The sequence below is a fragment of the Urtica dioica genome, chromosome 5, assembly GCF_054948205.1.
Source record: "Urtica dioica subsp. dioica isolate 48M chromosome 5, U.dioica_male_clone48M_v1_H2, whole genome shotgun sequence".
Classification (NCBI taxonomy): domain Eukaryota; kingdom Viridiplantae; phylum Streptophyta; class Magnoliopsida; order Rosales; family Urticaceae; genus Urtica; species Urtica dioica.
Genome location: NC_142760.1, coordinates 27,523,807 through 27,584,754, shown reverse-complemented (window position 1 = coordinate 27,584,754; position 60,948 = coordinate 27,523,807). Strand labels below are relative to the sequence as shown.

The 60,948-nt window shown below is 42.9% G+C and overlaps 3 protein-coding genes and 1 non-coding gene across 4 annotated transcripts; 1 reads left to right on the top strand and 3 right to left on the bottom strand.

Annotated features, from left to right (window-relative positions):
- The first annotated feature begins 3,194 nt into the window (after positions 1-3,194).
- LOC149397708 (uncharacterized) lies at positions 3,195-4,165 on the top strand. The gene is made up of 2 exons (XM_089614320.1): positions 3,195-3,932; positions 4,064-4,165. Exons 1-2 carry the CDS (start codon positions 3,195-3,197, stop codon positions 4,163-4,165), a joined length of 840 nt encoding a protein of 279 aa, XP_089470446.1.
- Positions 4,166-10,983: 6,818 nt separating this feature from the next.
- On the bottom strand, positions 10,984-11,120 carry LOC149397707 (small nucleolar RNA Z247). Its single transcript, XR_016299318.1, has one exon. It is a non-coding gene; the product is annotated as a small nucleolar RNA Z247 (small nucleolar RNA).
- Positions 11,121-11,191: 71 nt separating this feature from the next.
- On the bottom strand, positions 11,192-11,629 carry LOC149397706 (uncharacterized). The gene has a single exon (XM_089614319.1). The coding sequence runs from the start codon at positions 11,627-11,629 to the stop codon at positions 11,192-11,194; it is 438 nt and encodes a 145-aa protein (XP_089470445.1).
- Positions 11,630-16,438: 4,809 nt separating this feature from the next.
- Positions 16,439-19,904, bottom strand: LOC149397705 (disease resistance protein RPM1-like). Its single transcript, XM_089614139.1, has 2 exons — positions 16,978-19,904; positions 16,439-16,886 (listed from the first exon to the last, which is right to left on the bottom strand). Exon 1 carries the CDS (start codon positions 19,769-19,771, stop codon positions 16,979-16,981), a length of 2,793 nt encoding a protein of 930 aa, XP_089470265.1. The 5' UTR covers positions 19,772-19,904; the 3' UTR covers positions 16,439-16,886; position 16,978.
- Positions 19,905-60,948: the final 41,044 nt, after the last annotated feature.

Genomic DNA, 60,948 nt, shown 5'->3' with positions numbered 1-60,948 from the left:
CCCACCCAAAAATTCCCAGATTTCGTTCGCCAACATGAAGTCTACAACTTCATTTATTGTAGACATAGAAGTCTACAATAAATGAAATTGTATACTTGTATGTCTACAATAAATGAAATTGTAGACTTGTCTGTCAGCTCCGACAATACAAAAAAAAAAAAACCATTTTTTACCCAAACACACGAACGAACCCATAAATATGAAACTCAAAAACACGAATGAAACCCATAAACATGAAACCCAGAAATAAAAATGAACGAAACACGAAACCCGTACGTCAACAACGAAACTCATACCAAAAAACAAACACGAACGAAACCCACCAAGAAATTCCCAGATTTCGTTCGCCGACATGAAGAGATAAAGTTTATCTCTTCGGCGACGACGACGGCGGACAAACCACTGGCGACGACAAACAGAAAAAGGCAAGCTTTTTTTTTTTATCTTAAATGAACGAGAGAGGAAAAAAGAGGAGAAAGAGAAAGCTTTGAAACAATGAACACGGAGAGAGAGAGAGAGAGAGAGAGAGAGAGAGAGAGAGAGAGTTGAGAGCAAGTTTAATGGAAATGAACAAAATAAAAAAACCAAAGGACACTTGAGACTTTTCTCATATGATTAGGTAGTATTTTTGTCCAAAAACAATGACCACAACATTTTGGTCAAACGTATCAAAAAGAGTAATATCTAAGGCCATTCCCCCTCCTCAAAATTCAAATTAGTTAATTCATTTAAGCTCATTTTTTTTAGTTTGGTCTTCTCTCTCTTCTCTCCTAACCTTATGGCTAAGTTAAGTTTTTGTACTTTAGTGTTTTGGAAATTTTGATTTCAAAACGCTTATGTTCATTACTAGCCCACACCAAAAATCTTTTGGGAGTTTTCCAAACCTTGGAGTAAAAAACGTCCAAATGACTATTTTGGACGTTTTTTTAAAAGGTCAGCAATAGGACCTCTTTATTTATTTCTATTTATGTAATTACCATTATATCCTTATTTATTTTCTATTTATTTTTTTGTAAAGAATCCCAAAAACTAAACCCTACTCTCATCTCTCCTTCTTTCTTTTCTTTCATTTATTATCGGTTTCATCTCCTCCATTGCACTTGTTTCATCTCCTCCATTGTCTCCGTCGCATCTCCTCCATTGGCGTCGTGTCTCATTGTCGTCCGGGTGTCTGGATCTCAGCCGGCGTCCCTCCTCTCTCTCTAACTTGACGGCCGTCCCTCCTATCTCTCTTAGTTCGCGCCGTCCGTCGTCTTCCAAGGCCACCCACCTTCGCCGCCGTCTCTCTCTGCCCGTTCCGGCGCAGCAAGCTCCCACATTGACACTCTTTTCGCTCTTTATTCCGGTAAGCTCCCTCATACATAGCCATTTCGTTACAGTGTTTGTGACCAACGTTGTCACGAAAGTTTCAGCATGACTCCATATTTCGTGACAATATAATCACAAAATGAAATTATTTCGTGACTGTCACGAAACTAAATTATTTCGTGACACCCATAGTCACGAAAGCTTAAGCATGACTCCATATTTCGTGATAATATAGTTACAAAACGACATTATTTCGTGACACTATTGTCACGAAATTAAATTATTTTCTGACACCCATAGTTACGAAAGCTTCAGCATTACTCCATATTTCGTGACAATATAGTCACAAAACGAAATTATTTCGTGACACTATTGTCACGAAATTAAATTATTTCGTGACACCCATAGTCACGAAAGTTTCAGCATGACTCCATATTTCATGTCAATATAGTCACAAAACGAAATTATTTTGTGACAATATTGTCACGAAACTAAATTATTTCGTGACACCATAGTCACGAAACTAAAGTCTGCAATGACAACATAGTCACAAAACATGAACGACATTATATAATATGGATTCAAGAGCTTACTATATATCTTCGCATATAATAAATTTTTATGAGAAAATAATTTAATGTGACTTTATCTCCACTATTTGCAGTTATGAAAGACATTGATACCTTCGTCAAGCATAGCGGTAGATGGGTGAAACATGAACGATACGACGCTGGCCCTGGGTGTGCAGTGGGAATCTTAATACCGGCAAAAGCAACGTACGAGGAGTTTATGCGGTTATTGTATGCCACGCTCAATCGTTCACCTAAAAATCAGGTCCTCCGTGTTTCTTATGAGACAGAAGGGTCGGTACCCCCGGTAAGTATTGACTCCGACCTAAGTTTGAAATGTTACTTGCATCTTCGCAAGGAGAAACCGGACAGATCCAAACTTAGTTTGGTAGTAGATATGGAGCCATTGAAGCAAGAGCCATTGGTTTCGGACTCAGGCGTTGGTTCAACTCCGAACACCGGTCAACCAGCACAAGCAGACATGTCGTCTCCTAAGTCGGAGGCTAGTTCTCCCGAGATCCCCGACCCGAATCAGAGTCATTCAGGCACACCATGGCAGACCCATCCGCACTCAGGCACTCCAAAACGGTTTAGTACGCCTTGCTCTAGAACGAAGACGAGTCAATGCGCTACGCCTTCCACGGATAACCAAAATATGCATCCTGACCTTGATGTGTCGAATATTCACTCTCCGCTGAGACTAGTCAAAGGAGGATTGTATGCCAACAAAGCAACTCTGAAGAAACATTTATGCATGTTAGCAATCACCAAACATTTTACGTTCAAGACGAAGACTTCTAACAAACGGTATATCCATGTTGTTTGTCGAGATGACTCATGCGCATGGTCTGTTCGTGGAGTAAAAAAGAGTACATCCGAGATCTTTGAAGTGAAGAGGTGACTTATTACTTATTTCTACATTGATATTATCGTGGTCACCCGAAATTAACATTGCTTATACATTCTTGCAGGTATGATTCTGAGCACACGTGTGCTACATAATTCAGACAAGGAGAACATCCTCAGGCTACGTCCACATTTGTAGGTGAGACTATGAAACACAGGTACATCGATCCCTCATGTTCACCATGCAAACCCAAAGACATCATGTCCTACATGCAACAAGATTTTGGAGTGGACATGTCCTACAAAAAAGCATGGAGGTCAAGATAGGCGGCATTATCATCATTGTTTGGCACCGATGATGCATCGTATAGATCTCTGCCTAAATTCATGTACATGTGGTCGACTAACAATCCAGGTTCGTCATTCGACCTTGTCACAACTCCTCGATCCCACCGTTTCAAATACTTCTTCATGTCGGTTAGTGCTTGGAAAAGGGGGTGGAAGTATCTGCGGCCCGTAGTTATCATCAACGACACTTTTTTGAAGAGTTACTATAAAGGCACACTGTTTTCAGCATGTGGTATGGATGCGAATGAACAAGTTTACCCCCTCGCATTCGGCACTGGTGATTCAGAATCTACTGAATCGCCGGTTTACTTCTTGACAAGGTTAAAGGAAGCAATCGGGGAGAGGTCACATCAGGTCATAATGTCTAACAGGAACGCGGGAATCAATAACAGTGTGAAAAAGGTTTTCACTAACTCAGACCATGGTTATTGCATGTTTCATCTTTTGAAGAACGTGAAGAACCAAATCAAAGATCTATCAAAAGAGGTGAATTGGACGTTCTATGCTGCAGCAAAGGCATACACGTATGCAGAGTTTGAAAAGTATATGCTTATGATAGATGAGGAAGATCCAAGAGTCCGAGCGTATCTTCAGAACGACGTAGGCCACGAAAAATGGGCTCGTAGTTTCTACACGGAGAAGAGGTACTCAATAATGACATCAAACAATGCCGAGTCGCTGAATGCAATGAATGTCAAACCGAGAGAGTTCCCTATTACCAAGCTATTTGATTTTCTCCGGGAGAGAATGAGTAAATGGTTTTACGAACGTAGAGAAAAAGCGTTGGGAACGTTGACGATCCTTTGCGTTGACGCGAATAAAAAACTTGAAGAATACCACGCTAAATCTACTGGAATGGGGGTACGTGATAGGCATTCAATTTTTAATTTTTTTTATAATATGTTGTTTATTATAACCCGTAAACAAAATGGTATTGGGTGCGGAACAGGCGCTATTACTATTTTAAATGGCTCCGGGTTGCCATATGCCAGACCGACGACGCCCAACACAATGGGGATAAAATCCGCCATCATCCGTATGCTATCACGAACATTACGTGCATACTTCGAGTCCATAGAGTCGTATATTGTTAGCGATCTACGACTTTGGGAAATTACGACAAGGAGCCAGTGGTCCGGCACATGGACATGGACATAGATAGTGTTAAGATCTGCCCATGGAGTGTTTGCAAAACCTGTTTTTTTTTTGCGGCAGTTATATAGTCAAGCACAACTAAATGGTCCGTCCAATCAAACACGTCCTTGTTCTTCGCTTTGGACCAAGCATCATGGCATCGGGTGAGCATTGTAGAAAGTACGAGTTGGTTGTCGTAAACGGCTTTCTGACATTTCCATACTTCCCCTTCTTTCTCAAGTAGTAGAAAATGACGTCCATATGCTGCAAAATAAAAAATTCACAGAAATCAGTGACATATATGTGTTCACTTCGTGATAATATTGTCACCAGATTCTTATCTTCATGTCGTGACAACAACACAGTTTCTGGTGACAATGTTGTCACGTTGTAAATATTAACAACAAACAAATAAATGTAGTTGACTATTGAGTATGTAGAATAACAAGCGAAATCCAAGTGAATTCATTCAGAAATCCAGGTTCAGAAATTCATTGTCACGACATATAGAATTTATTACATGAAGTTCAAAAAACCAAATAAAAAACACGTCACAACAAAGCTATATTCACATAAACAAAAAACAATCCGAAGTGCAGTGGTGTTTGTCATCCTTGGCTCTAAAAAACCTGTTTGAGCGGACGTACCTCTCCCGTAAGCCACTCAACCGGGGTCCACAAAGAGTAAAACCAAGTCTTCGATGTAATCTCAACCACCGTAAAAGGGAACGAGGGAGATAAATCTTCTTCTGGTGACTTGTACTTCGGACTGCTGAAAAATCACAAGTATTAGATCTCATTTTTATTTAAAATTAACAAACAATATATGTAAGAAGGAGAAAGATACTTACGCATTTTTGTGATTCGATTTAAGACCAACTTTAATCCATTTAGCCATTGCTGCAATATCTCCCTCAGAAATCTCGTCTTTAGGGTAGGAGAATGGATAGACTGACGGTGGCCGAAGTGGTCGTGTGAACCTCGTAAGCACAGCCGGCGCGGGTGTCAGTGTTAAGACCGCTGGCGCCCTCCTATGGCGAGTAGGATTTTCATCTGATGATGAAATCATTATGAGCTTTCCAGGAATCTTCAACAACGAGGAACAGACCTCATCAGCCGCCTCTGGACGTGGCATATGCGTTTTAGACTCCTGGGTCTCTTCGGCTGGGGTCTGGTCCTCACCGCCATCAGCTTGCGTCTGGTTCCCGTTTACTTCTTTTGGCCCTTCATCTTCTGGACCTCTCCCACCGTCTTCGTCGTCTTCACCATCATCTTTTTTCTTCTGAAGATCATCTTCTTTGCATTTGCCTCCATCAGATGATTGATCTTCATCATTTTTCTCGGTTTCTTCGTCGTTGTTCAAATCTTCGTTATCCTTATCATCTTCCTTGTTCTCTTTTTCTTTTTCTTCTTCTTTTCCTTGTTGCTCTTCGACATCGCCGTCCTTCATGGGAACATCTGTCCCATTGTTCTCGGGCTCTTCTTCTTCGTTCATATTCTCTTCCTCCTTCACCTCCTCTTCATATTTCTGGAGGTTGACAAAATCATCTTCCTGAGAGACTTGTACTTCTTGCTTGTCCACAACCTCTTTCAAGATTGCTGAAATGGCACGCATTTCCATGGACAACTATTTCTTCCACTTCACAAACTCAAATCTGAAATCTTTCAGATCTTTTTCCAAGGTAGATAAGCGAATCTACGATGTACACAAATAGTTTTGAATTAGTGAGAATAAAGTCACGAAATCAAGTATTTTCGTGACATCAATGTCACGAATCAAGTATATTCGTGAGATAAAAGTCACGAAATCAAATATTTTCGTGACATTGATGTCACGAAATCAAGTATGTTCGTGAGAATAAAGTCATGAAATCAAATAATTTTGTGACATTCATGTCACGAAATCAATTATGTTCGTGAGATTATTGTCACGAAATCAAGTATATTCGTGAGATAAAAGTCACGAAATCAAATACTTGAATTCCTGACTTTCATGTCACGCTATACTTGATTTCGTGACATTAGTCTCACGAATATACTTGATTTCGTGACTTTACTGTCACGAATCTATTTTATTTTGTGAGTTAAATGTCACGACAACATTACCTCGGTTGCTGATGTGGGGCATCCATACACTTTTTTCATCTTCCCTTTATTCTCAGAGGGGCTCACAGCAGTCATCGCTGACTCGATTTCACCACCAATCGGCTTGAATTCAATCTGGAAAACAGATTAATGTGAATAAGTAAAAAAAAAATAGAAGTTAGTTAAATGTGCATGTTCTTATCAATCATATTCATACCTCTTGAAATTGAATTTTTTGGAGTTGAGACTCCAAGACCTTCCCTGATTTAGTAGCCCAACGCTTCATCAACGGCCTTGCATGCGCATCGAGTATCGTGGCAAAGTCCAGGGCCACGAATCGTGGTATGCACTCGTAGCTCCAAATTTGGAGTGGGAGCACAAAACCCGAGAAGTGGAGTTTTGGGTTCTTACCATCCTTGATGGTCTTGGCCTTGCTCACAAAGCCCTTGACAGAATCTAGAAAGAAGTCCCACGTGATGTTTCCCCATGGGTAGTTGTTGAAAACCACCGGGTCATCCACCATTTTTATCTAGCTATCGCATGGGAGGTTGACGGTCTTCTTGGCCGCCAGGAGTACGTTGTAAAGAAAGTGGATGAGAAGTAGGCTCACTCTCCTCTCATCTGACCACTTCTTGCTGGTCTCAAGGACTGCAGCAATGTTGGCCCTTTTTCGGCCAAGCGCACCATTGCAGAAGGTGTCTTGGTATAGCCCTCCCTCAACCACATTGGCGTATCGTGGCTGCTCTCCGTCGTCATCGCTAAATCTTAATCATGTGATTAAAGAAAAGTGCTCTTTGGTGAACTCCCGGGGTTTCCCACCAATCTCCATAACCAGAGATTCGTTTGATGGACAGGCCCCGCCATTAAATCCCGATCTCAACACTAAGTGACTGATTATTTTGGATGATTTTGTGATACAGGGCATGTCCAGGAACTGCCCAAAACACGTTTTCTTGAATAGCTCTTTTTGGTTCGAGGTCATGCCCGTCTCCCTCTCGAACGCGTCCACGTTTCCATGGAAGTTGAATGAATACCCTTCTTCTATGTCCTCTTCTTTTATCTTGCGTATGAAACCCTAGAAATTAGAAAATATAAAAGTTAGAACATTAAACAAAATATATACACTCAGTTTCATGATAACACAGTCACGAAACCCATGAATTTGGTGACATTTATGTCACGAAACTTCGTGGTTTCGTGACACAATTGTCACGAACTTCATGGGTATCGTGACTTGACTTGACTGTCACTTTATAACTATCAATAATTTCGTGACATATGTGTCACAAAACCCTGAAATTTCGTGACACAATTGTCACGAAACCCAGAAATTTCATGACACAATTATCACGATACCCAGAAACGTTTGACACAAAACAATTCACAGAACCTACATCTAATATGAGCAAGCCTAGAAAAATCTAATTTTATTACAAAATACACACAGAATCCCCAATAACATAAAAAAAATGATCACTTTTGTCAAACTAACAGGAGACAATAAACATGCAAACCATGAATCAACACAAAATCAAAGTTCAAACACATAATAAACATGCAAACCATGAATCAACACAAAATCCACACAGAATCAACACAAAATCCACACAGAATCCCTAATAACATCAAACTAACAGTTTCATCAACACAAAATTAACATGCAAACCCAAAAGTTTTCATTTTTGTCACGAAATAAAAAATTAAGAAACCAAAAAACTGAAATCACGAATTGCAAGTAAAAAAAAATCTCACCTTGTGAGGTCTCTCAGATGTAGAAGGGACAGAGGACTCAGCATTTGAAGGCAACTCAACAACCACCTTCCTCTTCTTCTTCGACGACGCAAGAACCTTCTTCAATTTCTTCGTCGGGGAGTTTTCCGTTGGTGGCTCCAGGGCAAAAGCCACGCGCGGACTTCGACGCGGGGATGCATGGGTCACAGGAGGTGGAGTTTCAGCCGACGATTGAGGAAGACTCATCTTTTTAGGGTTAGGTTTTCGAAATTTTGGGGGGCGTTTGCTTGGCGAACTATTCTTTGTCTTCATTTCTTGGACGAAGAATGGAATCGAGACGGTTTTTGGAGTGTTGGTTAAGGGAAGTTGGACAGTTTTTTTTCGCTCGCTCTATGTCTCTCTCTCTCTCTCTATCTCTCTCTCTCTCTCTCTCTCTCTCTCTGTGTGTTCTGGTTAAACTATCTCGGTCAGTGAAGAAATGAAGAGGAAGGTGACGTTGAGGCAAGGTAAGTGAGAAATTGAATTGGGCGGGCTTACTAACTGGGCCCGTTTTTCAGCCTAAAATCCGGTTTTTTGGTGATTTCTTATTTAAATTTTAATGTTCACGGGGGTAAAAGGGTAATTACATAAATCCAAATTAATTACGAAGTCCTATTTGTGACCTTTTTGAAAAAAGTCTAAAAAAGTAAAAACCCTTTTTTTACTCCTATTTAGGGCAATTTCCCAAATCTTTTCAGCTACCCTTTGAGTTTATAGTGTTGACTCTCCTACTCATGGTTGTTTGATGTTCTTGGAGACTCTTTGAGCTTGTGAATCCAGAAGGGGAGTTATTCATTGATTTAAATCAATGTCATTAAAGTTGATAAATTTTGTTTTATCTTATGCCTTGCAATCTCGTGTTTAAACTTGCATTTTTTTTTTTCCTATTATGGTTTCTTCAAATCGGTTCAGTATAAATAATAATTTTTTTTTGTTATTGTGCCATACTTGCCATGTACATTAATTTATTCTAAAACTCATATATATGTTCCATTAAGAGCTTCTTTACAAAGGGTGACGATGGCGAGTTGATTTTAGAGATAATATCTCTATTTATGAAGATAGATGGATTTCGTCCGCATCAAGACTCAAGGCTTAATCTCCTCGGCTCCATGATGAGAAAGCTACAGTTAGTGAGCTACATCTCGAGAACGGTAAGTGGAATGAGAAATCTGTTCGGGATTTCATCCTGATATAAACCCCTTTCGAAGAGAAGGCGATTTTGTCCTTTGCCAGACCATCGATCTCAAATCCAGACAAGATTTTGTTGCACTTTGAGAAAAAGCAGCTATCTCAATGCAACAGAACCATGCGAAGGTAATTCAGAGGCAAGCTCTTCTTCAAAGGATTCGATACGTGCTTGGTATAAAAATATGGAACTTTAAAAACCTTCAAAAATATGATTTTTCTTTGGGGGGTGTGCAAGAACATTCTCCCAGCGAATGGGAATATTGCACTCCGGCATGTCCCGATGTCCCGACACTACTATTTTTTGTGGTCATTTTGACTCCACAACCCATGTTTTGATTTTATGTCCACTGATGGCTTGGGCGAGGAGTGTGAGACCGGTTTCGACGATGTGGCGGTGCTTGCGCTCCGCCACACCATTTTGCTCGGGGGTATGTGGACACGAGACCAGGTGCTCAATGCCATGGCTTGTAAAGAACGAGGTAAGAGCTTGATATTCGCCACCCCAATCGGATTGGATTTTTTTTTAATTTTTGCTTGGATTTGGAGTTCAACTTTTGTTTTGAATTTTGTGAAGATTGAGAAGACATCAGATTTTTGTTTGAGAAAATATATCCATGTGTATCTAGTATGCGCATCAATGAAACTCACGTAGTATTTGTACCCATTTCGTGATGTTATAGGTGAATGCCCCCAAAGATCCGTGTGGATGAGTTCAAGAGGTGATTTTGTGGTGGTTATACTCTGTGAATAAGGTAACCGGTGGGATTTTCCTTGTTGGCAAGCAATACACAAATTAAGAGTTTTTGACAACGATAAGTGACAAGAAGAAATAATTTTATTGATGATTTTGACGGTAGGATGGCCTAGTCTTTGATGCCAATGAATTACATCATATTTTCTTGTGTGGCTGAGCGATGGTAAACGTGGCGTTGTGGTGATGGTGACCAAGGTGGAAACGATACAACCCCTGCTCAGGCAGTCCTCGGAGTAGAACTTGACGCGTCACCTGGTCCTTGATAAGACAAATATGAGGGTGAAACTCAAAAGAGACATGGTTATCCGTAGCAAATTGTAAGACACTAATTAGGTTTTTTGTAATTTCTGGAACATGTAGAAGGTTTTTTAAGATGAAATTTCTAGATTTTGGTTTTGAAGAAGATGAAAGAATAGAATAGCCAACATTAGATATATTGAGACCTGTACCATTTCCGATGTGAACTTTGTAGTTTCCACGATATTCTGACCCGAGATTCATGTTTTGTAGGTCGTTTGTGACATAATGGGTAGCGCCGGAGTCTGGGTACGAAGCATCGTCGGCGCCTGAGGAGTCAGCAGGGGAGAAGATGGCGGTGAGAGCACTTGGGTTGTGACCCGAGTTGATGTGGCCGGAGGAGGGGTTTCCTGAGTTTGAGTTGATGTAGGAGGAGCTGTCAGAATACCCTGAGAAGGCGCTGTTGTATCTTTGAAGCACCTCGACGCCGAGTGGCCTTGTTTCCCACAGATTTGACAGGTGAAGCGGCTGGGTGTGTATCTTCCTCGATCTCGACTAGGTCCTCTGCCTCCTCGGGTTCCCGGGTTCTGATACGCCGGTGTGGAGTAGTGTTGAAGGGAAGGCTGTGACCTTTGAGTTTGGTTTGGGGAGTATTGAGATCTCCGTTGGTTGTTGTATTGAGTGAGGTTGACGCTTGGCAAGTGAGACTCCGATGTGACTTAGTTTCCTCGGTCTAGGCGTGCCTCAAAGCTGAGAAGCAACGAGCTGATATCGCTGAGAAAGAAAGGCTCGCTGGGAGTGGTGAGGGAGACTACGACTGGATCATACTCGCTGTCGAGACCAGCAAGGACATGAAGAATCTGATCTTCGTCGGAGAGCTTGTGGCCGGCTGAGAATAGTATATCGATGCAGGCCTTCATTTTGGAGAGGCATTCCCTCATGGTGAGTCCTTATTTCTTCATTGTTGGGATTTGGAGTTTATGCTGCAAGATTTTAGCTTTGGATTGACCAGCAAAGTTTTGTTCAAGAGTATACCAGATCTGATGAGCACTCTCCAGGCTGACTGTGGTGATGAGGATAGGCTCGCTGATGGAGGCCAAGAGCCAAGACGCAATGAGTTGATCTTGCTGAATCCACTGGTCGTAAATGGGATTTTGTTGGCCTTCGATCATGGCTGGTGGAGGAGTGCCTTGGAGAAGGATGTGTGTGAGGCCATATCCTTGAACTGCGGTGATGACTTGTTGACGCCATAAGAGGTAATTTTCTTCACTTAGTCTGATTGTGAGAATTTGGTTTCCTGGATTGACAAGGGCTGGTGGAATGTTAGGTAAGGCTGCCTGGATGGGGTTTAGAATTTCTGGAAGAACATTGTTGTTTTGTTCGGCCATATTGGTTTTATGCTGATATTAGCTCTGATACCATGTGAGAAAAAATAATAAAGGCAATATAGGTAATAAGGGTAGTATAGATATAAGAGGAATGATATCAGCTTTTGATTGAGTGAATAGCAGTAATTACAGTGGGTATATTTATACAATGTGCAGGAGGAATCACACTAAAACCCTAGAGGTAAGAGGCTGTGATTGACAGCTCATATACAGCTAGAGGGGGGGAGTGCTGGTGACCAATCACATGGGACGCGATCGTACGAGGTTCAGAGATTGGCTGTCATTCCCTGGCGCGGATTGACACATCAGCACAGCTCCAAGAGGTACCTCGTTTGGTTATTGATTCTTGCCATTAGCTGTGAACGACAACCCCCTTTTACTGTCATTTTTCGTTTCAATTTTAGGTTGGGTTGTCGTTTCTGAGAGTGGTTCTAACAGGAACCTTCTTGAAAGGACACACCGTTTGAAAATCTGCTAGAAAACAATCCTCACCGAAGATTGGAGGACTTAATCTTTGAGGTGGCAACCATAATTTCTCACCGTGAGTTTTCTCTTCTTGCTACTATTCTCTGGGAAATTTGGAGTCACCGGAACAAATATGCGTGACCACACGATGGATTATATGAGTGACGTCAACTTAGCTGGGAAGCATGGGACGACGACGTTAATATTGGCGAGACATGAAGATACGCTGGAAAATAAACGTGGCTCTGTATGGTAATTCATGATGGTCTTGTTTATGTGGAAAGATGGGTTGTGCCTGTGGCAGAGCTAGGAATACAATTCAATGAAGGCAAATTTGAAAAAAATAAAATTAAGGGAAAGAGAAATTTTTAAAATATATAAATTTGGGTTAAAAATTATATAACAATTGATAAAAAAAAAACTTAGAGTGAGATCGAATCCAATTTTAAGACGGCGATTGATTTGCTCATAAAGAAAGAGAATCAGAGCTCCAGGCAAATAATATTTATTACTTTTACATTTAATACTTCTGAAGAAGCTAAACAATGTGTATTATAAATGTAGATAATAAATTTTTTAAAATGTGTGTGAACACATGAAAGTCTTCTACGTTAACAAAGCTTAAAATTAACTTGATAAAGGCTACACCACAGAGCCTTTACTGTCAAAACACTACACTCTATACTAATTTTTTTTTTTTTAAAAACCCTACAAATACTCACCTAAAAAGTCTAAAGGGATTATTCATATTCTATGACTTGTACCATGATTTTGGACCAAAATCTACTAAACCCAAATAAATCCTAAACTATGACTTAATGAAATGAGTAATTACATATTTATCCTTCATATTTAGTTTATTTTTATTAGTTAATTAATAAAACAAAAACAATTATTTAGTTTATATTATGAAAACAAACATCATTACAAAAACCTGGAGAGCAACCCTGGGAATCTCCGATGCCGAAGCTCCTCAGAACGACGGTCATGGCCGCCGGAGAGCAGCACATGACCATCCCAGCGGCAGCGACCTCGAAGTGTCCGCCGGAACAGCCCGCCATGGATTCCGCGTAGAATTCTGTGGTTTTTAAAGTTAAAAAACAAAGAAAAAATGATTCTCGAGATTCTAGATAATTTTGAAAAGTTTCTGAAAATTTCTGGGTTTTCGTTGAAGATTTATTGACATTGATGTAAATAAAAATGCATATTTATTGACATCAATGTCAATTAATCTTCAAAGGAATTTTCCAGAATCGTTGAAGATTTATTGACATTGATGTCAATAAATATGCATTTTTATTGACATTAATGTCAATAAATCTTCAACGTTTCTGGGTTTTCGTTGAAGATTTATTGACATCGATGTCAATAAATATGCATTTTTATTGACATTAATGTCAATAAATCTTCAACGATTCTGGAAAATTCCTTTGAAGATTTATTGACATTGATGTCAATAAATATGCATTTTTATTGACATCAACGTCAATAAATCTTCAACGAAAACCCGGAAATTTTCAGAAACTTTTCAAACTTATCCAGAATCCCGAGAATCATTTTTTCTTTGTTTTTTAACTTTAAAAACCACAGAAACGTTGAAGATTTATTGACATTAATGTCAATAAAAATGCATATTTATTGACATCAATGTCAATAAATCTTCAACGAAAACCCAGAAATTTTCAGAAACTTTTCAAAATTTTCCAGAATCCCGAGAATCGTTTTTTCTTTGTTTTTTAACTTCAAAAACCATAGAAATTCAACGACTTAAACACTTTGAATATGATAAATTTTTTTCATGAAAATCTCTAACCCTAAACTGAAAAGACAAACTGAAAAAACAAAGATGAACCCAAACAAAGATGACGAACTCAAAAACGAAAAGAAAGTCAAATAATTAAATAAGAAAGAAAATCAAATGTTATTAAAAGTAAGGGTATTTTTGTATTTAGTGAAAATAGGTAGTCATAGTTTATGATTTATTTGAGTTTAGTAGATTTTGGTCCAAAATCTTGGTACAAGTCATAGAATAGGAATAATCCCAAAGTCTAAATTACTTTTAAATGAAAACAAAATTTCCCAATACTCTCTCTCTCTCTCTCCAGCATCCTATGTTTTTTTCCTAAAAAATTCGGATCCCCCAATCAGGGGTGACGGGCGCCAGCTCTCTCTCTCTCTCTCTCTCTCTCTCTCTCTCTCTCTCTCTCTCTCTCTCTCTCTATCTCCAGAATCCTATGTTTTTTTCCTAAAAAATTCGGAGCCCCCATCATGGGTGACGGAAGCCAGCGCTAGTCGGCTCCGGCCTGGGGTGGGGGAAGCTTTTGAACGTCTCTCTTATGTTCTTTACAACAGCTTTCTACTCCTTTCCTCTCCTCCATGGGTCTTCATCGCTGGGTTCGGCCTTCGCCGGCTCTCCTCAAACTCGCCGTATTCTCTGTAGGTTGTTGGGGGAAAGAGAGTCTCGACGTCGCCGGTGCTGTGGAACGTGTCTCTTGATGTTTGGATCTGGAGATTATGGTCGGGAAATGGCTTCTTTGTCGGTGTGTTCCACGCCGTTTTGAAGGTTCGTCGTTTTGGTACTCCAGATCTGGTGCGTCAAGGATGGCTAAAGTGTGGGTGGTAGGTGGTTTTAGTTGTTTTTGTGTTGGGTACAAAGGAGATGTAATTTTATTAGCTGATTCTATTTTTCTATATTTATGTTTGTTTTTTGAATTTCTTGTGTGTCTGACATATCGAGTCTTTTGCTATCATATTATGTTTATTTTGTTAATCTCTCCCTATCTCGGGAGTATGCACAAGCAGAGTGACCACATGTACTTAGTGTCGGATTTATTCCGAACTAGGTTCGTATTGTGTCTAAGATCACTTGTATCAATGGGTATTTTACCCCTATTCTAATGGAAAGCCTCGGTCGATTTAAAAAAAAAATATTTGCCTAATACTTCTTCTGTATATTTGGTAAAAAAAAAATACTAAATGGTCTAAAACGATAAAATATGATGAAATTTCACCATATAAATGGTATAAATTTTAAGAATTAGTTGAAATTGTAGAAATCAGTAAAAAATGACCGAAAATCTAAGTTCGTCGAAAAATATACTAAACGGTCGAAAATTCCTGAACTTTGGTCGAAAATTCAAGATATTAGTCGAAAAATTTAAGATATCAGCCAAATGTCTAAAAAGAACACACACGAAAGAACCCGCAAATTTTGGGTCAACAAAAAAAGTGCTTATGAATGAACAATTATATGTCGAAACACAAATGAGACATACCCATTACTTTCATATGTCGATTTTCACTCTTCATACTTTCAACATTGTCTCTCTTATATTCTCTTTGTACATATGAATAACAATGAGAAAACTGTAAAACTCAATGACGTAGATACACTTTATTCTGATTTGGATATCTTGTTAATAAAATAAAGATGAAGAGTAATTAGAACTTTTCAAATAAGTATGTGTAGGGTTTTTTTAATAGTTAGTACATGGTTTAGTGTTTTGACACCGAAAACTTCAAGGTCTACGCTTTATCGATTTTCTCATTAGAAAAACAAGGAGTGTATTTTCACTTTTACACAAAAATATCATTGAATACCATAAACTTAAACTTGTACTGGATGCATTTGACACCAACAAAAAAACAACGTATAATAATGATTTGTTTTTTAACAAAAGAAATCTATAATCTAAAATATGGCCAGGTACAAATTAATTAGTAATAGAGATTCAATAGCATGAAACTCAACGAAATGTCCCAAAATTTTACGTATTTGCTCAAATCTTATTGTTGAATTTAAACTTATGTTATATGCTGTTGGCGGAAGAAAAAAAAATAGATATACTTTCAAATCGTTGAATGGAATTTTTGTCCGAAAATACAAAGATACACTTACTACTCAAATTTTGATGATTTATTTTTGCCAAAGCAACATCAGTTACTTGAAAAACAAATTTGATGTGCGCACATACACTTACTGTTCCATTATTTATTTAGTTTAGTATTTCTAACGTCCCTACTATTAGATATAATTTTTTTGTATTCATATGTGATTATAATACGAAAGAGTCCATCTTCACTGAAACAGAAAATCTTCCTGATGTAACTAATTTAACCCTGATATTTAAAAAAAAAAAAAACAAAACAAAAACAGTTTTAACCCTGATTTCTCTGGTCAAGCATTGTTTCAATGCCAACTTGTCAAATTAGACTAGGCTAGGCCACTCAATGTCTTAAAAATAATCTTGAATAAAACCAAAGAGAAAACGAAAGTTAGTTGAAGATCAGTAATAGACTTTACCTTATTTTAAAGGAATGTCGAGATCAAGCACATTCATTCTCTATATTCATCATTCGCTATATTCATTCAAATAGAAGAACTGTCAATTTAAGCCTGAAATAAAAGATTGACAAAAGTACTGTCAGGTAAAAATAATCCAAACATCTTCAAATCGAGTCTGAAATGAATATCATTATGCAGCTCGGTAAAGACTGACACGAAAAGAGAGAGAAAATTCATCATAAGCTAATCATAGTAGATAAAAGATTGACAAAAGTACTGTCAAGTAAAAATAATCTACAACATCTTCAAATCGAGTCCGAAATGAATGTCATTATGCAGCTCGGTAAAGACTGACGAAAAGAGAGAGAAAATTCATCATAAGCTAATTATAGTAGCTTTAATCGTTTAATCTTCCGCTCAGGTTTCAGTTTCGGTCTAGGGTCTCTCTTCTTTGCTCCACTGGAAATGATAACATGATGCTGTGAACTGCGATGGTGTCCGCTTTCCCTAAGAAAATAGTTCAAATAGAATCGACATCAAGTTCAATTCAAGAAAATTTGAAATTGCAGCGTATCTTTTTGGTTAAAACATTGCTTACATTACTCTTCTCCTCCTAGATACTGCAACAGCTCTGTGCTACCAAGTTTGTATGAGCTGTGAGAGAACCCTTTGCCTTGGTAGTACCAAAAACTGACTGAAGATATGTGCTGAATTTTGCAGTGTTCGGAGCCTCCGTCAGGTTGTAGAGCCTTCACAAATTCCTTTGGCATATCATTAACTTCAAGGCGTTTGAGTTTCGTTAGGTGTTGAAGATCACAAGGAATTTCCTTCATCAATGGAAATGGTCCGATATCTAACGCCTCCAGAAGCGGGAGTGCTCCTTTTTCAATCTTAATCACCTTTAGTCCTTTTAAACTCCTTAAGAAAAGATGCTTTAGCTTTGGAAAACTGCCTTCATCGAACTGCAATTCTTCTCCATCGTACACCTTGTGCATGTAAAGGTACTGCAAAATGGGTAGACTTTTGAGGCATTTTAGCGGCTCGTCGACAAGCCTCGAGAAACTTAAGTTAAGGCCCTGCAAATTCTGAAGCTGAGAAACCCAAGTTGGTAGTTGCTGTAGTCGACAATTCAGTTGGATATACCGCAAAGTTAGAGGCGGGCACAAAGTGCAGTTTAAATCCAAGACTTCTTTATTGTTGACTGAGACTATAAATAACTCTTCAAGGTTTTTCATTTTCTCAATAGACTCCCAAAGTATTCTACACATATTTGCACCCAGTTTTGTAATGCCGAAAACTTTCAATTTGCTCAACCTTCGTAGCTCTTTCAAGAAACCTACATGTGAATGTGCTTCCACTTTAGTTAGTGTTTGTAACTCTTCCAACATTCCAATCCCTTCATGCATCCTCGCACCAATATATGATTTGACACTATATTTTATATCTTGATCAAAACTAGAACATGAAATGTGACGCAGCATATGTAGCTTGTTGATCTCACGTGGCAACTCTCGCACTAAGGTATCATTGAGATTCAATGTTTGAAGATATCGTAGTTTTCGGATTGACTTTGGGATTGTCTTTACTTTTGAGCCACTCATATTCAAGTACTTAAGGTGTAACAAATTCCCTATATCTGATACATTATCAACCGGAGCTTCTTGAAAATCAACCACCTTCAACAGCTTACATTTTCGGAATATACCAACTACAAAAGAGTGTGACACTTCGTAAGTGTTGACAAGCACAACTGAGCGAATCTTCAAGTCAAAAGGACTTTCTAAAACGTTCCATGTAGTACCATGAGTAATCAATCGCCGACCATTCTTTTTAAAACTCAGCTTGTTTTGGTCAAATAATCGATAAAACCCTGAATCAGTAGCTCTCATTTGGATTATATCTCGTACTAGATCATGCACTTTGCAAAATCTATATGATCCATATCTTAACTCAAACGAAACCAAGTTTCTTCTTATAAGCTCAGTCATGTACTCGCCAGCGATTACTTCCAACGACTTGTCTGCTCGAAACCCAATGAAGCCTTCAGCAATCCATATTCTACATAATCTTTCTTCTTTAACGGAAAAATCTTCTGGGAAAATACCAAAGTACAAGAAGCACATTTGAAGATTGTAAGACAAATCATGATAACTGAGCAAGAGAATTTTTGAAACACTTGAGAGCTCACGTTGTTCTTCAAATTCACAATTGAGATTATCAAGTACTCTTTGCCATTCTACACTGCAAAGCTTCTTTTTCGACAACAAACCAGCTACAGCAACAATAGCGAGTGGCAATCCTTGGCATTTGCTTAATATTTCATAAGACAAATTTTCCAACTCGGATGGACAACCTGAGAGTGGAAATGCTTTTCTACAAAACAACTCCCATGCTTGCTCTTTAGACCAAGTCTTTATCTCTTTCACAACCATTTCCCACGATTGTGACTTAAAAGACTCTGCAACCATGGAATTACGAGTCGTGACAAGAATCCGACTACCATTGCTAATACTTGGAAAAGCATGCTTCAAGACACTCCAGAAATCGGTTTGCCAAACATCGTCAAATACGATCACGTACCTCTTCTCCTGCAGAGAGCTTCTCAATAGAGTGAGTGCTTGTTCAACGCCGACCATTTCTCCTCCAGATGAGCAGATCGGAGCCATTAGCATCTTAAGAATCTTGTCGATCTCGTAGGATTGGGACACGGTGACCCAAACGTGAGCATCGAAGCATCCTTTCTCAACGACATCGTTGTACACTTTCCTCGCGAGAGTCGTTTTCCCGATCCCGCCTTCACCCACAAGCGAAACCACCGTACGTTCCGACGAGCCTTCCACCAAAGTAGTCACCAGCTCTGCCGACACCGATCCAATGCCAACAAGCTCATCGTCATCAAGAAAAAGCGAACCAATACGAGGGTCGACGTGTGAATTCCCTTCCCCGCCGCTCGTACTGCCTTGCTCGAAGGGTCTCAGCCCATACTTCAGACCACTGTCTTTGATTTTTTGCAACGAATCTTCAATTTCTTGAATCTCAGAGGCTAAGAGACGTCGAGTTTTCAAGGTCTTAACACCGTGACCAGCCTTGCGCAGAGACCCGAGGAAACCGGCTTGATCTTGACGGAGCTGCTCAGCGAAATAAGTGTATTCGTCGACGACGTCTTCGATGTGCTCGGCTTCCTTTCGGAGCTGTCTCAGCCACACATTCGTGGCCTCGCTGAGCTGTCCTCGGGCAGACTTGGCTTCGGCATCACGGAGAAGAGGCTGGAGAATCTCCAACTCCTTTTGAAGGTCGTTGACTTGCTTGCGAACTCCTTTCAACGACTTGGCTTCATCGATCAGAAGGTCAATCAGTTTCCCAATAACAGGAGTCAGAAACGTCTCTGCCATTGTTTCAGTCGGATCGGATATGATGTGGTCTAAATAAACGGAAACAAAACATAAGTTTTAGAGAGAAAATAGCAACATGAGAGTCTTCTGGGTTTTTTATTTTTTCAGATGAGCAACGACCAACCAACGAGTGGTGTATAGAAACCGCTTTACTATTGACTACTAATGTATCCAAACTGTACGTGGGACGGGTGAAAAGGCAATTTTAGCGTTAGTGCCTTTTTAAGTTTTAACACTATTCCCACTCTCAATCCAATTTCCCAGTAAAAAATATTAATTTATAGGTCTTAATAAATATCAAACAAAGTTTGGAAAAAAGAAAAAAACTTATAGAAATTAAAAAAGTTATTTATTTATTGAGGAAATGACTTTAAAACTTGAAAAAAAAAAAATGAAAATCCAGAAAAGTTCTACATCACTAGAAGAAAAGTTCAAAAGTTTTGAGTGTTTTTTTAAACCTGAGTTATATAATTGTCTTTTCACATAAGTAAAAGTACTATGTTATAAAATGGCCTAAAATTAATATAATAAAAAAAATTTATATGAAGTATTAAACTTGAAACATTGGAATGGTAAAATAACTAACGTAGTTTAGGCAAATAGCTCATTTGAATGACATGACAAGTAAACCAAACTCTATGTCGATTTTAACCTTTATCCTGATTTAATATAAAGTTCGTTGATTTCGTGGGATTGGATTGATGGGTAGTTATTTTGAATAATCATTAATTACTCCCCACACACTTTTTTTTTTCCTATTTCGTGGGATCTGACTCAGATTTCTTGCTTCAGAGAACGCCTCCTATTCTTCTCCATCTTCTTCGGCCTCGATTCTGGAGTCCACTCCGATTTCTTCATCCCCTCTTCGTCACTCACAACCTTAACCACTCGCTCCACCACAACCTTATCTTCCACTTCTCTGTCTCTCTTCTTCTCCTTCTCCACCAATTAAGAACATAGGGCTCGTGCTCGAACTCACCTCTGCGATCATACTTTTCTCCTTCAGAACCTCAAGTTGGAGGGGCGAAAGCAGGGGGAAGTTTTGCGTTTTAGGTCGAAGAATCGGCGGCTCGAGACAGGTGGCAAGTTGACTCGGCGGTGAAGATCGACTAATATTTTTATGAAATTCTAAATCTATTAATGGAAGAGTTATTTACTGTAATTTTTTTCTTTCATTCAGTTTATTTTTTTTTAATTAACTAATTTTTGAAACCCTTCATTTTAATGAAATGTATTTTTGTTTGTTCAAGTTGATTGATGTGGTTTATTGTATATTTCGCAAAATAAACCAAACATTAGTTATTTTGAAAAGGGAAAGGGAGAAGGAAGGACACCAATGGGTTTTCACCAATGCAGAATTTCGTGCATTCGTAATTCCGAAAGAGGTAACGTACACGGAGTTGGTAGATTTCTTATACGAGAAGTTCGAGTTAGACAGATTCGCGTTCGACTTAAAACTCGAAGTCCCATATGCAGTCGGTACAATTCCAGTAGGTCCTGCCGTATTGAAGGACAATGGTGATGTTTCGCATTTTATGAAGCACAAATATCGTAATAGATTTCCACTCTGTGTAAGTTTGGTACCGAAACAGATCGAGGTCATTGCACCTATTGCGTATCGAGGAGTATGTAAAGGGAAAGATGTGGAAGTTGGAATGGTGTCTCGCAATGAACCGAAGAAGAGACGGAATACTCTTGTTATCGATGATCGACAAAATGATCCTATAATTGAAAACAAAGACGGTGGCTGTGATGACTTGTTTAACGAGTACAAGGGTGCCGGAAACGGTGACAAAGTATACAGGCGTGATATGTTGGAATCGATCTAGGGTTTGAGAAAATAATTAACGCTTCGTTAAGCGACGGAATTTTAAAAATTTTCTTTTACAAGTAAAACAGTTTTTACTAACCTAGACAAGTGCAAGTACATGTAACTAAAAACCAATATGAGCTATGAAGTTTACTAACTTTTCTTGAAGCTTGAACCTTGTAGAAGCTTTTGGAAAGTTGCAACGCTCGTCTCCCCTCGCAGCACGTCTCTCTTCCTTTCCTCGGCACCTCGAGCAACCACGAAAGTTTCTATCACTAAATCACTCGAAAAGAAGGAATCAGTGAGTGGGCACTTTTAAACACTACGACTTAAGAACGAGTCTCGAAGTCGCAGAGCTAAACACTAGGTCGAGTGAGGACCTAGGTACCAAGACAAGAAATAATCGAAAATAAACTAGAGAGAGAGAGAGAGGATTTTCGGCCAAGTTCTAGAGAGAGAGTCTCTCAAATCTCTTAAACTTGGATGAATGAAATGTGAGGAAATGAGGCTCCTATTTATAGGAGAGGTCTCACCTTCAATAAGGTAGTTTCCTCTTCTATAGAATATCACATATTCATGAGCAATTTCCTCTTTTTTCCCTTTGAGACACTCGGCCAACTCAAGGCTTCTAGAAGCCTTGATTTGTTTCCAATTTTGTTCAAGGCCTTGCCTTGTCTCTCACTTGGCCGATTCCCACTTTCCTCTTGGAGGAAATTTGTTTCCTCTTTTTCTTTTGGCAAGTATCTAAATACATTTATGCACAAAATAAACTCTCATATTTCTCTATTAGGGTAGGCGCCCAAGTCTCTCTAGAAGGAGCTTCTAGAAGCTTCTTCATTTGTTCATGACAACATGAGAAAGGCCCATTAAGAATTTTCAATAAAATTCTCATGAAATGAAATTAATTCACAAGGCCCAGTTAATCATATTATGGCCGAGTGACATTAAGTCATCAAATGAACTTGTCAAAATTTATTGACATCCATTTCATCCTTATGTCTCAAAAGACAAAAATACCCTTTCGACAATTTTCGTTCTTGCTTTGACTTAGCTTCCAGTTTAACTATTCCTATCGATGTGATTCGTGACAGTGACCTCATGGACCCAAATGAACAAAGCTTGAGCTAAACACTTGGACTCAAAAGTTCACAAACCTTTTCCAAGTTTAGCTTAATGTCAACTGACTCCACTAAAGAGCTGACACTGAAAATCTCTCGGTTCAAATGAATTTATTTTCTACTCAAGAATTCGACCTAATTATGATGAGCGGATCCACTGAATATTATCTATGTTTACCCTTCATGAATGTCATCAGCTAGTCGGGATTTACTAAATTACCATTTTACCCTTCTAGCTGTTATTTCCTCAACTCCTTTGTCGCTTGTGAATAAGTTAGAAACAATGTATTGACGAGGAGCTAACAAGTCACATTGTTTCATCCAAAAGAGTCAGGACTCAATTTGGACACTGGCCAGTTCATTTATTCACACTCCAAGGAACAAAGCATGAGGTGACATACATTGCATTTCAGCAATCTTGTACATGAATTCCATATCTATGAGAACTTCACAAAGTTACTCATGACAGACTCACAACTTAGTACTTCACCAATAGGCCTTGTTCGGAATCACATAGTGAGTCCGAACTTTGACTTTCTCAAATGAGAATACTAAGGTGTGAAATGGCATGTCTCATTTCAGGATTAAGGTAAGCATGATGCAATTCATACATAGTGACTTCGAGACATAAGAGGTTAAATGGTTTGTTCTTATATTGTCTCTAGAAGTGCACTGGTCAATTCAGTACCTTCGGAAGATACCTAGAAGAACTATAGAGTCTCCAACTCTCAATGCCTCATAACCAGACATCATAGATTCTTCTAACAATCATACTGAGGTCAATAGTCCTTTGACCCTAAGATTGCGAATATATCGTTTTAAGCAAACTACGAAGAGTTTGTTCATGCAAATCTACATTTGTCTCTTCGTAAGTTGTTAAGTTTGTTTATGGACTAAAAGACTAAGGTTTTATCATAAAGCTTCAGACAAGGAAGATTGAATGAACGTTTCAACTTTATTAATGAATAGATAGGCAATTACAAGCTAGAGTCTTCATGAGACTTTATTACATCAAATGTACAAAATAAAGACTACAACTCTTCTTGTGGGCACCATTGACAACAAACTCCCACTTGACTCAAAGAAGGTGTGTGTAGTCCTTCATGCCTAATCCCTCACGATGTTGGTCGAAGACCTTGTTCGCTAGGGCCTTGGTGAATGGATCTGCGAGGTTGTCCACCGTTGAGATCTTCTTCACTTCCACGTCTCCGCGCTGCACGATCTCTCGAATCAAATGGTATTTCCTCTCAATATGCTTAGAGCGCTTATGGCTTCTAGGTTCCTTTGAGTTAGCGACAGCCCCACTATTATCACAATAAAGGGTCATGGGCTCGTCGACGTTTGGAACAACTTCCAAATACTTAAGGAACTTTCTAAGCCATACAGCCTCTTTGGATGCTTCACAAGCAGCCACATATTCTGCTTCCATTGTGGAGTCAGCAATGCAAGATTGCTTAATACTTCTCCACACAACAGCTCCACCATTAAGGATGAACACAGATCCCGAAGTGGATTTCCTGGAATCCTTATCCGCTTGAAAATCGGAGTCGGTATATCCTGTCATAGTCAGGTCAGTACCTGAGTATGTAAGCATCAAGTTCCTAGTTCTTCGAAGATACTTAAGAACATGCTTAACAGCAATCCAGTGTTCGGGTCCAGGGTTGGATTGGAAACGGCTAACTACGCCAACGGCGAAACAGATGTCAGGTCTAGTGCAAAGCATGGCATACATGAGACTTCCCACGGCAGAGGCGTAAGGAATCTTTCTCATGTCTTCAATCTCTTGTGCAGTCTTGGGAGACTGGTCCTTAGAGAGTGAAACTCCATGCCTAAAGGGTGTTTGACCCCTCTTGCAGTCTTGCATCGAGAAGCGATCCATCACCTTATCAATATAAGATGCTTGAGAGAGCGACAGGGTCCGGTTTTTCCTATCTCGAAAGATTTGGATTCCCAGAATGTACGCGGCTTCTCCTAGATCCTTCATATCGAATTGCTTTGCTAGCCAGACCTTAACCTCAGATAACTTACCCACGTCATTACCAATGAGTAGTATATCATCGACATATAGTACCAGAAACACAACTTTGCCTTCGTGTATTAACTTGTAAACACAAGGCTCATTTATTGACTGTTCAAAGCCGAAGCTCTTTACAGTTTCATCGAATCTAATATTCCATGACCTAGATGCTTGCTTTAGTCCATAAATGGATTTAAGCAACTCACAAACCTTGGTCTCTTGACCTTTATCCACGAAACCGTCTGGTTGGGCCATGTAAATGCGCTCGTCAAGATTGCCATTCAGAAAGGCTGTCTTGACATCCATTTGCCAGATCTCATAGTCGAGAGCTGCAGCTATGGATAGGAGTATGCGGATGGATTTAAGCATCGCGACTGGCGAGAAGGTTTCTTCATAGTCAATCCCTTCTTGTTGGGTATAACCCTTCGCCACAAGTCGTGCTTTGAACGTCTCGACGTTCCCATCAGGACCCCTTTTCTTCTTGTATATCCACTTACACCCTACGGGTTTAATCCCTTCAGGAAGGTCTACAAGTTTCCAGACTTTGTTGACATACATCGAGTGCATTTCAACTTTCATGGCGTCAAGCCAAAGGTTTGATTCAGAACAAGCCATCGCTTGGCTATAGGAAACAGGGTCATCCATGTCGGAGACGGCTACAAGAGAGTCTCCATAAGACATGTACCTATCAGGCTTTTGAGTAGCCCTCCCACTACGTCTAAGTACTACTTGACGAGATTCTGATGAGTTAGGTTGTGTTTCAGTTGGGGTAAGAACAGTTCTTACAGATGAGGTAGAAGCTTCCTCACCCAACTTTTCTTCAAGCACAATTTTGCTTCTAGGTTTCGCATCCTTCATAAAGTCCTCCTCAAGGAAACGAGCATTCGTGCTAACGAAAGTCTTATCGTCCTCGGGACTATAGAAAGTAAAACCTTTGGTTTCCTTCGGATATCCTACAAACAGGCACAATTCTGACCTACTAGCCAACTTGCTAGTCTTTTGCCTCAGCACGTGTGCAGGGCAACCCCAAATTCGGATGCGGCCAAGATTTACTTTACGACCAGTCCATCGTTCATAAGGAGTACCAGGAACCGTTTTGGATGGAACTTGGTTCAGAATGTAGGCGGCTGTTTCGAGGGCATATCCCCAAAAGGAAAGCGGGAGTGATGAGTAACTCATCATTGATCTAACCATCTCCATAAGAGTTCGGTTTCTTCTCTCTGACACTCCGTTTTGTTGAGGTGTGCCAGGTGCGGTAAGCTGAGAAGCAATACCTTCTTCTTTAAGAAAGTCATCGAACTCTCCAGACATATACTCACCACCTCGATCAGATCGAAGGGTTTTGATCACTTTGCCAGTTTGCTTTTCCACTAAAGCCCTAAAGACCTTAAATACGTTAAAGGTGTCGGATTTGTGTTTAAGCAAATAGACAAACCCATATCTTGAGTAATCATCAGTGAAGGTAACGAAGTATTCGTATCCTCCACGTGCCTGTTGGTTGAGCGGACCACATACATCAGAATGTATTAGTTCCAGCAACTCAGTGGCTCTTCGACCCTTATCGGAGAAAGGTCGCTTAGTCATTTTTCCTTCTATACAGGATTCACAAGTAGGTAGTGAGCCTATTGCAGAGGCTTGGAGTGGACCATCCCTCACAAGTCTCTTAATCCTATCTAGACTGATATGACCAAGTCTTAAGTGCCAGAGGTATGTTGATTTTGTTAGATCGGAGGATTTAGAAAGTTTGATCCTCTTTGGCTCCCTAATTTGATCGTTATCTATTTCGGTGTCTAAAAGAGAAGGTTGAGTGGGATAGATGTAAAAAAGACCATTCTTCATACATGTATCAGTGACGAAAGAATCAGAAAAAGAAATACGAATTCCATTCTTTATAAACTTTAAATAATAATCTTGCTCGAAAAGTTGAGCAACAGATACTAGGTTTTTCCCAAAGGAAGGAACATAATACACATTATTCAAATTTAAAGTTCGATCTTCAAAAGATAGCGTCACGGATCCCACAGCCTTCGCAGACACCACGCTCTCATCACCCCACTTGAAGCAAAAGTCGCCATCCTCTAAGCTTTTGCTTTTCCTAAAACCAGTCAAGGAGCAACAAATATGGTTAGTAGCAGCGGAGTCAATAATCCACGATGATACATTATCAGCTACTAAACAGGCTTCAGTAACAAGTACAATACCTTTTGCTTTGGTTTTGAGGTAGGCAGGACAGTTCCTACGCCAGTGACCAGGCTCGTTGCAGTGGTGGCACTTGTCTTTAGACTTGTCCACCTTCGGAGCCTTTGGCGCCCTCTTCTTCGTTTGAACCTTAGGTTGGTTCTTCTTCTCGGGGTTGCGAGGTCTCTTCTTAGATCCAGAGGTGGAGGCAGTAGCATGTACTTCTCCTTGAGCCCTCTTTTTCTTAGTGAGTGCCTCAGCGGTTTGAAGTTCCTTCATGAGCTCGGTAACAGTGTACTCTAGCTTGTTCATGGAATAATTCAACTTGAAGGTATCAAAGGTTTCGGGGAGAGTTTCCAAGATCATATCTATTTTAGTCTCCCCATCAATCTCAGATCCAAGAATCTCCATCTCGTTGAGATAGCTAATGATCAGCATCATATGATCTCTAACGGGAGTTCCAGCCTTCATACGACAGTTCATGAATTGTCGGACCGCTTGTTGCCTAGCTTGACGTCCTTGCCCTCCAAACATCTCATGGAGATTGTAGAGCATATCGGTGGCAGTTTCATAATCACGATGTTGTTGTTGCAACACATTGTTCATCGATGCCAAAATGTAGCATCTCGCAATCTCATCGGATCGAAGCCAGGCCGCCAGGACGTCTTTCTCCTCTTGCGTCGAATAATCATTCGTTTGAGGACAGGGGGTGGTGAGAACCCATTTGTGCTTGTCGACAGTAAGGACTATGTCGAGGTTACGTTTCCAGTCGACGTAATTGTCGCCTTCGAGTTTATTCGAGGAAAGAATTGTAGAGAGAGGGTTGAGAGACATATTGCCTATAAAAGTTTAAACAAGTTTATGATTAGTCTTTGGTTTAGGATTTAAGTTTCATTAAGACTTTTGTAAAATCCAAAGGTGTTATAAACCAAACGATAATTTACTCCCTCAAGAGAAGGCCGCAAAAAATCTCCTTTTATAAGTAAATGACACATCATTAATGCTAAGCCAAGATGTCAATACATCTATTTTGACTAGCCACCTTGTAAATTGGTTTGATCACTCACATCCTTTCGCAGAGCCTCAAGGGAGGATACTAGGGATTGAGCCTAAGCGTGCAACCAACCACTTAGTCCAAAAGATCAGCTTTGAAAAACAATCCCCCAAGGGGAGGCCTTGCCATCATTGCATCACTCTCGGACGTAGCTCATTGAGCAATGATCGAAGCAATAACGCCTTGGAGTACTCACATTTAAGTGAGGGTCGCAAGAGCGGCTCTTAGTCCCACGTTATTACATCTTTCACTAGTGTTGGGGATCGCGGGTTACAAACAACGAATATAACCCTCCCACTTAGTTTTTGGAGTTGGTTCATCGACTCTTATAAAGTTCGGAAACAAATTTCCTAGTTAGAGAGCGACAGGCGGACAACTAGAAGAGAATCCTAGATCGACATGTTCAGAGCAGTATTAGTGCATAAAGGCACAAGGTACATACTCGATCTTTTCCTATTTTCTATTTCGGGAAAGTGCGTGAGGGAAGTGTGAACTTCAACTCACTCGAACACTTGAAAGTTTGAGATTACACATCTTTTTATTTTTCGGCTTGTCTACAAGGAGACCTCCCACTCAAATTTTCAAGAGCATATAGATTTTGAACATATGTGATATAGATATAGTTTTGAAAACATTTTGAAAATTTATTTGATTTGGATGACAAAATATTTTCAAGTTTGAAAGTGAAAACGGTTTTTCAAAATTCAAACTAGTTTTGTAAAAATTCAATTTCAATTAAACTTTCAAAAATCAAAACATTTTAATCTTACACATCATGTTTATAATCATATGAAAAACATTTTTGCTCAAGAAAATTTTCTCATTAGAGTTCTATAACTCATGGTAGTGGGGTTTGAAAATCCGGATTTCTAAAAAACTGGAGTTTCAGACAGCCGCGCACCTCGGAGTAAAATCGCCATATCTGGCGGCTCCGATGTTCTTTTCAGCCGAAACCGGTGGAATTGGACAGAGGACAGACAGAGCTTTAATTTGATTCAAGAATCATTAAATTTCGATTTCTGAGCAGAGAGTTATGCCACTTTTAATGCGGGTTTACTCCAGCTCGAAGAAAAAGAAATAAATTAAAACTTTGGTCATTTTTAGGTGCGAAAAAGAATCAAGTGTAACGGAACGTTTTAAGATGTTGTTTAAAGCTTTTATTTGTGTTTTATTAGCAGGGTAATAACATAGAATAAAAGAAATAACAACATGCATAAAACGATTCAAGTAAATAAACGAAACTAGCAAGACAATATAACTAGTCACAAAATTTTACTCGAAATTTCTCAAACCTTTAAAACACGTTTTTCAATATAAAAAATTAAAAACTTTTAGAACTGATTCTAATGTGTTTTAAAAACATCCCAAACTCATAGAAAATCAACATGCTTTTTAATTTAAAGACATGAGCAATAAATTAAAAAAAAATCTAAGATTACAATTCTAACTTGTCACAAAATTAGTAAACTTTCGAAAACGATTTTCAAGCTCATAATTTTAAAAACATGTACATGCATCTCTTTGACCATAGCTCTGATACCATTTGTTGGAATCGATCTAGGGTTTGAGAAAATAATTAACGCTTCGTTAAGCGGCGGAATTTTAAAAATTTTCTTTTACAAGTAAAACAGTTTTTACTAACCTAGACAAGTGCAAGTACATGTAACTAAAAACCAATATGAGCTATGAAGTTTACTAACCTTTCTTGAAGCTTGAACCTTGTAGAATCTTTTGGAAAGTTGCAACGCTCGTCTCCCCTCGCAGCACATCTCTCTTCCTTTCCTCGGCACCTCGAGCAACCACGAAAGTTTCTATCACTAAATCACTCGAAAAGAAGGAATCAGTGAGTGGGCACTTTTAAACACTACGACTTAAGAACGAGTCTCGAAGTCGCAGAGCTAAACACTAGGTCGAGTGAGGACCTAGGTGCCAAGACAAGAAATAATCGAAAATAAACTAGAGAGAGAGAGAGAGGATTTTCGGCCAAGTTCTAGAGAGAGAGTCTCTCAAATCTCTTAAACTTGGATGAATGAAATGTGAGGAAATGAGGCTCCTATTTATAGGAGAGGTCTCACCTTCAATAAGGTAGTTTCCTCTTCTATAGAATATCACATATTCATGAGCAATTTCCTCTTTTTTCCCTTTGAGACACTCGGCCAACTCAAGGCTTCTAGAAGCCTTGATTTGTTTCCAATTTTGTTCAAGGCCTTGCCTTGTCTCTCACTTGGCCGATTCCCACTTTCCTCTTGGAGGAAATTTGTTTCCTCTTTTTCTTTTGGCAAGTATCTAAATACATTTATGCACAAAATAAACTCTCCTATTTCTCTATTAGGGTAGGCGCCCAAGTCTCTCTAGAAGGAGCTTCTAGAAGCTTCTTCATTTGTTCATGACAACATGAGAAAGGCCCATTAAGAATTTTCAATAAAATTCTCATGAAATGAAATTAATTCACAAGGCCCAGTTAATCATATTATGGCCGAGTGACATTAAGTCATCAAATGAACTTGTCAAAATTTATTGACATCCATTTCATCCTTATGTCTCAAAAGACAAAAATACCCTTTCGACAATTTTCGTTCTTGCTTTGACTTAGCTTCCAGTTTAACTATTCCTATCGATGTGATTCGTGACAGTGACCTCATGGACCCAAATGAACAAAGCTTGAGCTAAACACTTGGACTCAAAAGTTCACAAACCTTTTCCAAGTTTAGCTTAATGTCAACTGACTCCACTAAAGAGCTGACACTGAAAATCTCTCGGTTCAAATGAATTTATTTTCTACTCAAGAATTCGACCTAATTATGATGAGCGGATCCACTGAATATTATCTATGTTTACCCTTCATGAATGTCATCAGCTAGTCGGGATTTACTAAATTACCATTTTACCCTTCTAGCTGTTATTTCCTCAACTCCTTTGTCGCTTGTGAATAAGTTAGAAACAATGTATTGACGAGGAGCTAACAAGTCACATTGTTTCATCCAAAAGAGTCAGGACTCAATTTGGACACTGGCCAGTTCATTTATTCACACTCCAAGGAACAAAGCATGAGGTGACATACATTGCATTTCAGCAATCTTGTACATGAATTCCATATCTATGAGAACTTCACAAAGTTACTCATGACAGACTCACAACTTAGTACTTCACCAATAGGCCTTGTTCGGAATCACATAGTGAGTCCGAACTTTGACTTTCTCAAATGAGAATACTAAGGTGTGAAATGGCATGTCTCATTTCAGGATTAAGGTAAGCATGATGCAATTCATACATAGTGACTTCGAGACATAAGAGGTTAAATGGTTTGTTCTTATATTGTCTCTAGAAGTGCACTGGTCAATTCAGTACCTTCGGAAGATACCTAGAAGAACTATAGAGTCTCCAACTCTCAATGCCTCATAACCAGACATCATAGATTCTTCTAACAATCATACTGAGGTCAATAGTCCTTTGACCCTAAGATTGCGAATATATCGTTTTAAGCAAACTACGAAGAGTTTGTTCATGCAAATCTACATTTGTCTCTTCGTAAGTTGTTAAGTTTGTTTATGGACTAAAAGACTAAGGTTTTATCATAAAGCTTCAGACAAGGAAGATTGAATGAACGTTTCAACTTTATTAATGAATAGATAGGCAATTACAAGCTAGAGTCTTCATGAGACTTTATTACATCAAATGTACAAAATAAAGACTACAACTCTTCTTGTGGGCACCATTGACAACAAACTCCCACTTGACTCAAAGAAGGTGTGTGTAGTCCTTCATGCCTAATCCCTCACGATGTTGGTCGAAGACCTTGTTCGCTAGGGCCTTGGTGAATGGATCTGCGAGGTTGTCCACCGTTGAGATCTTCTTCACTTCCACGTCTCCGCGCTGCACGATCTCTCGAATCAAATGGTATTTCCTCTCAATATGCTTAGAGCGCTTATGGCTTCTAGGTTCCTTTGAGTTAGCGACAGCCCCTCAACTTTAATAGTCGCTCTCTTAGGTCATCGCCACGCTCGATGCGTTGGGCGGTGAGGTGATCCCTAAGATCTGGGCTGGTCGTTCGGAGGCGCAGGCTTCGTCTGCGACGGCGCGCTCTCCGCGTGCCCTGACTCTCCTCAACGTTCTCCCTTCGACCTAGTCGGTCGAGGGCCGAGCGTCGGGAGTTTCCCTCTAGAGAAGCAGTCGGCGCGTCGCCTTTACGGGGTAGGGGATTCGAAGGACCGGCTTCAAACATGGCGGGGAGTCCTCCGTCCTTCGTGAGAGAAGTCTCGATATCCTCCGGATCGCAAGTACCCTCATAGTCAGGGTCACGGTCGTGGCTTTCCTCGTTGAGGTTCTCAGGATCCCCGTTGGGGGTCATTGCGTTATGCGCGGGTTGCTTCGCAGCCAGTCGGCTGTGGTACCTCGCGTTCTTTGCCTTTAGTTGGCGGACGTTCTCCTCCAACTCCATGATGCGGTGGTCCCTGCTATCTGGAGATGGAGATGGTGAGCGGGTCGAGCTCTCTTCATGGAGAGACTCTTCGTCACCATGCGCTCGGGAGCGCAAGAAGTATTTCTTGGTCCCAGTGACGTTTTCGGGGTTGTTCACGCCCTCAGAACGTACGGGTGGTTGAGTACTCATCTTTTCTCAAGTTCGAGAAAGTTGAGTTTGTAGAAGAAAAGAAGAAGATGAATAGAAGGGATTTCGGGCTGAATAGGTCGGGAAGTCCCCTCCTTCTAGCGCCAAAATGTTGTCGCACGAAAATGAACAACTATTTAAAACCTCGGGCGGTTCGATCCAAGGCCGGACCAAGTGATCGCACCCGGGCCAAGAGTGTGAACTCGATAGTCTCGAGCTAGGGTTTTCTCCGATCAACCCGCCTCTCGGGAGAGGTAGGGGGTGAGGAGGAGGAGTGACCGTGCCTTGGTTGTCGGCTGCCTACGTACCCGTGCGTGGGATCAGGTCAGAACGTAGTTCAAGCGTGTAGCACGCTGTGTGAGGCGCGGAGCCTTGATGGAGAAGCGTGCTCGACGAAGGAGACGAGGCGCGGAGGAGTCCTCGGCGACGTCTCAGAACTTCGGAGATCGCGTACGCGAGAGAGAATGTGTGTTTTCTCTCTTTTGGAGATGTGGAAGACTCTAAGTCAAGAGTTCCTTGTTGTGGCGGAGATTCCGGACGCGTAGGCGATTCCTAGTCGGAAATGGCGGACGCGTAGGCGATTTCTTGTCAGAAATGGCGGACGCGTCTAGGGGGCTAGACGCGTAGGCGATTTTCAGTAGAAAACCGTTAGAGCACTCGTGGGCTCAAGATTAATCGCTCGATCAAGAGAGGCGGCACTCGGGAGTCCCCGGAAAGCGCTTCAGAATCTCCGAGAGCGAGAAATCGTGGAGAATCCGCTTCAGGCCAAGGATGGCATCTAGAGAAGCAGAGAGAAGTCTCAAGTTCCTTGAGAAAGAGTGGGATGGCTTTCCCCTCAATGGGAGAGGGTATTTATAGGTGTTTAGGGGCCTTAGGAGGCTCTTTTTTCGTCCATGTGGGACTAGGAACACGCGTGGCATTAATTGGAGGCGCACGGCGCGCGCGGCGCACAAAGAGCGGCGCACAACGCGCGGCGCGCGGCGCGCGGCGCGCGGCGCATGGGGCGCGGCGCGCGGGTCATCTCGCGCGGCGCGCGGTCTGCCTGACGCGGCGCGCGGCCTGTCTGGCGCGGCGCGCATGCTGCTGTGCTTGGTTGGCCGGCGCGGCTGCGCGCGCGGCGCACGGCCCGTTTCGTCGTGCTCTTGCGAGCCTTTGAATACCATTCTTGCCACATGAAATATGAAGGTTTCCATTTGACGAGAGTGACTCGACTCGAGGAGCAAAGCTCGACTCGAGGAGACTGACTCAAGGCTCAACTCGAGGAGACTGACTCAAGGCTCAACCCAAGGAGCGAAGCTCAACTCGGGGAGCCGACTCAAGTCTCAACTCGAGGGGCTAGGCTCGACTCAAAGAGTCAAGAGTTTGGGCGAAGGCTTGAAGACTTGCCGCTCTTTAGGACCTCCGGCCTGACCATCGGCCCTTTGAGCGACGTGCCTTCTTGGCGTCTCGGGTTTTCCGAAAACGACCGACAACATTAGCCCCCCAAGTTCATTGCTCGGGAGGCCCCGGGCGGTGAACTTTTAGTTGTTTTCGCCGGGTGTTTGAGGAAAATATGCTTCCCAGGGCTTCAGTGTTGCGAAGCCTTTGTGATTATAAAGAATACTCTCACAATTGTAAGTGCTCTTTCTCGCTTTTCCGTCTTTGTCGACACGAGTGTGTGATCGACATGTGGAGGAGGATCCAAGCGGATAGGAGACGTAGCTCGACGTGGGCGAGGCAAACGCGCTGGCGTCCGTCGCTCTAGCCCCGGAGCAATGGGGATATGCGTGCACAAGTAGGGCGTGCATTTATGTAGAGGCGTGCCGGCGTGTCGCGGCTTATTGATCTTTGGGCGAGGTCATGCCCAAGTCTATCTTCGATGGCGTTTTGTTTGATGATGTCATCAAACCGGAGTCCATGGGACTCGACGGTGACTAGCAGGGTGACGATTGTGTAATCGTGACCTATTAGGGGAAGATCATGGCTTCCGTCTCGGCCAGCTTGGAAGGCGACTGCACTTTTGCATTTTGCAAAGGCGTGCTCATTCCGAGGTCTCGAAGACGAAGGTTGATGCTGCGGGCTGATGCTTCGAGAAGACGGAGCGGCACCTGGCGGAAGGCTCTGCCGCACCGGAGGGCTTCGACTGCTCGGGGATAAACGCTAAAAGTTTGACCACGCATCAAGCATAAGTCGGCCTCACGGGGCATCCGCCATTCCCGCCTTGGTGACGCTTCTTCGTCTGCGTTCGGAAGATCGGCCCTTATTCCCCAGGCGCGAGCGCGGGTCTCTACCTTGGCTGACCTGTTCTTCAGGTCGCTCTAGGCGTTTGTTCGAGGAGTGGGACTCGACTCGAGGAGACTGACTCAAGGCTCGATTCGAGGAGCGAAGCTCGACTCGAGGAGACTGACTCAAGGCTCGACTCGAGGAGCGAAGCTCGACTTGAGGAGACTGAATCAAGTCTCAACTCAAGGAGCGAAGCTCAACTCGGGGAGCCGACTCGAGTCTCAACTCGAGGGGCTAGGCTCGACTCGGGGAGCCGACTCAAGTCTCAACTCGAGGGGCTAGACTCGACTCAAGGAGACTGGCTGGACATTAAGGAATATGACTCTACTCGAGGAGCGATGCTCGACTCGAGGTGTATGACTCAATTCGAGGAGCAAGACTCAACTCGGGGAGAATGACTTGATGAGAGGGGTGATGCTCGACTCGAGGGGGATGACTCGAGGAGAGTGACTCGACTCGAGGAGCATGGCTCGACTCGAGGAGGGCGTGACTCGACTTGAGGAGGATGTCCTGACTCAAGGAGCAAGGCTCGATTCAAGGAGAGCGGCTCGACTTTAAGGAGCGATGCTCGACTCAAGGAGAATGGCTCAACTCAAGGAGCGAAGCTCGACTCGAGGAGGATGACTCGTCTCGAGGAGCAGAGCTCGACTCGAGGAGAATGGCTCAACTCGAGGAGCGAAGCTCGACTCGAGGAGGATGACTCGTCTCGAGGAGCAGAGCTCGACTCGAGGAGAATGGCTCAACTCGAGGAGCGAAGTTCGACTCGAGGAGAATGGTTCGATTTGAGGAGCAAGGCTCGACTCGAGGAGAGTGACTCGACTCGGGGAGCGAGGCTCGACTCAAGGGGAATGACTCGACTCGAGGAGCGAAGCTTGACTCGAGGAGAATGACTCGACTCGAGGAGCGAAGTTCGACTCGAGGAGAATGGTGCGATTTGAGGAGCAAGGCTCGACTCGAGGAGAATGACTCAACTCAAGGAGCGAGGCTCGACTCAAAGGGAATTACTTGACTCGGGGAGCGAAGCTCGACTCGAGGAGAGTGATGACTTGACTCGAGGAGCATGACTCGACTCGAGGAGCGAAGTCTTAGCTAGTTCAGGCTGAGCGAGGTTCTTGCTCAGAGGCGGGTGTGATTGTGCTTAGTCGGCGGTGGTGAAGATGACATGAGTTGCGCCTTGTATGGCCGTTCAGGTGCGTTCCGATTAGTCATCATACACAGCGCCTTGCGGTGACTCAGAGCGCGTCATTAGAGACGGCTGCGTGCGTTGTTTTAGGCATCGTAGGCACGTCATGAGGGATGGCCTAGATGCGGCATGTAGGTTACTTAGGTGTGTCACGAGGGACGACTTGGTTGCGCCATGTGGGCATCTTAAGTGCGCCATGTAGGCGTCTTAGGTGCGTCATGTAGGCGTCTTACGTGCCCCATGTAGGCGTCTTAAGTGCTGCGCCTTTACGCGTCTTACGTGCGCCATGTAGGCGTCTTAGGTTGCACCATGTAGGCGTCTTACGTGTTGCGCCTTTACGCGTCTTACGTGCGCCATGTAGGCGTCTTAAGTGCGTCGCGAGGGACGGCTTTAGCCTGCATCTCGAGGATGTCTCTTGGGCGCGCCGCGGAGGCGTCTTTAGCCTGCATATCTGGGATGTCTCTTGGGCGCGCCGCGGGGGCGTCTTTAGCCTGCATCTCGGGGATGTCTCTTGGGCGCGCCGCGGGGGCGTCTTTAGCCTGCATTTCTGGGATGTCTCTTGGGCGCGCCACGGGGGCGTCTTTAGCCTGCATCTCGGGGATGTCTCTTGGGCGCGCCGCGGGGGCGTCTTTAGCCTGCATCTCTGGGATGTCTCTTGGGCGCGCCGCGGAGGCGTCTTTAGCCTGCATCTCTGGGATGTCTCTTGGGCGCGCCGCGGGGGCGTCTTTAGCCTGCATCTCGGGGATGTCTCTTGGGCGCGCCGCGGGGGCGTCTTTAGCCTGCATCTCGGGGATGTCTCTTGGGTGCGCCGCGGGGGCGTCTTTAGCCTGCATCTCGGGGATGTCTCTTGGGCGCGCCGCGGGGGCGTCTTTAGCCTGCATCTCTGGGATGTCTCTTGGGCGCGCCGCGGGGGCGTCTTTAGCCTGCATCTCGGGGATGTCTCTTGGGCGCGCCGCGGGGGCGTCTTTAGCCTGCATCTCGGGGATGTCTCTTGGGCGCGCCGCGGGGGCGTCTTTAGCCTGCGTCTCTGAGATGTCTCTTGGGCGCGCCGCGGGGGCTTCTTTAGCCTGCATCTCTGGGATGTCTCTTGGGCGCGCCGCGGGGGCGTCTTTAGCCTGCATCTCGGGGATGTCTCTTGGGCGCGCCACGGGGGCGTCTTTAGCCTGCATCTCGGGGACGTCTTACGGCGCGCCACGGAGGCGTCTTACGTGCACGCCTGTTCCCGTTTTGTGTTCGGGTGTTTTGTTTTGATGGAGCGTGCTTTCTTTTTGTGGAGCGTACTTTCTTGAGGATTTTGAGCGTACTTTCCATTGCCTATGGTACTAGCCCCCCGAGTTTTGGGTTTACAAGTGTAACCTTTGATGATTAAAAATCTTTGATAAAGTGGATTTTGAAAGAAAAACATCGAACTTTATTAATATTGCAAAAAATTTGAAATCCTAAAACGTTGGCTCGTAGGCCTTATTGAATGTTTAGAAAGCAAAGAAATAAAATGGGGGGATCGCTGGCTAGTGGTAGTACTCTCTTCCAGTGTTCCGCATTCCACAGGCGATAGATCGGTGTCTCGTCCATGTATGACCTGGTAGACCGTGTGGGGTCCCTGATGAGGACGCCGTTACCTTGCACTTGGGTGTCATGCAGGTGTCTTTATGGACTTCGCGGAGGACCTTGGTCGACTCGACGCTATCTCTGAGCTGAGAGATCGTGTTAACCGTCTTTTTAGCGGTCTTTCCATCGATTCCCTGGATGTAGCATATTCTGGCTTGGGATTGATCTCCAGCCATGATGCCGATTCCATCCTTGGTAGGGAACTTCACCAGTAGGTGGTATGTTGAAGTGATTGCCCTTAGCCGGTTCAACGTGGGTCGCCCAACGATTACGTTGTAGGGGGACTCTTGGTCGACCACTAGGAATGGGACCATGTGAACGACTTCAATGCCTCCGGGAGTTCCGAAGGTGACCGGCAGATCGATGACGCCTTTAGTCATGACTCTCTTCCCAGTGAACCCGAATAGAGGCGTTTGGGTCGGAGTTGGGCGTAGCCCCCCGAGCTTCATGCGCTCTAGGGTGGACTTGAAAATTATGTCGGCAGCACTGCCGTTGTCGATGAGAACTCTTTTCACCAAGTTATTAGCTACTTGGGCTTTGAGCACAATTGCGTCATTGTGCGGATGCACAACTCGCTTGGCCTCTTTGTTGGTGAAATGCATCGTCTCGTGAGGCACGGACGGAGGTTCTTCATACGTGAGGTTGACGTGCATAGCAGCGTCTTCTTGAGCCACGGCCTTTAGGAATTTTTTCCGTTGTCGGGCCGAATCTCCATCTTGTGGACCTCCCAATATGGTGGTCACAACGTGGAGTTGTGGATTGGCATTGGCAGTAGCCGTGGTTCGGTCGGCAGAAGCGGCTGTTCCTCCTCCCCTGCCAGACTGTGGTCTGTTCGAGGTGGGGCCCGCAGCGCTAATCATGCGTAACACGAACTCTTTTAGCTCACCCCGTTGGATCAATGCCTCGATCTGCCTTTTAAGACTATAGCATTCAGAGGTCAAGTGACCGTATTCCTGATGGAACTCGCAATATTTAGATCTATCGCGAGTCGCGGGATCTTTGTTCATTGGAGCCGGGGGAGTGAACTTGTCACGCGCTAAAGCTAGGATTTGCTCCGGCGTTGTGTTCAACGTTGTGAACGACGAGTAGCCCTTAAAGTCTTCCGCAAGTCGCGGCTTCTGGGGCATCGGACGTCGTCTATTAAAAGTCTGACCTCCTCTGTTTCGCCTTTTACGGGAGTTTCCTTGCTCGTCGCTAGGCTCGTCTCGGTGGTGAGGGCTTTGATCATTGCCCTTGTGACCATCGAGGTAATCTTCGACTCCCATGAAGGTCTTGGCTCGAGTCATTAACTCGGCCATGGTAGAAGGGACACGGCCGACGATGGACTTAAGGAAGTCACTTGTGCGCAAGCCTTCAGTGATGGCGGTGATTGCGTCTTTGTCGTCAAAGCGGTCGACCTTATTCGATTCTTCAGTGAATCGGGCGAGGTATCGTCTAAGAGACTCGCCATCCTCTTGCCTGATTGACCACAGGTACATCTTGGTCTTCTTTTGGACCATAGACGTAGCGAACCGTGCTAGGAACATGTCCTTCAGGTCTTTGAACGAGCGGATGCTTCCCGGCCTTAAGTTCTTGAACCACTCGAAGCCGGGTCCGGCGAGGGTAAGACTAAAAGCTTGGCACATAGCGCCGGGAGTGACACCCTGCATCGTCATCCAGGTTTCATAGTGCTGGATGTGGTAAGCAGGATCTGCTTTTCCATTATATGGAGCGAGGTTCGGGAGTTTGAAATTTCCCGTACATACCTCGGCCAATATCTGAGCCGTGAAAGGCGAGGACTTCTCCTCAACGACCCCATAGGCACTTCCGCCTATTCCGTGTTCTCGGAGATCTCGTACTTCATTTCGAAGATTGTGGATCATTGTGATCACATCGAGACCGGTAGTCGGAGTAACTCCCTGTTCGGGAGGAGTCACCTGTCGTCTTTCATTTGACCCTTGACCCGTTCGGCGGTTCCCGTTAGTTGGGGCTGCTGCGGGGATGTTTGGCCGAGAGCTTAGTCGCTCTCTTAGGTCATCGCCACGCTCGATGCGTTGGGCGGTGAGGTGATCCCTAAGATCTGGGCTGGTCGTTCGGAGGCGCAGGCTTCGTCTGCGACGGCGCGCTCTCCGCGTGCCCTGACTCTCCTCAACGTTCTCCCTTCGACCTAGTCGGTCGAGGGCCGAGCGTCGGGAGTTTCCCTCTTGAGAAGCAGTCGGCGCGTCGCCTTTCCGGGGTAGGGGATTCGAAGGACCGGCTTCAAACATGGCGGGGAGTCCTCCGTCCTTCGTGAGAGAAGTCTCGATATCCTCCGGATCACAAGTACCCTCATAGTCAGGGTCACGGTCGTGGCTTTCCTCGTTGAGGTTCTCAGGATCCCCGTTGGGGGTCATTGCGTTATGCGCGGGTTGCTTCGCAGCCAGTCGGCTGTGGTACCTCGCGTTCTTTGCCTTTAGTTGGCGGACGTTCTCCTCCAACTCCATGATGCGGTGGTCCCTGCTATCTGGAGATGGAGATGGTGAGCGGGTCGAGCTCTCTTCATGGAGAGACTCTTCGTCACCATGCGCTCGGGAGCGCAAGAAGTATTTCTTGGTCCCAGTGACGTTTTCGGGGTTGTTCACGCCCTCAGAACGTACGGGTGGTTGAGTACTCATCTTTTCTCAAGTTCGAGAAAGTTGAGTTTGTAGAAGAAAAGAAGAAGATGAATAGAAGGGATTTCGGGCTGAATAGGTCGGGAAGTCCCCTCCTTCTAGCGCCAAAATGTTGTCGCACGAAAATGAACAACTATTTAAAACCTCGGGCGGTTCGATCCAAGGCCGGACCAAGTGATCGCACCCGGGCCAAGAGTGTGAACTCGATAGTCTCGAGCTAGGGTTTTCTCCGATCAACCCGCCTCTCGGGAGAGGTAGGGGGTGAGGAGGAGGAGTGACCGTGCCTTGGTTGTCGGCTGCCTACGTACCCGTGCGTGGGATCAGGTCAGAACGTAGTTCAAGCGTGTAGCACGCTGTGTGAGGCGCGGAGCCTTGATGGAGAAGCGTGCTCGACGAAGGAGACGAGGCGCGGAGGAGTCCTCGGCGACGTCTCAGAACTTCGGAGATCGCGTACGCGAGAGAGAATGTGTGTTTTCTCTCTTTTGGAGACGTGGAAGACTCTAAGTCAAGAGTTCCTTGTTGTGGCGGAGATTCCGGACGCGTAGGCGATTCCTAGTCGGAAATGGCGGACGCGTAGGCGATTTCTTGTCAGAAATGGCGGACGCGTCTAGGGGGCTAGACGCGTAGGCGATTTTCAGTAGAAAACCGTTAGAGCACTCGTGGGCTCAAGATTAATCGCTCGATCAAGAGAGGCGGCACTCGGGAGTCCCCGGAAAGCGCTTCAGAATCTCCGAGAGCGAGAAATCGTGGAGAATCCGCTTCAGGCCAAGGATGGCATCTAGAGAAGCAGAGAGAAGTCTCAAGTTCCTTGAGAAAGAGTGGGATGGCTTTCCCCTCAATGGGAGAGGGTATTTATAGGTGTTTAGGGGCCTTAGGAGGCTCCTTTTTCGTCCATGTGGGACTAGGAACACGCGTGGCATTAATTGGAGGCGCACGGCGCGCGCGGCGCACAAAGAGCGGCGCACAACGCGCGGCGCGCGGCGCGCGGCGCATGGGGCGCGGCGCGCGGGTCATCTAGCGCGGCGCGCGGGTCTTTGGACGCGGCGCAGGATGCGCGGCGCATGGAGCGCGCGGCGCGGGCGCGTCTTGGCGCGGCGCGCGGTCTGCCTGACGCGGCGCGCGGCCTGTCTGGCGCGGCGCGCATGCTGCTGTGCTTGGTTGGCCGGCGCGGCTGCGCGCGCGGCTCACGGCCCGTTTCGTCGGGCTCTTGCGAGCCTTTGAATACCATTCTTGCCACATGAAATATGAAGGTTTCCATTTGACGAGAGTGACTCGACTCGAGGAGCAAAGCTCGACTCGAGGAGACTGACTCAAGGCTCAACTCGAGGAGCGAAGCTCGACTCGAGGAGACTGACTCAAGGCTCAACCCAAGGAGCGAAGCTCAACTCGGGGAGCCGACTCAAGTCTCAACTCGAGGGGCTAGGCTCGACTCAAAGAGTCAAGAGTTTGGGCGAAGGCTTGAAGACTTGCCGCTCTTCAGGACCTCCGGCCTGACCATCGGCCCTTTGAGCGACGTGCCTTCTTGGCGTCTCGGGTTTTCCGAAAATGACCAACAACACTTTACGATGCGGCTTACGCCTTCAGTAAAACAGCATTCGAAGCTAATTTTAGACAGTTGAGACGTAAGGATGTCGAGATGGCAAAGTATCTCGAAGAAGTTGGTGTCGATCGGTGAGCCAGAGCTTTCTTTCCTGGAAAACGGTAAGAGTCTAGAACTTCTTTTGTACTGAATTTTTTATGTCGTTGATTATATAAATCAAGTATGTTTTATATAGGTACGACCTAATGACGAGCAACAACGCAGAAAGCTTCAACAACAAAACAAGGAATGCGAGGAAGTTTCTCATTACGACGTTGCTCGAGTTTATTCGATTCACACTCCAAACTTGGTTTTTTGAACGAGAAGAGATAGCGAACAAGTTGAACACAAAATTGACACCAACGTGGCAAAATGATCTCGCACAGCTAAATAATAAGGCATAGTTCGTCAATGCGTATACGGACTTGGTCTATATGAATGTCATGTCAAAGACGTAAGAGGTGATTTCGATATAGACCTTATGGCGAAGACATGCACTTGCGGACTACCACAACAATTGAATATCCCGTGCGAGCATTCTATCGCAGCAGCCCAACATCGAAGCGTGGACGTGTACTCGTTATGCAGTGACTTTTATTTGAAGGAGACGTGGATTGAGATGTACAAGGAAGCCATATATCCGGTTGGCAATGAAGATCAATGGGATGTCCCGGATGAGATAAAAAACATGAAAGTTTCGGAACCCGTTGAAAAGAAGCAAGCCGGTCGACCGAAGAAAAGTAAACAAGGAAGAAGAAGAATTAATCGATACCCATCTCAAGGCGAAAAGATTGTCGTCCAGCGAAAATGCGGGAAATGTGGTGGTAGGGGACATAACAGAAAAACATGCACTTGGAGGGATTAAAACTTTAGACTTTGTGTTATTTTTATTTTTAAGTTTAAAACTTTAACGTTTATTTGAGTGACCGTTTACTTTGTGTCATGTCAAAGACGTTTACTTTAACTTTAGACTTTTATTTAATGGAGTGTCATCCGTCTCATGGACCTTTTCGCAATTCAACTCTGTGAGAACGACGAAGATCTCATCTCGCTTTTGTCCCAAGACTCGTTTTCGTCCACAAATGTCTCGAGTTCTAAACCCTTTGTGAATGTGTGAATTTTTGATGTTTTTTTTTGTGAATCTCTTTCATTGAATTACATGTTTATAAGGTACAATAAAAAACATATTCAATCAATAGTCAACAAATCATCTCGATAATATGTTTATAAGGTACTATTACATAGAAAACCAAAAACATAAAAAATAAACATCCGAAAATACAAAATCACGGGATAAGGTGGTTGTAGAATAAGTCCACGCACCATTTCTTCCTGAACGTTCTCATATTGACACTTTGAAGAGTGTCAAATGATTCGTTCAGTACTAGGTGCTCGACATACTTTAGTGCGAACATCCCGCAATCACCGCTACAACACAAGAATAAGTAAAAGAAATTGTCAAAAAAAGTTGAAACATAACTTGAAAAAAAAGTTCAATTAACTAATTGTTTAAAAACATAAATTGTCAATATAAACATAATTGTTTAAAACTTGTCAATAAAAACATAATTGTCAAAAAAAAGTTCAATAAACTTGTCAAAAAACTTGTAAAAAAAAAACCAAACTTCTAAAATAACTTGTCAATAAAAACATAATTGTTTAAAACTTGTCAAAAAAAAGTTCAATTAACTAGTAAAAAAAACTTTTTTAAACGAACTTGTAAAAATAAACAAACTTGTAAAATAACTTGTCAATAAAAAGATAATTGTTTAAAAGTTGTCAAAAAAAGTTCAATTAAGTAGTCAAAAAAACTTTTTTAAAAGAACATGTTTACCTGTATGCACATTGTGGGACCTTGTCATCGACGATCCACGTCAGGTTAGTGAACTTAATTTCACCATGCTCAGTTTCCCGGTAAGAGTGGGGATGGTTCTTGAAGAAACCACCTATGGCCACAATCCTAGCAAATGCTCGACTCCAAGTCTGAATAATAAACATTTTAACAATGTTAAGTAACCCTTATAATTTAATTAATTGTTGCTCTAAGGTAATAATTGTGAATAACATAACATTTTACGTACCTCCATCAGCTCAGTGAAGTCCTTTTGATGGTTCGACGACTGCATGAGATCCTTTTGGCAGTCGAGGACGGTAATGGTCCAGGCCTCGATGTCGATCCGAAATGTGAACCAATGAATGTTCTGGAAGTTCACGACGAACAGGATCTCGCGAGCACCATCCCAAAGCAAAATATCGGTGTCTCTATACCCAGTCATCGGGCTAATAGTTGCCCTCATGTCCCAGTCCACGGGTTCGGGCTCTGCTCCCAGCTCGATGGCCTTGTTGATGTTCGCTTCTTCCGTTCTGAATCAGCCGTACACGTGCTGGACCCACCGACAATCCATGATTCGGACGTCTTGCCGATATCCGTCGAGAGCTCGTTGGCGAGCCCGAACCATGTGAATCATAGCATCAATATGCTGAGACATTAGAAACATATAGCGTTATTTTAAATTGATAGGGAAAGTGAAATTATATAATAACGTACCGAATCATGTAGCCATCTGGTTTCTGTCAATATCGTGTCGAAGAAAATCGTGTCTCCGTCGCACGTCTTCAGTCGAACAGACTCCATGAACTTGCCGTCCCACTTTTTTATCCGCACCCACTTAACGAAATTATCAAACTCTTTTTGCTTCGCGTCCTTCAACGGCTTGAACTTGGGGATCGGCTTTTCCAAATACTTGGGCCTCGTCGGATCAGTGAATTCGGCCCAACGCGACGTCTTCTGTCGCACTTGCCGATCTGGACGTGCCGGAGTAAGCTGTGCCTTCTGTCTTTTCCTTAGAGGAGTTGTGAGCGGGCGTAGCTTATCCAAAATGTCTTCTCTACGAGGACTCGACGAAGACGTCGACAACCTGGGAGAAGTCACCGGCCTGATCTCCGATCGCTTCGACGACTCGCGATGCGTTGAAGACGGCTTCTTCGACTTCTTCGATGACTCGCGATGCGTAGAAGATGGCTCTGACTTCTTCGATGACTCGCGATGCGTAGAAGACGGCTCTGCCTCATGCGATGGAGACGCCGGCTTTTGACTAGCCGCCGGAGGAGGAGGAGGAGGAGGGGTCCGGCGTTTACGACCATCAGCTTGGGTCGTGGGAATTTCACCCCCAGGCAAGCCCGTTGTGTCCTCGAACAAAATGTTCAGCCTCTTCCACATAGAAAGCTGAAAGTCAAAGTAATAAAATATGTCACAAAATTTAAACTTGTCACACAAATTTAAACTTAACTCTAAAACGTTAAAATAAAATTTAAACTCAACTCTAAATTTTAAACTTAACTCTAAAACGTTAAATTATATTTAAACTTAACTCTAAAACGTTAAATTATATTTAAACTTAACTCTAAAACGTTAAATTAAATTTAAACTCAACTTTAAAACGTTAAATCAAATTTGAACTCTACTTTAAAACGTTAAATTATATTTAAACTTAACTCTAAAACGTTAAATTAAATTTAAACTCAACTTTAAAACGTTAAATTAAATTTAAACTCAACTCTAAAACGTTAAATTGATTTAAACTTGTCACAAAATCTAACCTGTCTAACACTCATGCGCTCAACTCTACGGCCGGTCGTGCAAAGAGAACGTAAGACTATCCCTTGTGACTGAATCATTCGTTTTTGGGATGCTAGCAGTTGTTCTTGAGATGCTCACAGTTGTTCTTGGGAAGCTCGCATTTCTTCCCACATTTCCCGTGTTATGACAAAGGCCTCGGGAATGTCGGCCCGAGAGGTCGCTGTGGGCCTCGATCCCATTGCGGGAGTGGTCGGACTAGCAAGACGAACACGTGGAGTGTCTGACACGTGTTTGTCGTCGGAGTCTCCGACGATGGCATCTTCTGCAACAGTCGCGACTCGATCTATTTCTTCTTCGATGTCTCGCGGCTCTGTCGCATCTTCTCCCTCGACGTCTATGGGATACAGACATTTGCTCGTCTGTGTCTCGAGGAGAGTGAACATTTCTTTCTTTGGTGCCCTTGGTCTCAGCATTTGAAGAACACCCACCTACAATACATTAATAAACGTTACCAATATTCCAAAATAATGTAAAATACATTAATAAACGATAAATAATAAAAAGTTACCGTTTTTTTATTCAAGACCGCCTCGATGTCTTTGCCCATTATGAGCACATTACTAGACCACGAGTGCATCCGGGGCACACGAATCCCCTGGTTCGACCCGAACCTCACGAAATTTCTAATAACTAAGCTATATCGAAACTTATGTTTTTAAGGGTATCTTAGAAACACTCGAGTTTTAAATACGATTTAATTAACTCGAGTGGATCACCTAGATTAAAGATAGTGCTACGAAAATTAAAATACTAAAAGTATATAAGTCTGTAACGCATCCAACATTAACACAACACCGTGAGGGTGATCTTTCTCGCCTTGTGATCGGCGATCTTTTAGACATGGTGGTCCGTTCCCTTTGGAAGGTATAAATGCATTCCAATACCAAGGTTGTGTTTCTGACGATAGGTAAAGAAGTGGATCTCGTGGCTGACCTAGGCTTCCCTAGCACGCCTAAGCTTTGTCTGCTGAAATATTGAGTCGATTCAAGTATGAAATGACCGGTAGTTTTCTCATATGGCCAACGATTCCTATAAACTGGAAGTTAGTAAGCATAGTTATGAATGTACATGAATCACGATTTCTTACTAATCTGAGATGGTTCTCATTTTCGCTAAGTGCATTCCGTTACATCTATTGTCAATGGTGCCCACAAGAAGAGTTGTAGTCTTTATTTTGTACATTTGATGTAATAAAGTCTCACGAAGACTCTTGCTTGTAATTGCTTATTCATTAATAAAAATTTGAAACGTTCATTCATTCTTCCTTGTCTGTATGAAGCTTTATAATAAAACATTAGTCTTTAGTCCATAAACAAACTTAACAACTTACGAAAAGATCTATGATTTGCATGAACAAACTCTTCGTAGTTTGCTTAAAACGATATATTGGCAATCTAAGGGTCAAAGGACTATTGACCTCAGTACGATTGTTAGGAGAATCTATGATGTCTGGTTATGGGGCATTGAGAGTTGGAGACTCTATAGTTCTTCTAGGTATCTTCTGAAGGTACTGAATTGACCAGTGCACTTCTAGAGATAAAATAAGAACAATAACCTCTTCTGTCTCGAAGTCACTACGTATGAATTGCATCGTGCTTACCTTAATCCTGAAATGAGACATGCCATTTCACAGCTTACGTATTCTGATTTGAGAAAGTCAGAGTTCAGACTCACTATGTGATTCTGAACAGGGCCTATTGGTGAAGTACTAAGTTGTGAGAATGTCATGAGTAACTTTGTGAAGTTCTCATAGATATGGAATTCATGTACAAGATTGCTGAAATGCAATGTATATCACCTCATGCTTTGTTCCTTGGAGTGTGAATAAATGAACTGGCCAGTGTCCAAATTGCGTCCTGACTCTTTTGGATGAAACAATGTGACTTGTTAGCTCCTCGTCAATACATTGTTTCTAACTTATTCACAAGCGAAAAATGAGTTGAGGAAATAATAGTTAGCAGGGTAAAATTGTAATTTCGTAAATCCCGACTAGATGATGATATTCATGAAGGGTAAACATAGATAATATTCAGTGGATCTGCTCATCATAATTTGGTTGAATTCTTGAGTAGAAAATAAATTCATTTGAACCGAGAGATTTTCAGTGTGAACTCTTTAGTGGAGTCAGTTGACATTAAGTTAAACTTGGAAAAAGTTTGTGAACTTTTTAGTCCAAGTATTTAGCTCAAGCTTTGTTCATTTGGATCCATGAGGTAACTATCACAAATCACATCGAATAGGAATAGTTAAACTAGAAGCTAAGTCAAAACAAAAACGAGACAAGTTTTACGAAAATTGTGAAAATGGTATTTTTGTCTTTTGAGACATAGGATGAAATGAATGTCAATAAATTTTTTGACATGGTCATTTGATGACATGTATCACTCGGCCAAAATTAGATTCATTGAACCTTGTGGATTAATTTCATTTCATAAGAATTTTATTGAAAATTCTTAATGGACATTTTTCATGTTGTCATGAACAAATGAAGGAACTTTTAGAAGCCCCTTCTAGAGAGCATATGGGCGCCTACTACCCAAGAAAAAAAGAGACAATATTTTGTGCATAAATGTATCAAGATACTTGCCAAAAGAAAAAGAGGAAACAAATTTCCCATGCATGCATAAGGGAATTCGGCCAAGTGAGTCAAAGGCGAGGGAAGGAAAAAAAGAAAGGAAACAAATCCAAGCCTTCTAGAAGGCTGCCTTGGCTGTGTGACATAAGTGGGAAGGAGGCAATATTTGCTCATGAATATGTGATATTCTATAGAAGAGGAAACTACCTTATTGAAGGTGAGACCTCTCCTATAAATAGGAGCCTCATTCTTCACATTTCATTCATCCAAGTTTTAGAGATTTGAGAGACTCTCTCTCTAGAACATTGGCCGACTCCTCTCTCTCTCTCTCTCTAGTCAATTTCGTTTTTGGTTTTGGCACGTAGGTCCTCATTTGACCTAGTGTTTTAGCTCGTCGACTTTAAGACTTGTTCTTAAGTCGTAGTGTTTAAAAGTGCCCACACACTAATTCCTTTTTCTCTCGAGTGATTTAGTGATAGAAACTTTCATGGTTACTCGAGTTGCCGAGGAAGGAAGAGAGACGTGCTGCGAAGGGGGAGACGGACGTTGCAACTTTCCAAAAGCTTCTCAATGTTCAAGCTTCTAAAAAGGTTAGTAATCTTTAATGCTCATATTAGTTTTTATTTACATGTGCTTGCTCTTTGTCTAGGTTAGTAAAATAGTTTTACTAGTTAAAAGAAATTTTTTAAAATTCTGCCGCTTACCGAAGCGTTAAACTTTTTTTTAAACCCTAGATCAATTCCAATAAATGGTATCAGAGCTATGGTCAAAGATATGCATGTACATGTATTTAAAATTATGAGCTTGAAAATCGTTTTCGAAAGTTTACTAATTTTGTGACAATTTAGAATTGTTTTCTTAGATTTTTTTTAATTTATTGCTCATGGCTTTAAATTAAAAATCATGTTGTTTTTCTATGAGTTTGGGATGTTATTAAAACACATTAGAATCAGTTCTAAAAGTTTTTAATTTTTTATATTAAAAATCGTGTTTTAAGTTTGAGAAAATTTCGAGTAAATTTTGTGACTAGTTATATTGTCTTGGTAGTTTCTTTTATTTACTTGAATCGTTTTATGCTTGTTGTTATTTCTTTTATATCATGTTATTACCATGTTAATAAAACACAAATAAAAACTTTAACAACTTCCTAAAACGTTCCGTTACACTCGGTTCTTTTTACGCACTAAAAAGACCGAACTTTAATTATTTCTTTTTCTTCGAGCTGGAGTAAAACTCGGAGTAAAGGTGGCATAACTCTCTGCTCAAAAATCGAAATTTAATGATTCTTGAATCAAATTAAAGCTCTGTCTATCCTCTTTCCAATTCCACCGGTTTTGGGTCAAAAGGATATTGGAGCCCCCAGTTATGGAAATTTTACTACGAGGTGCGTGGCTGTTCCGAAAGTCCAGTTTTTTAGAAATCCGGATTTTCAGCCCCACTACTATGAGTTATAGAACTCTAATGAGAAAATTTTCTTGAGCAAAAAATGTTTTTTTATAAGATTATAAACATAATGTGAAAGATTAAAATGTTTTGATTTTTGAAAGTTTAATTGAAATTGAAGTTTTACAAAACTAGTTTGAATTTTTAAAAGTCGTTTTCATTTTCAAACTTGAAAATATTTTGTCATCCAAATCAAATAAGTTTTCAAAATGTTTTCAAAACTATATCTATATCACATATGTTCAAAATCTATATGGTCGTGAAAATTTGAGTGGGAGGTCTCCTTGTAGGCAAGTCGAAAAATAAAAAGGTGTGTAATCTCAAACTTTCAAGTGTTCGAGTGAGTTGAAGTTCACACTTCCTTCATGCACTTTTCCGAAAAAGAAAATAGGAAAAGATCCGAGTATGTCCCTTGTGCCTTTATCCACTATTACTGCTCTGAACATGAAGATCTAGGATTCTTTTCTAGTTGTCCGCTCTACGCTCTATAACTAGGAAAACCGTTTCCGAACTTATAAGAGTCGATGTACCAACTCCAAAAACTAAGTGGGAGGGTTATACTTGTTGTTTGTAACCCACGATCCCCAACACTAATGAAAGAAGCAATTAACGTGAGACTAAGAGCCGCTCTTGCGACCCTCTCTTAAATGGGAGTACTCTAACGCGTTTTTGCTTCGATCATTGCTCAATGAGCTACGTCCGAGAGTGATACGATGAAGGTAAGGCCTCCCATTGGGGAATTGTTATTCAAAGTTGACCTTTTGGACTAAGTGGTTGGTTGCACACTTAGGCTCAATCCCTAGTAATCCTCCCTTGAGGCTCTGCGAAAGGATGTGAGTGATCAAACCAATTTAAAAGGTGGCTAGTCAAAATTGGTGTATTGACATCTTGGCTAAGCATTAATGATGTGTCATTTACTTATAAATGGAGATTTTTTGCGGCCTTCTCTTGAGGGAGTAAATTATCGTTTGGTTTATAACACCTTTGGATTTTATCAAGTCTTAAAGAAACTTAAATCCTAAACCAAAGACTAATCATAAACTTGTTTCAACTTTTATAGGCAAAATGTCTCTCAACCCTCTCTCAACCATTCTTTCCTCAAATAAACTCGAAGGCGATAATTACGTCGACTGGAAGCGTAACCTCGATATAGTCCTTACTGTCGACAAGCACAAATGGGTTCTCACCACCCCCTGTCCTCAAACGAAGGAAGATTCGACACAAGAGGAGAAAGACGCCCTGGCGGCCTGGCTTCGATCCGATGAGATTGCGAGGTGCTATATTTTAGCATCTATGAACAATGTGTTGCAACAACAACATCGTGACTTCGAGACTGCCATCGATATGCTCTACAATCTCCATGAGATGTTTGTAGGGCAAGGACGTCAAGCTAGGCAACAAGCGGTCCGACAGTTTATGAACTGTCGCATGAAGGCTCGGACTCCCGTTAGAGATCATATGATGCTGATCATTAGCTATCTAAACGAAATGGAGATCCTTGGATCTGAGATTGATGGGAAGACTAAAATAGACATGATCTTGGAAACTCTCCCCGAGTCTTTTGATACCTTCAAGCTGAATTACTCCATGAACAAGCTAGGGTACACTGTTACCGAGCTTATGAAGGAACTTCAAACCGCTGAAGGACTCACTATGAAAAAGAGGGCTCAAGGAGAGGTACATGCTACTGCCTCCACCTCTGGATCTAAGAAGAGACCTCGCAAGGCCGAGAAGAAGAACCAACCTAAGGTTCAAATGAAGAAGAAGGCGCCAAAGGTTCCGAAGGTGGACAACTCTAACGACAAGTGCCACCACTGCAATGAGCCTGGTCACTGGCGTAGGAACTGTCCTGCCTACCTAAAACCAAAGTAAAATGTATTGTACTTATTACGGAAGCTTGTTTAGTGCCTGATAATGTATCATCGTGGATTATTGACTCCGCTGCTACTAACCATATTTGCTGCTCCTAAACTGGTTTTAGGAAAAGCAAAAGCTTAGAGGATGGCGACTTCTGCTTCAAGTGGGGTGATGGGAGCGTGGTGTCTGCGAAGGCTGTGGGATCCGTGACGCTATCTTTTGAAGATCGCACTTTAAATTTGAATAATGTTTATTATGTTCCTTCCTTTGGGAAAAACCTAATATCTGTTGCTCAACTTTTCGAGCAATATTATTATTTAAAGTTTATAAAGAATGGAATTCGTATTTCTTTTTCAAATTCTTTTGTCACTGATGCATGTATGAAGAATGGTCTTTTTTACATTTATCTCACTCAGCCTTCTCTTTTAGACACCGAAATAGATAACGATATTATTAGGGAGCCAAAGAGGATCAAACTTTCTGAATCCTCCGATCTAACAAAATCAAGATATCTATGGCACTTAAGACTTGGTCATATCAGCCTAGATAGGATTAAGAGACTTGTGAGGGACGGTCCACTCCAAGCCTCTGCAATAGGTTCACTACCTACTTGCGAATCCTGCATAGAAGGAAAAATGACTAAGCGACCTTTCTCCGATAAGGGTCGAAGAGCCACTAAGTTGCTGGAACTAGTACATTCTGATGTATGTGGTCCGCTCAGCCAACAGGCATGTGGAGGATACGAATACTTCGTTACCTTCACCGATGATTACTCGCGATATGGTTTTGTCTATTTGCTCAAACACAAATCCGAGACCTTTAACGTATTTAAGGTCTTTAGGGCTTTAGTGGAAAAGCAAACTGGCAAAGTGATCAAAACCCTTCGATCCGATCGAGGTGGTGAGTATATGTCTGGAGAGTTTGATGAATTTCTTAAAGAAGAAGGTATCGCTTCTCAGCTTACCGCACCTGGCACACCTCAACAAAACGGAGTGTCAAAGATAAGAAACTGAACTCTTATGGAGATGGATAGATCAATGATGAGTTACTCATCACTCCCTCTTTCCTTTTGGGGATATTCCCTCAAAACAGTCGCTTACATTCTGAACCAAGTTCCGTCCAAAACGGTTCCTGGTACTCCTTATGAACGATGGACTAGCCGTAAAGTAAATCTTGGCCGCATCAAAATTTGGGGTTGCCCCGCACACGTGCTGAGTCAAAAGACTAGCAAGTTGGCTAGTAGGTCAGAATTGTGCCTGTTTGTGGGATATCCAAAGAAAACCAAAGGTTTCATTTTCTATAGTCCCGAGGACGATAAGACTTTCGTTAGCACGAATGCTCGTTTCCTTGAGGAGGACTTTATGAAAGACGTGAAACCTAGAAGCAAAATTGTGCTTGAAGAAAAGTTGGGTGAGGAAGCTTCTACCTCATCTGTAAGAACTGTTCTTACCCCAACTGAAACACAACCTAACTCTTCAAAATCTCGTTAAGTAGTACTTCGACGTAGTGAGAGGGCTACTCAAAAGCCTGACAGGTACATGTCCTATGGAGACTCTCTCGTAACCGTCTCTGACATGGATGACCCTGTTTCCTATAGCAAAGCAATGGCTTGTTCTGAATCAAACCTTTGGCTTGGCGCCATGAAAGTTGAAATGCACTCGATGTATGTCAACAAAGTCTGGAAACTTGTAGACCTTCCTAAAGGGATTAAACCCGTAGGGTGTAAGTGGATATTACAAGATGAAAAAGGGTCCGGATGGGAACGTCGAGACGTTCAAAGCACGACTTGTGGCGCAGGGTTATACCCAACAAGAAGGGATTGACTATGAAGAAACCTTCTCGCCAGTCGCGATGCTTAAATCCATCCGCATACTCCTATCCATAGTTGCAGCTCTCGACTATGAGATCTGGCAAATGGATGTCAAGACAGCCTTCCTGAATGGCAATCTTGACGAGCGCATTTACATGGCTCAACCAGACGGTTTCGTGGAAAAAGGTCAAGAGACCAAGGTTTGTGAGTTACTTAAGTCCATTTATGGACTCAAACAAGCATCTAGGTCATGGACTATTAGATTCGATGAAACTGTGAAAAGCTTCGGCTTTGAACAGTCAATAGACGAGCCTTGTGTTTACAAGTTAATACACGAAGGCAAAGTTGTGTTTCTAGTATTATATGTCGATGATATATTACTCATAGGTAACGATGTGGGTAAATTATCTGAGGTTAAGGTCTGGCTGGCAAAGCAATTCGATATGAAGGATCTGGGAGAAGCCGCGTACATTCTGGGGATCCAAATCTTTCGAGATCGAAAAAACCGGACCCTGTCGCTCTCTCAAGCATCTTATATTGATAAGGTGATGGATCGCTTCTCGATGCAAGACTCCAAGAAGGGCCAAACACCCTTTAGGCATGGAGTCTCACTCTCTAAGGACCAGTCTCCCAAGACTGCACAAGAGATTGAAGACATGAAGAAAATTCCTTACCCCTTTGCCGTAGAAAGCCTCATGTATGCTATGCTTTGCACTATTGATATATGTTTCGCCGTTGGTGTAGTTAGCCGTTTCCAATCCAACCCTGGACATGAGCACTGGATTGTTGTTAAGCATGTTCTTAAATATCTTCGAAGAACTAGGAACTTGATGCTTACATACTCAGGTACTGACCTGACTATGACGGGATATACCGACTCCGATTTTCAAGCGGATAAGGATTCTAGGAAATCCACTTCGGGATCTGTGTTCATCCTTAATGGTGGAGCTGTTGTGTGTAGAAGTATTAAGCAATCTTGCATTGCTGACTCCACAATGGAAGCAGAATATGTGGCTGCTTGTGAAGCATCCTAAGAGACTGTATTTTGAAAATTCCTTAAGTATTTGGAAGTTGTTCCATACGTCGACGAGCCCATGACCCTTTATTGTGATAATAGTGGGGCTGTCGCTAACTCGAAGGAACCTCGAAACCATAAGCGCTCTAGATCGTGCAGGTCGGAGACGTGGAAGTGAAGAAGATCTCAACGGTGGACAACCTAGCAGATCCATTCACCAAGGCCCTAGCGAACAAGGTCTTCGACCAACATCGAGAGGGATTAGGCATGAAGGACTACACACATCTTCTTTGAGTAAAGTGGGAGTTTGTTGTCAATGGTGCCCACAAGAAGAGTTGTAGTCTTTATTTTGTACATTTGATGTAATAAAGTCTCACGAAGACTCTTGTTTGTAATTGCTTATTCATTAATAAAAAGTTGAGACGTTCATTCATTCTTCCTTGTCTGTTTGAAGCTTTATGATAAAACATTAGTCTTTAGTCCATAAACAAACTTAACAACTTACGAAGAGACAAATGTAGATTTGCATGAACAAACTCTTCGTAGTTTGCTTAAAACGATATATTCGCAATCTAAGGGTCAAATGACTATTGACCTCAGTACGATTGTTAGGAGAATCTATGATGTCTGGTTATGGGGCATTGAGAGTTGGAGACTCTATAGTTCTTCTAGGTATCTTCCGAACGTACTGAATTGACCAGTGCACTTCTAGAGACAAAATAAGAACAAACCATTTAACCTCTTATGTCTCGAAGTCACTACGTATGAATTGCATCGTGCTTACCTTAATCCTGAAATGAGACAGCCATTTCACAGCTTACGTATTCTCATTTGAGAAAGTCATAGTTCGGACTCACTATGTGATTTTGAACAGGGCCTATTGGTGAAGTACTAAGTTATTAGAATGTCATGAGTAACTTTGTGAAGTTCTCATAGATATGGAATTCATGTACAAGATTGCTGAAATGCAATGTATATCACCTCATGCTTTATTCCTTGGAGTGTGAATAAATGAACTGGCCAGTGCCCAAATTGAGTCTTGACTCTTTTGGATGAAACAATGTGACTTGTTAGCTCCTCGTCAATACATTGTTTTTAACTTATTCACAAGCGACAAAGGAGTTGAGGAAATAACAGCTAGAAGGGTAAAATTGTAATTTCGTAAATCCCGACTAGCTGATGATATTCATGAAGGGTATACATAGTTAAAATATTCAATGGATCCGCTCATCATAATTTGGTTGAATTCTTGAGTAGAAAATAAATTCATTTGAACCGAGAGATTTTCAGTGTGAACTCTTTAGTGGAGTCAGTTGACATTAAGCTAAACTTGGAAAAAGTTTGTGAACTTTTGAGTCCAAGTAATTAGCTCAAGCTTTGTTCATTTGGATCCATGAGGTCACTGTCACAAATCACATCGAGTAGGAATAGTTAAACTAGAAGCTAAGTCAAAACAAAAACGAGACAAGTTTTACGAAAATTGTCAAAATGGTATTTTTGTCTTTTGAGACATAGGATGAAATGAATGTCAATAAATTTTTTGACATGCATCACTCGGCCAAAATTAGATTTATTGGGACTTGTGGATTAATTTCATTTCATAAGAATTTTATTGAAAATTCTTAATGGGCATTTTTCATGTTGTCATGAACAAATGAAGGAACTTCTAGAAGCCCCTTCTAGAGAGCATATGGGCGCCTACTACCCAAGAGAAAAGAGAGAATATTTTGTGCTTAAATGTATCAAGATATTTTCCAAAAGAAAAAGAGGAAACAAATTTCCCATGCATGCATAAAGGAATTCGGCCAAGTGAGTCAAAGGCAAGGCAAGGAACAAAAAAGGAAACAAATCCAAGCCTTCTAGAAGGCTGCCTTGACTGTGTGACATAAGTGGGAAGGAGGCAATATTTGCTCATGAATATGTGATATTCTATAGAAGAGGAAACTACCTTATTGCAGGTGAGACCTCTCCTATAAATAGGAGCCTCATTCTTCACATTTCATTCATCCAAGTTTTAGAGATTTGAGAGACTCTCTCTCTAGAACATTGGCCGACTCCTTTCTCTCTCTCTCTCTAGTCAATTTCGTTTTTGGTTTTGGCACGTAGGTCCTCATTTGACCTAGTGTTTTAGCTCTTTGACTTTAAGATTGTTCTTAAGTCATAGTGTTTAAAAGTGCCCACACACTAATTCATTTTTCTCTCGAGTGATTTAGTGATAGAAACTTTCGTGGTTGCTCGAGTTGACGAGGAAGGAAGAGAGACGTACTGCGAAGGGGGAGACGAACGTTGTAACTTTCCAAAAGCTTCTCAACGTTCAAACTTCTAAAAAGGTTAGTAAACTTTAATGCTCATATTAGTTTTTATTTACATGTGCTTGCTCTTTGTCTAGGTTAGTAAAATCGTTTTACTAGTTAAAAGAAAATTTTTAAAATTTTGCCGCTTACCGAAGCGTTAAACTTTTTCTTAAACCCTAGATCAATTCCAACAACATCACCTTAGTGAAACGGACTGTGACTATTGATGAATTACCATGGAACATAAAAACTGGGTCTTTTTAGAGATTTGTATTTTTCCCCATGCTTATTGCATCATTTTTTTATTTCCTAAACTATATTGAGGAATGTTTTTTTATTTTCGAATAATTATTCATATACTTGTATTTTATTAATTTCAGCATGGCTTCAAACTATTCCTTATTGAAACAAATTATGGTTGATAAAATGAAGAATTGAGAGTGTGCAATTGACCACATGAAGTCGATGACTTATAGATTGAATCTGATCGGCTACTTTGGCGCTGAGATAGATGAGGTTACTCAGGTGGAGAGATACTGGCTTCAAATAATATTTTCGTGGTATCGGCCCGAGATATGTCATGGAAAAGTTCCAAGGTGAACTTATAGCCTGGCGTGATGTTTAATAAAGGATGTGTGCCTTTATAGATTGCACTTTGATGGAGCAGTAATCCCACCTCGTTATTACTCTCCTATAACACAACCTGTGGAGAATGTTCTCGCAGTGGGAGAGCCTTCGGTCATCTACATCTCTGATGATGATGACGAAGTAGTAGACTTGTACCCTGAGTCTTGTGGAGGTATTGTCTCGTTTACAAAAATACATGTATTAGAGGCATTTTATGCTGGAGATTCATTCTCGTCCTGGATAAGTGATTCGGGGACAACTAATCATGTTTGTACATCTTTACAGGTGTTTGATTCTTGGAAGGAACAGAATGGAGATGAACTACAGCTTAGAGTGGGGAACGGAGAGTCCGTCACGGCTAAAGCTTTAGGAGTAGTTCGATTCCGATTTGGAAATAAATATTTGATACTCGATTGAGTTTATTTTATTCCTGATTTTTCTAGAAACCTTATTTCAGTTTCTGAGCTACTAAAACATTAATATTCTTTATCAATGAATGAAAATGCTTTTAGTATTTTTTTTATGATGGAAGAATTATATGTGATGCTCATTTATACAATGGTTTATATGTGATATCTCCTGAAAATAAATTTGCGTTGAATGTTGAAATGTTTAAGGTAGTCACGGAATGTCTGCAACTAGTTCACTCTGATGTCTGTGGACCAATGATTGAAGCTGCAAGAGGCGGTTATAAATACTTCGTCACTTTCACTGACGATTATTCTAGATATGGTTTAATTTACCTAATGCACTGAAAATCTGAAACTTTTAGCAGGGGCGCCCGGTCGAGGCAGCAGGGGCGCCCGACCAGGGGGCCAGATGGCAGGGGGCGTAGGTGCGAGCGTGAGTTGGGTGGCCGAGAAAGCAGGCGCGCGCGCGTGTGCGCGTGGGCCGAGTGGCCGGGAGCGCGGGTCGGAGGGTCGGGGCACAGGAGCGCGCGTGGGCCCAGTGGGTCGGGGCACAGGAACGCGCGTGGTCCGGTGGGCCGGGGGCGCTGGTGTGCGCACGGGCCCGGTGGGCTGGGGTCCGTCGGGCGGTCCGGCTAGCGAAGCCCAGCCGGCGTGAACATTTTTGTTTTTTTCGGTTTCCCAAAAATGACCGGTAACATTAGCCCCCAAGTTTATGGCTCGTGAGTTGTGAGTCGTAATATTTTATTTCTGAGGGCATTGAGGTCTTTTTGCACCTCTTGATGATGATAATAATTTTTTTTGTTCGGCCGGACCCATGGGGGTCGGGCTAGGCCGGTTGGACGGCTTGGCGCGCGCGCGAGCCCGGCGCACAGGATGGGCCCGTCATGTGCGCGCAATTGAGGTGAGGGGGGGGGGGGGGGGGGGGGGAAGGAGCAGGGTTTGCTCCTTCCTCTCCCCTTTTCGTCATACTGGCAGCCTTTAGAAATTGGAAAATTCCTTTTGAGTTTGAAATTTTCTTTGGGCTTGCCAATTTTTTCACCCTTCAATGGGGAGTGAGTTCTTTTCCCAAGTCGATGGTCCTGCGGTTGACTTTTCCTGCCCTTTCGAAGATCCTGGGAGGGCGGTCAAAGGTCCCGTTGAGGAACTCGACGGGATTCCCATCTATGTCGAGGAAGACTCTCGCGAGGCCGATCAGTGGCTCGCGGAGTTGGAGACTAACGTTGCGGCGGTAGCTGAACTGGCGGAGCTCAGGAGCGACCCATCCACTGGGTGTGTCCCCGAAGGGGAGGGCGAGGGGTCCCAAGACCCGCGCTCGTCACGCATGGTGATTAATTTCGTCTCCCGTGAGGCGTCCTTTGACGCCCTCTCGCTCAAACAGCGGGACGAGGTGATTGAATGCGCAGGGCTTCCCTGGGCGTCTGACTTAGAGGCCTCGGACGCCGAACCTGCGATAGTACCATCCGAATTGTTCTTGGACAAGATTTACTCCGATGACCCCCTAGGGTCGGGCTCGGAGGGCCCTGGAGAGGATATGGAGGCTTCCCTTGCGATGGAGTAGGTGAAGCGTAGCGGGAAAGTGCTGGAGACGGCCAGGGCGGCCTTTATATCAGTGGAGTCTTCGGGCTACACTTACGCGAAGTCTTTGGAGAAGACTCACCTGTACGGAGTAGGCGACTCTGTTGCCCCCGAGGGCTTAGACTGCAAGGGGGTTGATGCTGTGAGCACGCTCACCACCCGAGTCTTTAGCACGCTTCGGGAGACGTACAACATCCCTTCCTCGGTGGGACTGCTTAGGCCTGCCCCCGAGGACCGGCCATCTCGGCCGAGGAACGGGTTTGCGACCGTGATGGTTGGGAGCCTTACTTGTGGACTGCGTCCCCCATTTCCGCTGATCGTTCAGTGGATTCTGATCCGACTAGGGGTCCATGCCTGCTAGATGAGCCCGGTGTTCTATCGCCTGTTGGCTATGTGTTTCATGGAGTAGCACTGCCAGACGCAGCGTGCCATGACCTTAGACAATTTTCGCAACCTGGTTGCCGTGTTCCCGGCGCCGGGACAGTCAGGCTTTCACATGGCCCGTGCTAGCGGCAACGTGAGGTTGATAGATGATAGTGACCCTCCCAGCTGCAGGTTGTGGGTGTGGGGTCTTGACAGACGCCTTTGGTGAGGCGCCCCTCCGCTTTGGTCGCCTGGCGGACTTCCCGGCGGATGAGGGGGCGACAGAGCTTCCCTTCGTGAGGGAGATATCGGGTATGTCGGAGGCCCGCAAGGAAGGTGAGCGGTTCCGTTCTCCCAAGCTGATGGCGCTTACTGGGTGGTTCCCGCCCTTTGCTCCAGGCACCGAGGAGGTGCGCCGGGCGGGCAGGCCGCCTAGCCCCAAGGCTCAGCCAGCCGTCCCTGCTTCTCGAGGTAATCATGTGATCTAAGATTCCTTCGTTAACGGAAATCTGACATTTGTTGTTTTAGTTAGTGCAGCTGCTAAGAGGAGAGCTCGGAGGCTAGCTTCTGCTTCTCGGAACCCCGAGAGGATGGCGGAGATTCGCTCCAGGATTGCTGACCTCAGGGCGAGAGAAGATCGTGCTGAGACTACCTGCTCGGCTGAGCAAGAGCCTCGCGCCTCGTTGAAGAAGGCTTCGGCCTCAGTGCCTTCCGACGAGTGCTCCGAGTCCAAGAGGGTGAACTCGGCGGTGGAACTGGAGGCGATGGAGGCCCGAGGCGACTGCTTTCGACATCTCAAGGAGTGGAAGGGCAAGCTGTCAAAGAGCGACATCACCTTCTTCCAGGCAGGGGTTACCGACGCTCAAAGGGTCAGTATTTTTATTCAATCTCTTATAAGCATAGGTCTATTTTTAACCCTTGATTTTGTCGTCGCATGCGTACGCGAGAGCCGTGCGGAGTGACAGGATTCTGCATGACAATATCCGACGCTTGGGGGTCGCTGAAGAAGAGCTTGCTCGGGCGAAGTCTAGGCTGGCCTAGGTCGATCGAGGCTCACACCCGGGGGCGGAGCTCGAGACGCTTTGAGACCAACTTCAAGAGGCTAAGGTGGAACTCCAGATCGCCCGGGATCAATGTGATGGAGCCCAAATGTCGGTTGCCAAGATGGCGGGGGAGCTGAACGAAAAACGTCGATCTTGCAAGGTGGCATCCCGATCGGCAGAGATTTTTCGCACCGAGGTTGCCAACCTCTGGAGACAGCTGGACGCCCGGTCCGATGCCTTGGAGACATCTCATCATCAGCTTACTTCGAGTGAAGCAGCGCGTGTTCGGGCGGAGCGAGAGCGCGACTCTCTTGCGGAGGAGAATGCCCACCTTTCTTCTCAGCTTGCCGAGGCGGAACGACGAGTGTCCGACTTGCAAGATGACTACGACATTGGGACCGAGGTGGCCCGTCGAGCCGGAGCGGTGGAATGTCGGGAGGCGACCGCGACCGAGAACGAGGCCCGTGGGGTCACCTTTGA

Excerpts from the sequence above, each read along its gene's own strand:
- LOC149397708 (XM_089614320.1), top strand. The coding sequence starts at position 3,195 with ATGTCGGTTAGTGCTTGGAAAAGGGGGTGGAAGTATCTGCGGCCCGTA. Across the intron at positions 3,933-4,063 it reads CTAAATCTACTGGAATGGGG|ACCGACGACGCCCAACACAA; the intron begins GTACGTGATAGG and ends GCCATATGCCAG.
- LOC149397706 (XM_089614319.1), bottom strand. The coding sequence starts at position 11,629 with ATGGCCGAACAAAACAACAATGTTCTTCCAGAAATTCTAAACCCCATC.
- LOC149397705 (XM_089614139.1), bottom strand. The coding sequence starts at position 19,771 with ATGGCAGAGACGTTTCTGACTCCTGTTATTGGGAAACTGATTGACCTT.